Below are 60,948 nucleotides of genomic sequence, written 5' to 3' on the forward strand. Positions count from 1 at the left end.
ATCTTAAAATGGTGGCTGCTTAAAGAAAATGCGTAACACAATCGAAATCATATTTAATCAAAATTGTAGTTAAAAATTGAGATGAAATTTGAATTTTTGATAAATTGTTCAGGAAATTTCAAATTTTATTTCAGTATAAATTTTTAAGTTTTAGTCAACTTTTTGAATTGAAAGCTCGAAATGAAAATAAGCAAAAATTATCATTTTTTTAAGAAATCAAAAAAATATTTAAATATAATGTACATTATTTAAATATAATGTACAAACAAATATTTTCCAATTTTTGTCTATTGTTTATTTATTGGTGGAATACCATAATCTTGCAGATTGGATTAACTGGTAAACTATCTAAAACAACTTTGAAAGCTTAAATTAAAACTACAGAAAACATCAAAATTCATAGTATGTACATACATGTTTGTTTTATGAAAGCAGATACTTACTATTTTTACATAAAACTGTAAAAATCCTGGATAAAAATTAAAAATATTTAGAAATTCAGCAAATCTTTAAACTTTACGAATTTATATTATATTTATCTCCTACAAAATTTTAAAAATTAACAAGTTAAATAAATATATTTACTGCCTACTCTCTAAAATTTTTTCTATACTATAGATACTAAAAGTAACTAATTGATTACTGATGTATCGGTAATTACTGAATATTTTCGTCATCTCTCAACATACGTCTTTTTAATACATTTTATTTTTGTTCTTCACCAGAAGAAATTCCTTCCAAAATAGCATATATTCGTATTATATTCGTATAACAGTATTCTAGAAATGTATTATATAAATTCAAGTTCTGTGACGTCCACCTGGGTTCTGTCTTTTACAGTATTCTTCGCCTGCTCCGTGTAGCAACTCTGTTTTGTCTAGTTTTAGACTACTTCGGGGCACCTTTTTCCACTCTATTGTTTTAGCAAATTCAGCGTTCGCCTACTTGCTGCACGTTGTGCAGAAGGGAATTCCTCTAACACTGCTATTAAAAAAACTGTTATTGTATTCACTGTTCTTAAATTAATTTTAATTTAAGAACAGTGTAATCAATCTTTAATTTTCTTCCTTGAATTATATTTAAACATAAGATTCTCTTCTAAAAAATTTTTTGTTATTTATTTCAATATTTTTCAAGAAAAAAACTTTAGATTTTTCCCAAAATTTTTTGTTAAATAATAAAATTTGTTTTAAATAAAATTTCTTTAAACTCCTTTAATTTATCTCAAACTTTCTTTATTATCTATTATTTTTTTGAAAAATTGTTTCACAATTTTTTTATATTCACAGTGTTATTCACTCACACTTCTCACAACCTAGGTGGTCCCTGCTCTTTACTTTCACTTCTTTTTATAAAATTTTTAGGAAAAATTACTTTATTTTATTTAATAGAAAAACAATCTTTTTATTTAATTTTACAACGAATAAATTTTATTGGTTCTCACTTCTAATTATAAAATAATGATGATTAAATTTTTATAAAATGTTAATTTTTATTTACGATCGCTCTACTTGCAATATCAGCAAAGTTGCTATAGCTGCAAGTGACCGTTCAACGAATTTTTATGTGAACTAAATTTTAAAGTAGTTCACAACATTTCGCAATTTTTGAATTAAAATTTTTGGGTGAAAGGTGATAGGTTAACCTCTGAAATAATGTGCAACGTTAACTTATATGTTTGTTTAAAATCACATGAAATCAATTATTTTAATAAAAACTTACCTTTATTATTATTTCAAATTTTATTTTTTACTTTCCTTTTTATTATAGTTTGGAAATTTTAAGTTTTAATTTCTAATGCGAACTATTTTGTTGTCGTGAAATTTTAGGAATACCCACCGCTAAAAAACATTTCTTATATTCCAAATATACAAAAAAAAAAACGTATCGTTCGACCACGTGCTGTAACTTTCTTAAAAAATATAACAAACATCAACGAAACGTTTTCTGTGCTCGCACCCTAGGTTACGTAAATAATTTGATCTAAAAATTGTAAAGAAATCACAAACTTTCCAATGAAGAAACTCAAAAGCCACACATGCATGCTCCAAGTCTAGCTCAGTCTTCAAAGTTTCATAACAGCAGGGAAATAAATTCATGCACTAAAGCATCAGACAAGGTATTTCTGAAAATGAAGTTCTTTGCAGTTGCGGCTTACTGTAAAGCGTTAAAGGCTCTAGCTTTGTTTTGTATATAAAGCTTTGAAAGATTTGCAGTTTTAACCCTAAGAACTGCATTTTCAGAAATGTCAACATTTAGTTGTCATTTTGACGTAGACCGTTGTGCTATAAATGTAACCGTTGTACGATAAATGTGTGAACATATATTGGGAAATTAATGTATTTCTGAAGTTATATAATTATCATATGCACATATCGTGACGATGCATAAAATGTGGCCGCTGAGAAATTAATGAAATGTTGAAATAATTGTGGTGTTCCTATCTAGGTGGTTTGCAATGTTGTAAAGTTTGAAAACCTAAATGATGAAACTTATATAGCTCCGTGATGAAGTTGATGGAATTAAATGCTTGATTTTTGTTTAGCTGACATTTTGTGTTTATCAAATATGTAACCCGATAGAGGATTCTTGGAATAAATATATTTTTCTATAAAGGTATCAATCAAATACCTCAAACTGTGTGATTCTAAAAAAATATTATCCCTTTTGTGCAGATTAGCAGCAGGGTAGCGATATGGCAAATTGTAAATCATTTTGAGAATTCTATTTTGTCAAGTTTGTAGGTTTTTTCATTTGGCCTCTGTCGTAAAATATGTGTAATTTGGATGCAATGTTGCGTTGGTAAATTTCGGATACAAGATGGCTTTAAAACTATATACTTTTATCACTCACTTAAGTAGATGATACATATATTATCGTATACTTCCTCATTAAACAATTGAGCTTCATATACTTATTCATTCTAAAACAATATATTTTATAAATAATTCGTAATAATTTTTTATTTTACTTATTGCATTCAACGGCATCGTTGTGTCTATATATTTCTTTGTTGACCAAATCTTCACTCTATAAAAGGAAATAATAAAAAAATTCACATTTAAAAAAAATGTTTATCCATACAAATAAAACAATTCACAAGTAAAGTGTCTGGCGTTAAATAAATTTTACCATATAATTTCTTTTTATATTTTGATTCTATTTTAAAATATCGTACGTATTCCATATAACACAATTCCATAAAAACACAAACTAATTTTTCTTGAATAAAAAATCCATTTTTATAAAATTACGTCATCTGAAGTAAATTTAATTTAAGGTAAAACAAAAACAAATGTTTTCTTTGCAAAATTAAAACCTTAATAAAATTAAATTATGAATTAACCAAAACACTATCAAACAAATATTTCTTCTATTTATTAAAATACATAATATTCACATGCATATGGTGGAAAACATCTATTTGTTTTGCTAAATAGAAATAAAAATTTAAAACTACGCATCCTTTTCGTTTTCCAAAAAATTTTGTTTTTTTTGCATGTTATATTTTTTTATAAGTTTTTATAAAATAATAGTTTTTTAACACTTATTGCAAAACTTTAAAAATAAAATAGAACAGTACTCAGTTTAATCCTAAGACCCCGAACATTTTAATAGTAAATTGTAATATTATCTAGACTTTTTGAATCCTTGAAAGTATTTGAGGGATTAATTCCAATTAAATTACAATTACAACGACGCAGTTTGGTGGGTTTAAGAGTACTCTGAGCGAAATTAGAAGAAGTTGAGGAAGTCTTTTTGAAAATTCAGTACTATCTTAGCACTTCATTGGCAGTTTGTTAGAAAAGTTAGTAGTTCTAAAGCTGTCAAAAAAATGTGTTTGAAAAGGTATTACTATTGCGTCAGTATATTAGTAAAGTAAGAACTAAAATGGCAACACTATCAAATATGTATTCGAAATGGCAGTTATGTTTTCTTTGCTGCCAGGTATGTCGATTTTTGTTTAGTTATTTAAATTATGGAGATCGATATTGAATCAATTTTGGAGTACATATATTTTCATCATTTATTAAATTTTCAGTTCTAAATTAATAAACTTAATTGAGATTTAGACAACGAGAATTTTTGGTATAAGAAAAAAACAAAAATACTAACTCAAACTAGATTGGGGATGAGAAGGAATTTAATGACAAAGAAAAGAAAAAAAAACTGTTTTGTGGGAAATTGTTTTATGAAAACTAAGAAATGAAGATCCAAACTTTGCTTTGTCAAGCGAAAAATGCTGCAAAAAGTTTGATAATCTTGTTCGTACGTATAAAAAAATCAAAAACGATATAAAGAATCTGGAAAAGATCGAAAAAATTGGAAATTTTATAAGCTGTTCGATAAAGCTTATGGCACTAGCCATTCAATTTTTTCACCTAGAGCAAATTTAATATCATCGTTCAATATTGCTGAAGATCTAATAATACAAACAGAAACACCACATAACAACGAACAATTTTAAAGTACTTCCGAATTAGCAGAATCGACACCCAGGCCATCAAAAAAGAAGAAACCTTGATTTGGTTTTATTTTTGCAAAAGTTTGATGAGAAGGAAAAGCAATGTAATTACAAATTTATAAAGATTGAAGGAGAAAAAATACAAACCGCAATCTAATAAATAATTTACTAAAAACTCGCTCGCGATTTTAATATTTTTGAACTAACTATATTTTCAAACACAAAATATAAACAGCTTAGAACTTTTTTGACAAACGAAAAAGCCCTGCCACTTTCAAACTTTTCTTGAATTGGTGCCGTCTTAGATATCTTAGCTCAAACTTAGAATTGCCAATATATATCTGAGTTTCTCCTCAGACGAGATATTAAGAGTTTCATGATATCTTAAAGATCCTAGACAAATGCACATAATCTACCGGAAGATCTTCCCCTTCAATAAAACTTTAATACTAAGCCTAGTCTTGTCGCCTTAGTATATATGATCCACCGCGTCATGTAAATAAGCGAGGTTCTCCTATCTGCCTCTTAAATTGTTTTCTTGGGTATACGGACAATAGGTGGTAAAATAACGTTCTAAAAGTATCGGGAGAGGATGTTCGGCGAGACCGCCACAATACTCGAAACATCTGACTCATAACGTGACTCTACTAAAGCCAAACCATGAAAAAGTGATTAGTACGTCCGTGTGAGTTTAGACGTTATTTGAATTTCGGTAATATAAATTTGACTAAATTTATACATGTTAAATAACATGTAAAAGCCAAACTTGCCACTTTACACCTTAACTATAACTGCTAGGTCATTATTCACATCTCTGTTTTTATTTTCGATTGATGACATCACGTCATTAGGAAATGGGAGGATTCGCTGCTTCAGTTGCGGCTTACTGCAAAGCGTTAAAGGCTCTACGTTTGTTTTGTATATAAAGCTTTGAAAGATTTGCAGTTTTGACCCTAACCCTAGGAACAGCATTTTCAGAAATATCAACATTTACTTGTCAGTTTGACGTACAAAGTTAGGCCTCTGTACGATAAATGTTACCGTTGTACGATAAATGCATGAACGTATATTGGGAAATTAATGTTTTTCTGAAGTTATATAATTATCATATGCACATATCGCGACGATGCATAACATATGGCTGCTGAGAAATTGATGAAATGTTGAAACATCTGTAAAAAAAGTCAAATTAAAAAAAAAACACATTTTATAAATTGAAATTACATATATGTACGTTTTTCTATATCACAATATCTTAATATCCTTGAACTGAACATAGTTTTGTTCATATTTTATACTCCCGTGATATGATATTAGCAAAACATTTATCCATTTGGGACGTTGTTGCAATTCGGATGCAATGTTGCGTTGCTGAATTCCGGATACAAGATGGCTTTAAAACTATATACTTTTATCACTCACCTAAGTAAATGGTATATATATTATCGTATACTTCCTCATTAAACAATTGAGCTTCACATACTTATTCATTCTAAAACAATATATTTTATAAATAATTCGTAATAATATTTTATTTTACTTATTGCATTCAACGGCATCGTTGTGTCTTTATATATTTCTTTGTTGACCAAATCTTCACTCTATAAAAGGAAATAATAAAAAAATTCACATTTAAAAAAAATGTTTATCCATACAAATAAAACAATTCACAAGTAAAGTGTCTGGCGTTAAATAAATTTTACCATATAATTTCTTTTTATATTTTGATTCTATTTTAAAATATCGTACGTATTCCATATAACACAATTCCATAAAAACACAAACTAATTTTTCTTGAATAAAAAATCCATTTTTATAAAATTACGTCATCTGAAGTAAATTTAATTTAAGGTAAAACAAAAACAAATGTTTTCTTTGCAAAATTAAAACCTTAATAAAATTAAATTATGAATTAACCAAAACACTATCAAACAAATATTTCTTCTATTTATTAAAATACATAATATTCACATGCATATGGTGGAAAACATCTATTTGTTTTGCTAAATAGAAATAAAAATTTAAAACTACGCATCCTTTTCGTTTTCCAAAAAATTTTGTTTTTTTTGCATGTTATATTTTTTTATAAGTTTTTATAAAATAATATTTTTTTAACACTTATTGCAAAACTTTAAAAAAAAAATAGAACAGTACTCAGTTTAAGACCCCGAACATTTTAATAGTAAATTGTAATACTTTTTTTTTTTTGGTTTTTTTTTTTTATTTTTTTTTATTTCAAAATATGCCATTTGATATTGCTCTCATCTTAGCCTTTTTTTTTTAATTTTTGTGATTCCATATATTACATAATATTAATTACATTTTATAATAAAGTGCATATAAAATTCAAAAAGTAAAAATTCAGAAAGTAAACCAATAATAATTCATTAAAGCAATATACTAAATATGAATTTGCTAACCAAATGTTAAAATTAATGCAGATTTATAAATTAATTAGAATGAAAGAGAAAGTAGTAATACCAAAAAAAATTAGAAAATCATCATCAAGTGAAAGTCAAATACATTTCAATAATAACAAGAATAGTGTTTGGTATATTCAAAATATTAAATTGTAGCAAAGTTTAAAATAGACTACGAAATTGCAAATTTTTCTTATATTTATTTATGTTGCGTACTTTTTGATGCACATTAAGGTTAATTCCTTTTTTAATTTGTAGGTGGCTAAGGTCTTAAGACGGATTTCAACATTATTGTAAAGTTTTACTGCTTTACTCATTGTTGTTTGCAATCCAAACTTACACGTATATTTTCGCTCAAGGTGAAAGTAGGTATTGGGGTACTTGGTGCTGGGAAAAAATCCCATATCGCACGCCCACTTTCACTTTCTTATTTTGACCTGTCTAAGTGTGTCATGACCTGTATAACGGGTCGCTTATTTTCTGGTGTAGGTAGATGACCTGTGTAAGTATGTCATGACCCATGTACATATGTACATATGAATGTACGTAGTTGAGGTGTTTTAAATGGCCGCTAGATCAATAAACTATAAAGTAGGTCAAAGGTTGCAAAGCAAGTTGTGTACTTGTCCGAGTTTAGCGTACTTGAGACTTTGCATGATTTGTTTACATGTGAGGGGTTCGTTTCCTTTGCCGGAGTTGTCCAGTAGATAAGGAAATTTAAATTAAATATTTTAAAAATAGTATTAGGTAATCAGAAATATCAGAAAGTATGTATTTTTAATTTTACCTTGATAGTAAAAAAGGAAAAAACTTGTTTTATTTACATTGAGATACCTATAATTTTTATTTTCCTTATACCTTAATTCTTGTTATTGTAGCTAGTTGCTTGCGCACCGCATTGTTTTTGTTTTTACTATGCATAATTAAGAAACAGCAGGAATGTCTTATTACTTACTTTTGCATAAGAAAAAACAAGATGCATGAAATTTGTTGTTGTTGATGCAAATAGTTGCATTGAAATAAAATACAAATCTTTCATTTTACTTATTTTTATTTTCATTTGTCATTTAAAAAAAAGTTAAATTTCTTAAATACTTAATTAAAATTATTTATATTTTTGACAATTTTAAATTTTTTTTGTATATAATTTTTATGATGAATTTCCCTGAATTCACCGAATGAAGGTAATTTTTATTTAATTAAAATTCCTGACGTAATTGTCAGGCATGAAAATGTAATTATTTTGGGTGACAAACACCCAATATGGTTTTTTTTGTATTTCTACTAAATTTTTCTTCTATGCCTTCTAAGACATAGTTTTTATTTCAGTCCATTTGTTGAACCGTTAAGTATTTTTTAACAACCGCTTCACAGTTAAAAATACGTATGAGATCTATATCTGGATCCTCCTTTTCTTTTTGGGCCTGAAATTCATCAAACCCAATTGAAAAACAATCCAAAATTTGGATGCTGTCTTGTTGTTGTTGATGACATTGTTGCTGTTGTTGTTGTTGTTGTTGATTCAGCTCTGCCTTTTGATGACTCACCCTTTTCCGTTTGGGGGCAGCCATCAAAATTTGGCTTTTTTCATAGGTCAAGTCAAGCGATTCCATTTCTATTAGGTATTGGTATTAAAAAGATATATTTTCTTGATAATAGAAATGCGACTGTTGAATATTTAGAAAATTTCTGTTTCTGTAAAAAGTATTTTTACAAAAACTGAGCATATAAAATCTTCCATAATCAAATACAATTATATGCATTACAGTTTTCCAATTAGAAATCATAATTGATTTTATTACAAAATGACAGGATAATTTTTTAAGATGATTAAAACCACAACGTTGCAAGTTTTCCTATTTTTTTAAAATAGTTTCAATTTTTTTTTTTTTTAAATTTTATTGTCAATAATAATAATTTTGCATATACATATACATTTGAATTTAAATATTTACAGAGATATAGATTTTGATTTTATCTTTACAACTGCTAAATGGGAATTCAAAAAATTTAATTGAAATTTGTAAATATAATAAATTTTAAGGGAAAAGGACAAAAAAAAAAACTCTTATTTGAATAGTTTTTAACTAAAACTTAGAACTAACTAATCTACTAACTTAATTTAACCTTATACTAATTTAATAAAGAAAAGAGTGTATAAACTAATGGTCTAACTGAAAACACAGTTAGATTCCACTTCGATTATACTTGTCCAATATTGTTATTTGTCACAAAATATACAAGTAACAGGGTAATCGAGAGTAACGCTCTCTCAATGATACTTGTATAGCAGTCAAAATAAAAATAACTTGATATATGTCTCTTGAGAATATTTCTAATTCTAACTTTATTAACCAAGAATTAACTCTTATATACTAAAATTAAAATAAACAACTCATCCCTACTCTTACAACTTTACATTTTAAAACTATTAAAATGAAATTATAATTGCATTTCGTCCTTTGTCGCTATTTAAAATTTATTACCTAAATGTTATTTCGTTACATTCTATTATCAACACATGTAGTTCAAAATATGTATTTACGAGATTGACTAACATGTGTTATGCTATTCCTGTATTTTTCTTTGTAGTTTTATTTATGTTTCTCCAAGTAATTGTTAAAATAATTCCTTAAAAACAAGTGTAAAAAATTATCCTAAATAAACAATGACGAAAATGCGACATAAATTGTGATAATATTATTTTCAAATTTAAGATTTTACATATTTTTAGAAAAACTATTAATTTTTATGACGGTCAATTTTAAACATAATTCATATTTTATTCTTAAAACTAAAATCATTTTAGCTGGCGTAAACATTCTCCCCGCATTGATGTCTCTGGCATCAAATCTGGAAATCTTGAGTTCTTAGTTGTATATGTTGTGGTTCTTCGACTAATTTGTGATTTTTATTGAATATGTATTTCTTACTAATATACATTGATATTATCAGAGCACTGACTACAATTGCGCTGTAACTTACTATATACTGATGTTTATCATGATATGACATTGCTTGAAAACTGTTTTCCTGCTTCTTCAAGGCTTGTAATTGCTGCTTAATTTTGCCATATTTGGCAGAAAATGTATCTGTTAAATTTAAACTATTAATATGCACACTGCTAAATAATGAAGATTCCAATTCTTTTTGTAATTGTGGCATATTTATTGAAGGTGAGACTTTCTTGTATTCACTGCTTGATATTTGAAAAGTTTGTATGACTACTCCGTTATCCTTTAGTAGACAATTTTCATGAAAATTCAATAATCCAGTCCCTTTAAGCCTTTGTTGATAAACGAGACCATCGCACACAATATTAAAAAGATACTCCTTATCTAATGAATAAAGCCATGAATTCTTTCTTGTTAGTTGAACCCAATATTTATTACTTTTGGTTAGTTTTATGTTGCATTTATCTGCTATTGTTTGCTGAGCTATTAAATTAAATTCGCATTCTACCTCTTTTGTTTCTTTAGTATATAATGGTCGCAATTGTTCACATAAGAAATTCTCAGAACTGACAGAAATACAGTCCCTCCATTCTATATCTGATAACGTATATGCTGTATCCCTATGCAAATTAGTCCAAAAAAGTTCATTACTAGTTTCAATACTAAAAAATGTGCCGTTAATTAGTTGAGGAAAAGGAATAATTTTGTATACTTCAAATTCTGTTGATTTTATTAATGGGATGTATAACACGAATATAACTGATGTTTTTGTAATTTTGGACTTTATTGTTGTCAATTTATATAACTGTGTTAGAGATGGTGCTTGTAATCCTTCCGGAATGATTTGAACCAAATCTTCTAAATATGCTGCTACTTGATTTGGCCCCAATAATAGAGTGCTGAATTTGTCGTGATGAATATCATGAATTATGTCCAAAATCGTAACTTGTATTTTTTCTAACTCGTTATTAAGTAATGAAACATATTGTGACAACATTAAAAACATCTTTTGCAGATTTTCGTCTTGTTCCTTGGATAATAAATATTTTAGCGTTCTGTTTATTTCTTCTATTTCATCTTTGATTATGTTTAACTGTTGTGCTCTTTCTGTATTTGTTTTCTTTAGTAAATTAACTGTAGCCTCAACAATTGATGTCTGATTTTTAATAAGATTGAGCGATTTTTCCTGCTTATTGTTAAGATTTTTTAATGTATCCTCGATTCTGCTTGCATATTCGTCGTCCAGTACTCCAAATAATTTATTTGCTATATTACCCACAATATTGAGTAACCCACGTTTCTGTCGATAGTGCTGTGACATGTTGGTAAACAAGAGTTGATTTCTCTCATGAAGTTCTTCTAATTTATGTTCATAACTTTCCAGGATTAATCTGGGTAACTCTTTGTTGTTCATTTTTTTTATTAATGTTGACATTTGATCTACACCTTGTATAACTTCTGCGTTGTGATCCCAAAAACATGTCATGTTGTAATATATTATTAATTTCCACTTGGTTGCGATTAGTTGTCCATTCCCCAGTTTCTCAAAATATACTCCATTGCTATTAAGTTGTGTATTCTTATACGGCACTGAAGAACCAAATACTACTAAAGGAAGTAATAAAAGCGTTAATATCACAAATAATGTAGTATTGGGTAAACATTTCTTTTTATTTTTTGGTTTCTCCTTTGGTTCTTTGATTTTTCTTTTGGTTAATTTTTGTTTAGATTCAAAAATTTTTTAAATTATCGAAGTTTTTATCCGATCCTTAATAAATTGTATTTTTTTTTTTAATTAAATTCAAAATTTAATGTTTGATTATATTAAATTAAAACACATGTGCATCTTATGTGAGTACAATGCAAACTGAATTTATTCTCTCCATTCTTATTTCAATTTAACATTAGTATCATGTACAACACAATATTTACAGTTAAAACATAATAATACCTAGTGTTACCACTTTAGTATTAATATTAAGTGGTATGTAACACAATTACTACAACCACTTTAGCAGAGAATTAGCAGAATCGACACCCAGGCCATCAAAAAGAAGAAACCTTGATTTTGTTTTATTTTTGCAAAAGTTTGATGACAAGGAGAAGCAATGTAATCATAAATTTATAAATATTGTAGTAGAGAAAATACAAACTGCAATCTAATAAATAATTTACTAAAAACCTGCTCGCGATTTTAATATTTTTGAACTAACTATATTTTCAAACACAAAATATAAACAGCTTAGAACTTTTTTGACAAACGAAAAAGCCCTGCCACTTTCAAACCTTTCTTGAATTGATGCCGTCTTAGATATCTTAGCTCAAACTCAGAACTGCCAATATATATCTGAATTTTCAAAAGCACCCTTTCTAAATGTTTATGTACCTCCTCAGACGAGATATTAAGAGTTTCATGGTATCTTGAAGACCCTAGACCAATGCACATAATCTACCGGAAGATCTTCCCCTTCAATAAAACTTTAATACTAAGCCTAGTCTTGTCGCCTTAGTATATATGATCCACCGCGTCATGTAAATAAGCAAGGTTCTCCTATCTGCCTTCTTTCTTGGGCATACGGACAATAGATGGTTAAATAACATTATAAAAGTATCGGAATATTATGTTCGGCGAGACCGCCACAATACTCGAAACATCTGACTCATAACGTGACTCTACTAAAGTCGAACTATGAAAAAGTGATTAGTAAGTCCAGACGTCATTTGAAATTTTAGTAATATGTCATTTATTTTCATTTATTTTCATTTTATCATTTTATCATTTTATTTTTTTCATAATTTGTGTTATTTTTTAAGAATTCAATAACTTACATATTGATATTATAATTGATTTTTTTTTATTTTTGATTTTGAAAATATAATTTAGGAAAAATTTAAAAATCTAATGAATGTTTTTTTTTAATATATATAAAACTTAATAAACTAGACTAAATAAATAATAACATAAAGATAATAACATAAAGATAAAAACTACTTAAATTTGAAAAATTTATGATATTATTGTACCTGGTATGCTGTTGATTAGGGGATTATTGGCTAGTTCACAGTTTAGAAGAAAACGCATGTGATTGATTCAATTTTTTCGACGATTAATTTTGTTGTAGCTTTACGATGAAGTAATGTTGTTGAAAAATACCACGGCAAGTTCAGGCACATTTTTAGTAATTTGTTTTGGCAAATTTGTAGTTTTTTTTTTGTGACATGCAGCACAACTGAACCAAACAGGGGCCCCATATAAAATATAAGGTTGAAAAACTGTTTTATAAATTATAATTTTGTTGTGTAGTGATAAATTTGATTTTCGGTTATTCAATGGGTATAATAATTTAATTAAATTGCTAACTTTTTTTTATTTTTTGATCCGTGTTTATTTGAAATTTTAATTTGGGATCTTAATGGACACCCAAGTACTTTAAAGATTTTTGGCATTCAATATTTAACCCATGTAAAACCAATTCTCTGGAGGGTAGATACGAAGGTTTGCATCTCTGTGCGAAGAAAATGCTTTGTGTTTTACTGGTATTTATTTTGATTTTCCATTTTTTTAAAAATTCATTTAAAGTTGGAAAACCTGCTTCCAAATTGGTAATAATTTCATTGAGGTCAATTGCGGAAGATATAATAATTTAAAATTATTAAACAAAACTTGGTAGCTTTTAGTGTCATTACAAAATATTTTAGTGCATATACTTGTACTTTTTGTTGTATAATTAGTTATACCTAACTTTTGTAGTTTTGTTTTAATAAATGTATAGTCTTTATTAATTATATTAATTGGAGGCACATGTTGTTTTACATTAACCTCAATTTCAACATCATCAACCGATTTATTGTTTTTTTTTGGCTAAGTGGAGCAAAATAATTTTGATTTTTATTTGAAGCAATGTTAGAGTTTTTATTTTTACCCATATTGATGGTATTATTATTGTTTAAGCAATTTACATTGCTTTCTGTTGTTTTTCTTTTAATTGATATGAAATCATTCTCAACCTCAGAAGGTGAGCGATCTCTTTTACCTGTTACGTATTAATAAATCAATTATTTGTATGTTATATTTTATTAAGTAGGTAGATCTTTATAAATTTAAGAATCTTATAATTGCTTTTTTTTGTGTTGATTAATTATTAGAAAAGTATAATAATCAATTTTCGGATTATATATATAAAGACATTGAATAGAAAAAAAAGACTGTACCGAACCAGTATTCGCACACGACTGAATTTCGGTAATATAAATTTGACTAAATTTATACATGTTAAATAACGTGTAAAAGCCAACCTTGCCTCTTTAAATCTTAACTATAACTGCTAGGTCATTATTCACATCTCTGTTTTTATTTTCGATTGATGACATCATGTCATTAAGCATTTTTGCGAATGATTTTTTGGTGAAATCAGATAGAATAACGAAGATTGAATCCAGTATGATTTCATCTTCGTTAACATATCTATTTACCCATATCATTAAACGAGGACTAGTTTGCCTTAACTAAATTCAAATATTTTGCGGCTTAACTCTAGAAATTGTCGTTAAGGCTGCCAATCGATGACTTGAACCGTTTAATAAAATTTCGAAGTGTTGAATGCAGAAGACACTGCTCACAGACAATATACTGTGCTATGAATGGTGAATACCAGCTTCTTGTTGTATTCAATAGATGCCATGGAAAGTCTTCAAAATAATCGATACTATCATAAATATATATGTTTTTCAATAAATAAAACGTCAATTGATAAGCTTGTTCCGACTTCGTAATTATAAAGTTTCTGGAATATGTTTTTTATTCACAACCTTTAAATATATTAAAGTTGAGTAGGTATTCTGGCACTCTGGGATGGAAAAAATCAGCCCATATCGCACGACCCACTTTCACTTTCTTATTTCCTGGTACAGGTAGATGACCTGCTAAAGTGTGTCATGACTTATATAACTGGTCGTTTATTTCCTGGTATAGGTAGATGACTTGTTTGAGTGTGTTATGACCCATGTACATATGAATGTACGAAGCTGAGGTGGTCGCCAGGTCAATGAGGTCAAAGGTTGCAAAGCAAGTTGTTTACTTGTTCGAGTTCAGCGTACTTGAGACTTTGCATGATTTGTTTACATGTGAGTTTCCTTTGCCGGAGTTGTCCAGCAGATAAGGAAATTTAAATTAAATATTTTAAAAATAGTATTAGGTAATCAGAAATATCAGAAAGTATGTATTTTTAATTTTACCTTGATAGTAAAAAAGGAAAAAACTTGTTTTATTTACATTGAGTTACCTATAATTTTTATTTTCCTTCTACCTTAATTCTTGTTATTGTATTTAGTTGCTTGCGCACCGCATTGTTTTTGTTTTTACTATGCATAATTAAGAAATAGCAGGAATGTCTTATTGCTTACTTTTGCATAAGAAAAACAAGATGCATGAAATTTGTTGTTGTTGATGCAAATAGTTGCGTTGAAAATAAAAACAAATTCTTGTTTTCATTTTCTTTGATTGTACTTAAATACAAAAAAAAACTGGTTAATCAAAAAAAAAGTCTAGTTGTTAATACATTACGCATTTGTATTTTTCTTAAAGTAGAATGTTCTATAGAACGTATATACCTATAAATTACAAAACACATTTTTTTTTTTTTGTACTTTTTCTTTAATATAATTATATATAGTACATATTTGTTCTTGGAATCTTTCTTTAAATATTTTTTTTCGATGACTACAGGTTAGAATATTGCAGATATCACTGGTTCAAATATTTGTATACGTCTTTGAAACCGGTTCCTATCTCGTGCAAGCTTATTGTATATTCCTTTTCGAGCAATTCTGTAAGCAAAATCCCATGCATACATATAATGAATTTTTAATTTCAAGTTAAAGTGAACTTTTGTTTTCATATTTTTAATATGTAGTTAATTCAGTATTTTTTCCTTTATCAAATGTATGTAAATGTTTATTGCATTTTTTACAGCACATCTTAATTTTTTAATTCCATTATGTGCAGCAATAGGGCATAAAGACTTATAGTTTTCAATTTGTAATAATGATGGCATACTTTCTGTTCTGGTATAGGTAGATGACCTGCTAAAATGTGTCATGACCTGTATAACTGGTATTGACCTTTTGAAGTATATAGGTGATACGAGTTTAATTATACGTTTTTAGGAAGTAAGAAGTTTTAGGAAGTTGGCCTGAGAAGTTAAGTTACGAGTTGAGGAGTTGTCTGGTTTAACAGGTCATTAATCTTGTTTACAGAATGTTGTTTACCTGTCGAGGTCATGTATTGCTCGACTCATATAGATTGAAAATATATTTTATGTAATGGGATATCAGGAAAGAATAGAAAGCTAAATTTATTTTTCTATAAGGATGATATGTGGTTATGTAATTATTAGAGGTAAAAAGAAGAAAAAAGAACATGCATGTAAGAATTACGCATAAGAATAAAAAATTCTTGGTGCAATGACATAAACGCATATTATTATTATTATAACGTACTTATATTTATTTTTTAGAATCTGAAGAGACGAAAACAAAAAATATGCTTATAAGAGTTGCGCATAAGAATAATAAATAGGAAAAGATTCAGAGTTTTTGTTTTGTTTTTGTTTTGCTGTTCTTGTTTTGTTTTCGCGTTAAAAGAGGTAAAAGAAATAATCTTATGATGCATATACCTACATATTTGAATAATATTTTTATTTAAGGTCAGAAAATTAAATAAAAAGAAAAAAGAAAAAGTGCTGGAGGTTTAAAAATATTATGTAATAGAAGAATATATAACATAGAACTGTATTTTTAATAGTAATTACTTGGTTTTGATTATGAAGCTGTTAAGTGGAACATAAAAAATTCTTTATGTAATAATACGCATATATTATATAACATAATTACTTTTATTTTTTATATGTAAAGAAAAAAAAATAAAATATGATATGCACATATGTATATATTATGTATAATGTACAACATAGCTTAAGACCTTAATACCTATAAGTGAAAAGAACACGCCTGTAGATAAGAATTACGGATAAGAAAAATTAAGATGTAGGTACCTATAAAATTTTTGTTGTAATAATTATTATACAACATCCATATGTACGTAGGTCTAGTTACCTTTTATTTTAAATCTGAAAAGACTAAAATGAGCTGTAATAGAAATTCTGAAAAATTTGAAAAATTTTTAAATAACAAAAAACTTCTTATTTATTATAAAAATTTTATTTTTATTTTTCATTATACTTAATAAATTTTTCAAACAATCCATTTTCAAAACCAGTGCTTCATGCAAAAATCTTGAAATATCAAAAACAAAAAATCAGTCAATAATATATAAAATTTATAAAAGATCTAAAGTTTTAAAATCGAAGAATAACTTGAAAATGTGTAGTTATACACTTTCCTTTTCTAGAAAATCTTTGATTTGAACTTCATTGCATTCGTTATCTCATTTCTTCGGTTTCCCCATTTTTGTTAAATGTTCTAATTTTCTATATATTTCATATATCGAATGGAATAATTACTATTTGACCTTGCCATTGAAAGTTTGGAAAAGTAAATTTTTAGTTTAATTTGGTTATAAGGTTCTTATATTCTTAAATGAACGCTTTCTCTAATATGATAAAAAATTTGTTTGATTGCGTCTACCTCTGTTCCTATTTCTTGGGTCATTAACATTTTATGAAGTTTATTGCCCTAATATTTGAAAACCTTTTTATTAATTTCCCCTGAACATAGATAAGCTATCAGATAATACTAGGTATATACCTACTTTCTACTGTAAAATTTGGGTCTAAAGTAATTTACTGACTACATTTGCTAAAAACTTTTTTCCTATTTTAAAATAGCTTCTTTTATGGGTACCTAACGTGTTAAATTCGAAAAAAACTGAGTGACCCTTTTGAGGAAACACTGCTTTCGTGGCATTTTTTAATACGGCCGTTTTTTAGGGGAAAATTTTTCTGAATCACTAAGATATCTAAGTGCATATATAATTTGGAAATTTAATATTAATTTTTGTGTCTTTTTGAGTTGCTCAATTTTGATTGCAATTAACTCTTAAAATGGAAACTGCGATAAATTAACTTCCGAGACGTTATAGACATTTTTCACAGCAATAAGAACACCTTTACCTTTAGGAACGTTTACATTATCAGAAACTGTAGGAAGTCTTTCCTTACTAAAGACTACATAAGAGTAATCGAATAACGTCAGCAGATTGATAGAATTATGTAACCATGTGTGAGATGAAAGATGAACATTGTCTGAATTAGCTGACGCTGACATTGAGAAGACGGCTAGTGAGGAGTCTGGAGATGTAGATTTTTCTACTGTAGTTGGTTAAACAATAGTTGGTCATGAAATCAAGGTACAATCCAGGGCGGGTTTGCAATTCTTGGGATCAATAGTTTTCCACAAGTATTCTTTGTATTCTTACACTAAATCATTATGTAAGTTGATTTAGGTCGGTTGTATAAGTTTATTTTATATTATACGGTTGATATAAAAAACACAAATTCAATTTTTAATGAAAGATTTTTATATTACAATAATTTCTTTAAATTAAATAATAATTTATATATGTAAGAAAAGAGAGGTCAAGGCTAGCTTCAACCTTGACACAAAGCTTCCCTACATAATTTCTAAATGCACTCATCTTTTCCTTCAATGGTTCGGTACCTTAATTCTTGGTGTCCATAAATTGTTGCAAATTGTAATCACCTTTAGAAGTAATTAAGTTAGAAATTAATAAATAATGTTCTATTAAGCTCAGCATTAGCTTATTGCTGTTGCTAAAGTTTGTGTTGCTTCGTTGAGGACTTTCATGATCGTATTTTAGGACTATTATTTAAATACATATATTCTTGTTGTTATTATTTTTTTTAATATTGTTAATCTAGTACTCTATTTCTCTGTGATCAATCCACGAAATTTTTAGTTTCATATCATAAAAGTCAAATCTTTCATAAATTTATTTTACTAATTCTGTATAAAAATCTAAACATTTTTTCAGCCAAGCAAAAAAGGTTCTACATCTTCACCAAAATATATTTTATCTATAGAACAATAATTTAAAGGGTTTTTAAACTCAATGTTTTTTCAGGAAACCAACCAGAGGAATTAGGATCGTTTTTATATAAAATATCATTGCCATTAGAAAGTTCTTTTAAATTTTTTTGTATATTTATTCTAGTATTTTTTTATTTTATTTTGATTTTTAGTAATATTTTTGTTATATAACAAAAATATTAGTTCTTATTTTCTGGAATTTTAGTTCTTAATTTTCTATTGATTCACAATTCAAAAGGTGAATACAAATTATCTTTTGGAGATGTTCTATATTGCAATAGAGCAACATATGGATTTGCATCCGAACATTTTTTTAACATTTTTTTAATATTGTTTGAACTGATCTTCCAACCATTCCATTAGATCTAGAAAGATAAGGAGATGTAAAAATGTGTTCAATATTTCAAGAAACACAGAATTTTTCAAATTCTAATGATTGAAATGAAGGACCATTATCCGAAATTATAATATTGGGAATTCCATGACTGGAAAAAATTGATTTTAATTTTGTAATTATCAATTGACTTGAATATTTCTTATTTAGTAATGCAATTAAAATAATCAACAACATTTAAATAGTAAACAACAACAATTAAATATAATTTATATTCTAATTCGAAGAGTTCTATACCTACTTTATACCAAGGAATATTTATTATGTCAGTAATTAATTGTTCTTTCACATTCATATGACGGTGACGGGCCCAAATATGACAATTATTTATAACTCTTGTAATATCGTTATTTATTTTAGGCCAATATATTAAGGATCTTGCTAAACTTTTGCATTTTTCAATGCCAATATGACCCTCATGTAATAAATTTAAAATTACGTTTTTTAAAGATTTTGGAATTATACGATTTATTTTTAATAAAATATTATCAACTACGTGTAATTCATCCCTAATATTATAATAATGAATTACCACAGGATCACTTAATAGTTTTTCATTTGTAGGCCATCCATTTACAATATTCAATAACTTTTTACAAAATTTTATCTTACAAAATCTTATCTTTTTTCTGTTTTAATTTTATGGAAATCACTTTTAATAAATTGCAATGAACTTTTATTTCTTTATCAAATTCAGGTAAAGACAATATAGTAAGAGGCGCTCTTGATAATGTATCAGTCTTTCTATTTTTATAGTAACACAAAATTCGAGCATTTGTGATTAATTGTTTTAATTTATAAAATTCATTTTCATTTTTACTAGTCCAATGCCATAAAACATCTTTTTTAATAATTCTCTTAGAGCAACAGATTCAATTGACACATCTTTTATAAATGTACTGAGGTAAGTTATCATACCTAGGAAACGCTGCAATTCCGAAATAGAATTAGGGCGAGGCATATCTACAATTGCTTTTATTTTCGAAGGATCAGGTTTAACACCAGTGTCATTAAAAATATGATCCAAAAATGAAATTTCCTGACAACAAATTTAAGATTTTTTTTCTAAATTTTAAACCTATATCGCGAACTCTATATTTTTAAATATTTATCATGTTCTTGCTTATTTTTACCAAATATTAAAAAATCATTAACAAAAATTATAACTTGGGGAATATCTGCAAATTGTTTAACCATTCCGACGTAAAATATTTCACTAGACCCATTTTTGCCAATAGGCATTGCAACAATCTATAACATCCAAAAGGAGTTATGAAATCTGCAATGGTTCTATAATAAATTTTTCATCTGAATTTGATTGAATTATCTTAACACTTTTATTTTCAAAACTTCTTGAAGTTAAATTTAATTTAATTGATGAATTTAAACATAAAATAGCTTTACAATTAATATTAGTAATGAAAAATTCTAAATCATAAATTTTATTTTAATACTTGGTAGAATTTGTTACAAAAATTGAATTTAACCATTGCTGGGCACTTGTTCCTATGTACCTCTCCACATCTTGAAAAATTACTTTGGTTTTTATTGACATGTTGCTTTTCATAGGTTTTTTGTTGAAATTGTAGTGAATATTTTTTAACATTATTGGATGTTGCTGATATATGTTATATATACACACACCTATAATTCGCATTAGGATATAATATATCCTAATGTATATTATATAACATATAAGAGTTAGCAAAGAATTAGATTATTTTAAACTGAAATGAAAAAAACTACAACAAAAATTTGCATTATGCGTATGAGAATAGAATAGAACTAAAAAGAAACAATAAAAAAATTACAAATACCAATAAAGTGCAAGCATACCCATGCGTAAACATGCAAATCATGCGATGTATGACTGTACAAGTTTTCTGCTTTATATTATTGTCAAGCTGTACCAACGAGACAAATTTCACAGAAAATATATTTATTGTATTCGGAACAGAAAAAAAAGCACAATAGTTGTTATTTTTAGATCTTATTTCTTTTATTTATTTAACTTTCTTTTTAATTTGATTTAAGTTTTATTCTATTAATTAACTTTACATTTAATTTATTTTAACATAGAAAAGTTCTTATTTTCCTTTTAAACAGTATTATAAAATATGAACTCGATTTTACTCTTAACACTTTGGAAGGTAACAACCGATTAATTTTAAGTATGATAAAGAAACATCACATAGTTTAGGTTTTTAATTGAAATTTGATAATTAAGCATTTTTACCTGGCGTGATTTTTACACGCGAAAAATTATAAAAGGTAAAAATGCTGATATGCAAAATTTTATTTTAAAAGTTTCGAAAGAATTTAGGGAAAAAAAAAATATGAAATTTTTTATTTAAATTTTAGGTGGAAGTGACGGGTAGAATTACAGTTTTATTTAGTTGGATAACCGAATATATAACTTCCGCCTCCTTAAGATTGTTGTTCTCCTGGACAACATTTTTATCTTTGTTTTTTCTAAAATTTTCTATGTGATCTTTCTTGTGATACAAAAATATGATTATTGTAATAATAAAAAATATTAAAATAAAAGTCGTATTGAAATAAATTATTACATTGTTTTTATTTTTTTCAAAGGAAATTTGCTCAATTTTTTCATTGTTTTCTATTTGTCTTACATTAAATGGTAAAATTTACATTGTCTAAAATGAGATAATTTGGTATTACAAAATTTTGCTTATATTCTAGCTGTTTATTAGAAAATTTTGAATTGTTAATATTTATAGTAAAATTTTCAAAAAATATAATATGATTTTTATTTGAATAAATTCCACTAAATAATTTTGCATTTTTGGCATTTATAATTAGAACTACGCCGATTTCGATTTCAATTACTTTAAACGTATTCTCTATAATTTTAGAACAATTTTCGAATGATTTATTAATTAAACTCGACAAGCATGTTGGAACTGGTTTTAATTTATTTTTATACTTTTCTTCGTTATGATGGAATGTTTCATTAGCAAATGAAATATCTATAGGGATTTGTTCAAAATTTGAATTTGGAATTGGAATAACTTAAAATCGATTTGCTTTTTGTTCACTTAATTTAGGAATTTGTAAAATGAAAATTAGTGTATTATTTTTAATAGGTAGTGAACTTTTCAATTCCTGAATTTTGAAAATATCAATATCATAATTGATCTTATCATTGTTTGATGTTTCGCAAACATCACATTTTCTTGTATTCTTTCAACTTCATCATCTAATATATTTATATTAGAAAGAATATTTAAATATAGTAATTGGTTCGTCACATTTTTATGATCATTTAATACATAATTTGAGATTTTTTCAATTATTAAATGGTTTTGGTTTATATTATTTTTTAAATTATTTATGTTATTTTGAATTATCGAGTTTATTTTTATTTGATTGTTAGCGTTTATTATTATGTTTTTATTATTTTGGTCGATTGCTTTTAAATGATTTTCAATTTCGGTTTTATCTTCTTGATCCATTGTCCCGAAGATAAATTTTAATAAAGAAATTCCAACAGACATCTTTTGTGTTTTAATGGAATAAGAGTTTTAAATGAATGTTTAATTTTATTTATTTTATTTTGTAAAATTTTATAAGAATTCTTATTACCATACTATAAATTTGATAGGAATCGGTTATTTGATTTTCTATTATTTCTATTATTTTTTCGATATCGTTTAAATTAATAAAGTGAATAATTTTGTCATAACTTTCTATTATTTCAACAGGATCTTGTTGTATTGTTGTGTAACCTGCTTCGGTATTTAGTTTAGTCACCAAAATTGTTGCTTGGCCCGGATTTATTATTATTATTATTAATGTTAAAATTATTTTTATTATTTTTGTTATCTGAAAATTTAAATTTTCTTTTAATTCGGACAGGCTGAATATTGTGGTTTTTATTATCAAAAACTTTATTATTAGTTATTTTAATTTTTATTTTTTTATATTTTGGTAATTCCTTATACCCTACTATAGCGGGGTTACTTTTAAGTATCTCGTCAGTACCTGGTGGCTGAAATTCTTTTTTATTTTTGTTCAATTTGTCTATAATTTTTTCTTTCTTTTTTTGAATAAGGACCTTTATATTTTCAAAATCGGTTATTTTACCATTGATTAAATCTATAGGCCTCACCCCAGTCGTCGAGTGAATAGTCCTATTATAGAATAAATTTGCGGTAATAGCCAATAATGCCTAGAAAACTCTTGATAGCTTTCCGAGTAGTGGGTAATTTAAGGTTTTTTATTACTTCGATTTTTTAAGGGTTTGGTTTGATACAATTATTTGTTAATAAGTGACCTAAATATTCTGATTCTTTCGCAAAAAATTAACATTTATCTATTTGTATCTTTAAACTATACTTTCTTAATTTTTCAAAAATTTTATTAATTGCATTTCCGTGTTTTTGTAAAGACGTGCTAAAGATTAGTATGCGTCAAGGTATACTACGCAACAGATATTTATAAATTCTCTTAAAACATGTCAAGGTATACTACGCAACAGATATTTATAAATTCTCTTAAAACATGGTTTATCATACGTTGAAACGTGCAGGATCATTCTTCAATCCGAATGGCATCCTGTCATATTCGTAGTGTCCTTGCGGTGTTGAAAATACAGTTTTTGGTCGATCTTTCTCATCCACTAGATGAAAGCCCTTTGCCAAGTCAATTGTTGAAAAATGTTGAGCTTTTCCTAACTTGTCAAATAAAGATTCAATATTGGGAATTGGGAATTTGTCGCTTACAGTTATCTCGTTGTGTTTTCTGTAATCGACAACAACTCTCCATTTTTGAATTTTAGATTGGTCCAGTTTTTTGGGAACCACCCAAATCGGAGAGCTGTATGGTGAATTGCTCGGTCTTATTATTCCCTGACTCAATATTTCTGAAATTTGTTTTTCAACCTCCCTTTCATGAACTTTAAGGAAACAGTAGATTTTTGAATAAATTGGTTTGTTATGAGTTGTTATTATTTCATGTTTTATACCATCAATATTTGTAAGTTTTTGCCCCTCCCGGTAAAGTAAATCTTGATTTTTATAGATAATTTTCTCCAAAATTGATTTTTCTTCAGAGTTGAGGTGGCGTGTTTTATGTAGTCAAAGATATTTTTCGAGTTAAAATCTAATGGATATAAGTGATGAATTTCATCAAATGGGCAGGAATCAACAAATTTAGTTATTTTTCCCATAAATTCTATTTTTCCCTATAGAATTATTTTCAAAATTAATTTTTGCAGCAACTGCTTTAAGTATATTTTGTCCAAGGATTGCATCGAATTTTTTGTTTTCCAAATTGAATAATTTCCAAAGCATATCGGCCTGGTGGTTAAATTCAACAGGGGCTTCAGTAATAATTTGTTCGTAAATTTTTGTTTTTCCTACTAGAGTTACTACTTGTATAAGTGGATTTATCAGGGTTCTTTTTATATTTGGAAATATATTACAGTTATTTATTGTTAATTGTACTATGGGTAAATTATTTGCTTGCGAGGCCCTAACCGAAAATTTTCTTGGTTTCTTGGTTATTTCCTCATTATGATTTATGTAGACTTCCATTGGTTCAGAAGCACAGTTATTGTTATTATTAAAATTCTGATTTCTTACAGTGGCAGAGTTATAGTTATTTCTAAAATTACCACTATTTCTATTAAAATGCGAAAAATTTCTGCTATTGTTATTATTATTATTATACTGATTTCGTTGGTTGTTAAAGTTATTGTTATTAAAATTCCGCGGGTTGTTATTATGGTTAAAATTTTGGTTTCGTGAACTAAAATTATCCTTGTGATTTAAATTATTATTAAAATTACGCGATCTGTTATAACTATTATTATTATTATTATTTCGGTTATTATTTGAAAAATTATTTTGTCTTCTGTTATTATTGTTATTATTATAAAAATGTGAAGAACTTGGACCAAAAGTCTGTAACAGCTCGTGAAAAGCGTCATCCAAGATGGTGAAATTTTTCTAGATTACTAGCCTCGTTGTTAGACGGGTTAAATTATATTGGTTTACTATCGTCGAGATTATACTTAAAATTTAACTTACTTAATATTATATTTAGATCAGAGTAAAATTGACCTACATTGTTATATCGCGTTGAATCTGCCATTTCTTTTATTCCAAAGGTTCTTTTTAGTTGTTGCTTTATGATGTGTCAATCCGTGGTGGTTGGGATTTTTCTTATTGAATCAGCCGCCGCTTCCTGTAATTTGCTAGTGACTATGGTTGTGATGTATTCCTTCGATGATTGGTCCGGTACTAGGTTGATGAAAATTTCGGTGTCTCTGATGAAAGCGCTGAGATCGTATTCGCAATTTCCTTTGAAGTTTGGCAACGATTTAGCTTCCACGATGAGATCTCTAACTGTTATAGCACTAGCATTGTTATTAGTATTATTTTCACTTGGCATTTTTTTATTATTGTTATTTTAATAATTTATTTACTTTATTTAATTTTATGTAATGTAGTTTATTTAATTAAATTAGTAAAAAGTTTTATATTTTCTGTGTTTTAATATTATAATTGATTTTTTCTTTCGTAAATCGGCAGAAAAATTTTATAATAGAAAAATGTTTGTTATTTTTGGTTATTATTGCCGTTAAATTCTTTAACAAGAAACAGTATATTATTAGCTAATTTAGTGGATTTACACTGTTTTTAATTTTAGTTTACTCTTATTTTATACTGACGGCAATCCTACCGACTGCGCCAGTTTTGTGCTTTATATTATTGTCAAGTTGTACCAACGAGACAAATTTCACAGAAAATATATTTATTATATTGGGAACAGAAAAAAAAACACAATAGTTGTTATTTTTAGATCTTATTTCTTTTATTTATTTAACTTTCTTTTTAATTTGATTTAAGTTTTATTCTATTAATTAACTTTACATTTAATTTATTTTAACATAGAAAAGTTCTTATTTTCCTTTTAAACAGTATTATAAAATATGAACTCGATTTTACTCTTAACACTTTGGAAGGTAACAACCGATTAATTTTAAGTATGATAAAGAAACATCACATAGTTTAGGTTTTTAATTGAAATTTGATAATTAAGCATTTTTACCTGGCGTGATTTTTACACGCGAAAAATTATAAAAGGTAAAAATGCTGATATGCAAAATTTTATTTTAAAAGTTTCGAAAGAATTTAGAAGAAAAAAATATGAAATTGTTTATTTAAATTTTAGGTGGAAGTGACGGGTAGAATTACAGTTTTATTTAGTTGGATAACCGAATATATAACTTACACACAACCCATTATCGCGGTATCGTACAATTAAAAATTTTGACAGTGGACACGCGGAATCTCCTAATAAGAAAGTTTCATTAGACAGTTTCCGTTTCCCCGATTTTAAATCCTTTGCAAGTGGACTATTTTCCCATACCGCGGCATCGTGACAAGAACCAGGATAACCAAAGAAGATATCGATAAATTTTAAATTGCTGTCGCAAACTGCCTAAAAATAATGTTTTAGGTAGTTTTATTTGTATTAAATATAAATACATAAAAGTTTATACTATAGGTACCTGTAACACCATTGAATGCACTTGTTTTCTGTTGAAGTAGCTTATTGGATCATTTTTCGGTGCACTAATTTGAATGTGACAGCCATCAATACATCCATACATTACAAAAGGAATAGGATTTTTTTTTAATTTTTTTCTTATGCTGAAAACGTTGCTCCTTTGCCTACATTGAATAAATTGAACGATTCCCGAAAAGAACATCCAGTAGGTTACCTAAAAATCGTCATTATGAGAGCAACTTCTAATTTCAGTTTACGGCCGGTTGCTTTTTTTTCCACACAAGTTTTATCTGTTTTAATAGATACTAACAAACAAGATTAGCATGCTTAACTTTTACGCGAAATATCTTTTTTTTTACTTACCTCAAAAGTACTTCTTTCCATTCTGAAGTGACTTCGGAATACCTAAGGAGGAAACTCATGTACTGATTTTATAAAATCCTTCACTTTTGGCACATTTTCTTTTTGCTTTTGATGAAACAAAAGAAGCATTTTTGCTGGTTTCTTTATTTTCATGACTTCTATATTTTTAATAAATATATTTTTTCCATTTACTTTTTTATCGTTCACCTCTACAATACATTGCTGACTATCAATCTTCAGCAGATACTATATTAGATTTACGTAAAGTAAAGCAAACTTATCATATGGAAATATCTGAAATCAAAATTAAAAATTATCATTATGCTACCTAAAAATATGTTTCTTATAAAGAAAAAGACAAAAAAAATAAATAAATTACATCTGTTTTATTTATCCAAGAATTATGAGTTGATGGAAAACCCAACCATTTTACAAATACTTTATCACCTTTATCTTTTACAATTTTTTCAACTAAGTAAATATCATTATGTTTTGATTTTAATAACTCATGTTCATAGAAACCACCTTCAATGTGTTGTCCTTCATAATCTTCTAATAAGTATGTGACGGGGTTTGTTATCTGAACTTTCCTTATCTTAAATATTTCTGTAGTCCAATTTGGTGTGTAACCTTTCTCGAAAACATGTTTGTACTTGCTTATGCGAACTGAGTCACCAATTTTAAATTTTGATGGTTGTGAAATTTTAATATGATTATATGCGCTTGACAACAGCTCCTTCGCATTATTTTGGTTTACATCAACAGGTTTTCTTTGAATGGTTCGATGTTTTGTATTATTGTATTGATTGACTAGTTTCCTAATTATATCTATCCATTTGTAATTTGCATTGAAGCTGAACTCTTTCCACATTTTTTCTTTTAAAGTTCGATTAAAGCGTTCCAAGATTGAGGCTTTCAATGAGCTAAATGATGAGTAATGATTTATTTGATATTTCATTATTAAATTTTTAAAAATCTTATTGAAGAACTCCTTTCCATCATCTGTTTGGAGGTTTTTTTTTTGACGATTAGAATGTTTAAAAATTGATTGCATTGCTTGCATGACACTATTTGCAGTTTTATTCTTTATTGGGATAGCCCATGCATATTTTGAGAAGGTATCAATTACATTTAATAGAAATTTGTATTCATCATTTTCTTTAGCATAAGCCCCCATTTCAATTAAATCAGCTTGCTCACAGATCATCAAAACCTTTAATTAATACTCTTCGTCTTGGAAAATTTTTTCTTGCAGGCTTGTGCAATTCGTTAACAACCTCTCTCTTGCTCATTTTTAATAAAAGTAAGATATATTTATGTATATGAAATTTATTTATTAGAAAATCTATCGTTAAAAATCTTCTCGCGATGTTTACTTTCTAAAATATTAGAAAGAACACTACCAGTATTTTTGGATTTCTCATTAAATCTATAACGATCTACTACCATAAATTCCCAATATATCCCTCTAGCTAATGCTGTATTCCATTTGTATAGTATATACACTTTTGGCTTCAAATTAAAAGAAATCCTTTTGTTTTTCTTTTTAATATTTTTGATTTTATGAACTTTATTAACTTAGTTTATAATACATAGTTTGTTATATCATCAATTGTACTAAATTCTATATCCCAAGAGCTTAAAAATTCCAGATTTGATGTTCCATCGTTATTTAATCCATGACATACCATAGCGTTATCTCCGGTATTAAGATATATTAGCATATCTTCATCCATATTAACGAATTTTCTTGGAAGACGTATTTTAAATATTTTCCCTTGATGAGACAAAATTAAAAAAACTCTAACCCCATCAAAAGTCATAATGCGATAAGCTCTCAGAATGGTGAATATTTTTTCTCTATGCTCAAGTATTTGAAATGAATGAAGTTAAATTTTATTATTTATTTCATTTATTTTTTCCATGAGCATTGAAGATAATAGAAGGCTCATGTGTAGTGTTTTTAATGAACTAAATTAATATAATAATTTTACATAGATAAATATCGGCTGCTAATTATTTCCTTTGTATTCTTTCGTATAGTTTTATTAATTTCGCACACTTTATTATAATATAATCAGTTGAAATGCATGGACAAGTTTCAGGTACTGAATCCACAACATCTGAAGAATATGGACAAATATTCCAATGAAAACCATAATCTTCTGTTTCTATTTGCATTGAATTTTTGAATTGCAACAAAAATTTGTAATGTTCTTTTAGCTCATTAGAATGTTCTTCTAATAAAATGTCATCATATTTTTTAATAAAATTATTCAATGCGTATCCGAATTGTGGTATATCCATGTTTTATGAATGATGTCTTAATATGAACTAATGTATTATTTCATTTTATTTTCTGATTTATTAGATATCTGTTTAACATGATTCATTTATATATACATAAATCTTTTTTATCTATTTCTTTCTAATAATTTTATTCGGAGCTCAAGGTTATTTAAATGTTCTGCGGTTTCAGTATTTACGAAATTCATAGTGTTATCTATTTTATCTTCCATACTTTTCCAAAGAAATTTACTTTGTGTTTCAATTCTATCTTCAGTAAAAGTTTTGATCTTATCATCTAATTTAGTTAATTTATCGCTTAAAATTTTCAGTATATTATGTTTTAAACTTTGAATTGAATTATCTAAATAATGTACTACAGATTTTAACTCCTGATCAACAAATTCCTTTGTAGTAGTATCGTTAGGATTAATCGGCTCCTTAAGATTTATTAATTGTTTATTTTGAATATCATAATCTCCATTTGAATTTATTTTAAAGAGAGATAAAGTAGGACTTTGTCTTGGAATTTTATGTTGCACCTTGAATATGTCCGAATTTATCGATAGTTATTTTGTGAATGATAATGATTTTTTTATTTTCTTAATTTATTCGATTATATCAGCTTCTCTTAGTTCTTCAATTATTGAATTGATTTCATTATGGTGATTATTATTATCAGCTAATTGGGATGCAACTAAAAGCCTTAATCTATCTACCAGCTCATTTGGATCATCCCAGTGAACATACTGAACTGGATTTTTAGAGTAAATCATGTTAGTTGTGTGTTTAGTTAAACCTTTTCCTATTTTTTTAGCTCTTGTATTATATTCAAGTTGAAATAGCTTACTTATAATATTTTTATATTTAAAACCCTTATTCCCTTTAATTTGATCTAATGAATCATAATTTTTTCGGTGTGCATTTGTTTTCTCTAAAATTTTTCGATATAGCTGTAAATCATTTTCGTTATAGTTTTTTGGATGTAATTTATATATTAATTCGTGCAAACCTAAAGTTCCCTCAAAAATCTCCTCACCAATTATTATCTTATTAATATCTTTATTAATAATTAAAAACCCATATGAAGATACATAACTTGAACATAAATTTTTAAACTTATCAAAAGACATATCTGTATTAACATGATCATTATAAATATGTCTTAAATTTAGATCATCTTGTTTGAATGCGATGATAAAATTTGTATTATCTCTTATTGAATGTTTAGGAATTCTGGTATAGGATTGACATAAATAAAAGCTATCAACATCTTAATGGCGACCCATGCAAAAGTAATTTCTTATATTATCCTGTTTATCGCACGCAACATCATCGAATATGAATATTGAATTTTTTAAGGAAGCTGATGGATCAATTACATCTGAATTATTTGAAAATTCTTTATAACTCATCCCTTTTATAGGTTTTATTATTTTCTTTAAGTATTCATACTTTGGCTGATGCAATGATTTTGAATATATGTATAGATTATGAAATTTGAGACCTTTTGGATCTAGCAGCATGCTTAACATAATATTAGTTTTACCACAATTAGATGGTCTTACAATTAATCCTCGTATACTAACTGGAAACATTTCTCCATGCTTCCACTTTTTCTTATTTTTTGATTGCTTATCATAGTTCTTTACTTTGACTGCATCGTAGGCTTTTTCAAACTTCATTTTTAATTACTGCTGAAAGTTTATATAACACTATATTATACATTCTAATGCATTCAGACCTGATCCGCATTCAAAGAAGGTATAAATATGCCTATTGACAATCAGAAACAGATCAGTTATAAAAAGACTGTTAAAAAGGGTAGAGGAATCTTGAATTCTCTTATAAATAAATTACCATTTGAAGCCCATCTACCGGGCTATAATTATTGTGGACCGGGTACAAAGCTTCAAAAGCGATTAAATCGTGGGGATGAAGGTATTAATCATTTAGATCAGGCCTGCAAGGAGCACGATATTGAATATTCAAAAAGTAATACTATAGAAGATCGACATTTTGCTGATAAAAGATTAGCTGAAAAAGCTTGGTCAAGAGTTAAAGCAAAAGATTCAAGTTTTGGGGAACGAGTCGCCAACGCAATGAAAGCTAAAGTAAAACTTGGTATGGGTTGTTCTAGAAAAATAAGAAAAAAAGAAGCCATTAAGTAAGGTGATCCGGGAAGCTAAAATAGCTATTAAAGGTTATAAACCTGAAAGACAAAAGGATGCAGTAAAAATTGCTCTAAAAGCTGCAAGAAATCTAAGCAGGAATCGAAAATCTATAAAACTTCCACGAGTTATTCGAGTTGCTAAAACTGGTGGCATTTTACCATTAATACCAATATTTGCACGTCTTTCAGCTGTTGGAGCTCTTGCAGGTGGTGGTGCTGGAATAGCCAAAGCCGTTAATGATGCTAAAAGTGGTAGAAAACTACTAGATGAAAATGTGCGTCATAATAAGACTATGGAAGCTATTGCTTTAAGTGGAAGAGAATTGCACTTAAAACCATATAAGCAAGGACTTGGATTATATTTAATACCAAAAAACCAATAAGCTTGCTACCTAAAAGAGCTCCAACTGATGTAATCGGCATCATAAATTTGGATTATTCAATCGGTGATGGAACTCATTGGGTAGCATATTATAAGAATTTAAATGATATTAAATATTTCGATAGTTTCGGGAATTTGCAACCACCTAAAGAAGTAATAAAATACTTAGGTGATAAACTTTCATATAACTACAACATATTTCAAAAATTTGATACATACACTCTGCGAAATTCAATTAAGACCATTTTCTTTTTTTCGAAAATCTTAAAAACGGTTAACTTTATTTAATAATTTTTAGCAGTAATTTTTTTTATATTCAATTATTAATATTTTTATAATTTAAAATTAAATCCTTTAAATAAAATAAACAGCAAAATAACAAAAACAAAAAACCAACTTCCAATTTTTGAACGAAATTCAATTAAAACAATTTTCGAATTTCATATGTGTTATAAATAAAACTTAATAAAAACAAAAAAAATTTAATGATTTAATAATGTGTATGACCCCCACTTTTATTTATCACTTCAAGCATTCTATTTGGCATGCTGTTGATTAAGTTTCGGAGTTCCCCAATTGAAATATGGCTCCATTCTTTGGCAATAGCTTTATAAAATTCTGCTTTTTCAATAGGGCAAAAACCCTATTTGACAGTATTCGCCAAAGATTTTCTTTAGGGTTTAAATCAGGAGAACGAGCAGGTCAGTCCATTAATTGGATGTTTTTTGATCAAAATCATCTTATAGTGCGGCTAGATTTATGAATCGCTGCGTTATCTTATTGAAAAATTCCATCTGGACTACTGTGATCTTCTCCAAATGGAATCAAAATATCCTCCAGAAGTTCAATATAATCTTCAGAATTCATTCTGGTTGATATTTTGCATATTGGCGTGGTTCCACAGTAGTTAAACGCAGCCCAAACCATTAAGCTACAAACTCTAAAATTTCTTGTTGTGGAAATCTGTTTTTCAGCACGCAAGTCGCGCCAATAATAGTTATTTCCATCTTTTCCATCTAAATTAAATTTGTTTTCATCAGATAATATTACTTGATGCCACTCATCCGTCCAGGTCATATATTCTAAAGCAAAGTTTAATTTATTCGCTTTGTGAGTTAAATAGTTCGGGTTAATGTTGGCGTTTTGCTCATGTAAGTCGATTACTTTGCGATAAAATTTGTTGACCTCGGCTCTTTCCTATAGGCAGCTTCAAACTAGCTACTAAATCCGATGCAGGAGATTGTCCATTTAGAGAATGTCGAAGTAAAGCTGATTTCTCGCGGTCCGAAAGTTTCTAATTATTCCTATTTGTACGAAGTCAGCCATAATTTTTTTTGAAAATGAATAAGTTTCGCACAGCTGTTGCAGACCTGCCAATTTTCGTAGCAATTTTATGAGTTGACAACCCTTGGTCCTTGTAAGCTTGAATTTTAGCGAATTCTTCATTTGTCAAGTCTTTACCTTTACCCATTATTACTAAGAACTTTAAAATGTAAAATATTTTACCAAATCCGATTAAGCTGTTAAGAAAAAAAATAAATTGAACGAAAAACTCTACAACTTGCCTTAAACCTGCTTGAAAAAAAAACTAAATTGAAATTGTTTTAATTGAATTTCGCTTGTAATATAGTAACTTGTTCTTTTATTTTTAGTTTTTTGTGTTACTCACGCGACGAACTTAAGCATGCACATTAAAATAATTTTTTGAATACCATTAAAGTGACAAATGTAAATAAATACGGTCGATATAAAATAAGCTAAGCTTACAAAGAGCCAATAAAGTTAAGAAAATTTAATGGTTTTAATTGAATTTCGCAGAGTGTATAATTGCGGTCATTTATGTTTGAATTTCTTAATAAATACAGAATATTATAGAAAGTAGAAAAACAATAAAAACAATAACAAAAATAAAAACATTTTTTTAATATTCATGTATTATAAAAATTCTTTTTTCGTTTTTTTTACCGCCACTGATATGAGAATTCGATAATAATGTATAGTTTTTATTTTCTTTTTACTATGATAAGAAAAATACTCATAGTGTAAAATTTACATAAAGTTCAAGGTTACTATTATTTTAATATTAACATGAGTTATATGATTCATGCATATGAATAGTTTTTATTTGATTAATTAATTAAAGAATGCATATGATAAATGTCATATAAGGATACTGCATATTCATCTTTGTTTTATTGATTAGAGAAGAGTCATGTCAGTAACATTAACTTTAACAGGTAACTCTTCTGTTTTAACAGCTGAATATTTCCCCCCTATAGAGTCGAGTGGGCAATATATTTGTGCATTAGTCGATTTTCAAACATATAACTCTATACCAAATATTGATGAGGGAAATAATAAATTTATTTATGATGATAAGGTTATTCATATTCCTACAGGTATTTAAAAGAAAGTTATATATTATACATAAAATTGAAGATATCGAAAAATTTCTTAAAAAAAATTTGCAACTATATGATACTAAGGTGGAAAAATAGAAACTTATAAATAAACATAATAAATGATGTTGATATAAATAAAATTAATATTATACGAGTTGAATGTAATATTATACAAGGGACATACATTAATAATTAGGAAGCACATATTCTTCATGAATTTTCCATTGCAGTTGCTCCTGGCTATAAAATCATTGAAGTCTTAAAAATCTTATCTATTTACCTGTAGCAACCAATCGAATCAGTTTAATAACTGTAAAACTAGTTGATCAGAATAACAATTTAATTAATTTTCAAGGTGAAACTATAACAGTACGATTACACCTAAGATACCAGCAATATGATACTATATAATAACATTGACAATTTTTGTTAGCAAAACGAAAGAAAGAGATACTTTATTACAAAATATATAATTTATTTTTTGACATTATTATTATCATAATAGAGTTGGCACAATAGAAATTATGTAGCAATTAAATTACAAATTGTATATGAGAAATTTGTTCATATATCAACACTCTTACTTGAACAAAATTCTCAAAATATTCCAAATATTACAATGTTAAAATTTCAAATTCAACTTTAACCAGATTACTTTGATAAAAAAAATTTTAAATTATTTTATTAAATTTTATGTAAATTTTAATTTACAAAGCAAAAAAAATTTATTTCAAAAAAAAATATTAATTTACCGGCTATAATTAATTAAAAGAAATTCCAAGTTGTTTGCAAAATTTTAAGTGTTTTGTTGAGGGAACTGGTTTGGTAAAGACATCCGCTACCTGATCATTAGTACTTATGAATTCACATTTGATTCTTTTCTCATTTATTAAATCTCGAATATAATTATTACGTGCATCTATGTGCTTTGTACGTGCATGGTACATGGTTGTTTTTGCCAAATCAAGAGCTCCTTTATTGTCACAGAAAATATGAATTTCTTTTGTATTTAAGTTTAAAATTTCATCTTTTAATCTTTTTAACCATTGGGCTTCTTGAGCTACTGCTGCTAGGGCCATATATTCAGCTTCAGTTGTTGATAAGGCAACAGTTGGCTGCTTGCGTGTATTCCATGATATTGCAGTGTTATTTATCATAAAAATGTAACCTGTGGTTGAACGCCTGTTGTCTAAATCATTAGCCCAATCTGCATCACAGTAACCCAATATCTCATTTGTTTTTGTTTTATATATCAGTTTTGCAGTTATTGTTCCCTTCAGATAACGAAATATTCAGGTTTGCAATCAAACATACCAAATCGTTTTAAAAGATCCTCTGTATAAGCCTTTTGATCAACCTCAATGCTACTTTCAGTCTGATTTTGTTTAATATTGATACCTAGAATAGACGAAACTTTTCCCAAATCTTTCATCTGAAATTGTGAACAAAGTTTAGTTTTAATGTTTACTGTATCTTTTAAATCATTTGAAAAAATTAAAATATCGTTTACATATATGGCAAGAATCAATAATTTTTTTTCGCTTTTTCGGAAGTAAATGCATGGGTCCATTTGTGATCTTTGCAGATCAAAGGAGAGTAAAGCTGCATTTAATTATATGTTCCATACATGACTCGCTTGTTTTAATCCATATAGGGATTTCTTTAATAAACACACGCGCGAAGTTCCATCATTAAAAGCTTTGGGTTGTAGCATATAAATTTTCTTATCCAATTCTCCTTGGAGAAATGCACTAACTGCATCCATTTGATAGATTTGTAAATTATATTGTGCTGAGATCGCTAAAAGAAAACGTATTGAAGTATACCGTATTACTGGAGCGTACGTTTCCTCGTAATCCAATTCTGGTTTTTGAGCACAACCTTTGATTACTAAACGTGCCTTATGTTTAATAATTTCACCGCTATTGTCTCGTTTAGTTTTGTAAACCCATTTACAATCAATTGGTTTGCAGTTTACAGGTAGGTCTACAATAGTCCATGTTTTATTTTCAATTAAAGTCTCATGCTCCTCCTTCATTGCTTCTATCCCCAGATTGGAATCGGATCGTGATATGGCTTCTTCATATTCAAATGGATCCCCGACTTCAGCTGATCTAACTAAACATGAGTATTTAATATTTTGGCTTTCCAACCTCGGTGATCGCCTTCTTATTTGCTGTTCTCCTTCGTTATTTTTATTATTTACATAAAGGTCACCATTGTTCTCTTTAACATTTTCGTAATTTTGAATAATGTTCTGATCACCATTTGTATTTTTGTCATCAGGTTTTCGCATAACTTTGATTATTTTCGTTTCAGGTATTTCTGATTTCATCATATTTTCCTCTTCTTCATTTTCAATTTTAAAATGGTCTGTAGAGATAGAATACTCATTATTATTAGATTCTAAATTAGCAATTACCTGTTTTGAAATAGCTGGTTCATCTTCAAAGAAAACAACATCTCTGCTAACAATAATTTTGTTGGTTTTTTTATTATACAGTCGGTAAGCCTTGCTCGCATCAGAATAACCAAGCAATATACACTCAGTAGACTTTCTGTCTAATTTATGACGTGTTTGTTTTGGTATATGTGCAAAAGCTTTGCAACCGAAAATTCTCAAAAATGACAAATTCTGCTTATATCCTGTCCAAATTTCCTCAGGGGTAAGATCATTAGCTTTATTTGGTAGACGATTTATTAAATATACTGAAGTTGAGACAGCTTCGGCCCAAAATTTTTTGCTCAAATTAGCGTCATAAAGCAAGCACCGTGCCTTTTCCATTATTGTTCGATTCATTCGCTCAGCTTTTCCGTTTTGTTCCGGAGTATAAGGTGTAGATGTTTGGTGAAATATTCCATATTTTTTTATTATTTCTTTCATACGTTTATTCACAAATTCCTTTCCGTTATCTGAACGAAAAATTTTTATTTTGCGATTTGTTTGATTTTCAACCAACTTCTTGAACTCTATAAACTTGTCCACTACTTCAGATTTTTCCCTCATCATATATACAAACACTTTTCTAGAAAAATCGTCTAAAAATAAAACATAATATCTGGCACCACCTAACGATTTTTCGCTCATCGGACCACATACATCACTGTGAATTAATTCCAAATAGTCTTTCGAGTTAGTCGATGAGTTGGGAAATGAATTTCTAGTTTGTTTACCAATAGTACATATTTCACATGATTTGAAACTTGAAGACTTAAAACAAACACCATTTCCTAAACCATCACGTAATTTTTTTATATAATCTTCATTTGCGTGTCCCATACGTCTGTGCCATAACATATAATCATCAACATTTGAATTGGATGCCGCATAACCTATTTCTGTCAAATTATTTATTTTATAAAACCCATTTATCATAAACGCTGTTGCAATAATTTCATTTTCTTTATTTCGAATAACACACTTTTTATCATCAAATGTTACGACGTTTCCATATTTTGTAATTTGACTAACAGAAAGTAAGTTTGCACATATATCAGGTACAAAATTAACCTTTTTTACCAGTAGGCTACTGTCTTTGTCATTTACTTTAGCATTCAATCTGATGTCACCAATATTTTTAATGTTTAGTTCCATATTATTTGCAATAAGAACTGATTTTACTTCAACTTCAGAAATATTTAACAAGTGGTTTTTATTCGGTGTCATGTGCGATGTTGCACCAGAATCTATAATCCACTCTTCAGAAGAAATGTTTTGACCAGCAAGTAGAGAGGCTAACATTACATTTTCTTGTTTAACATGATTTCTTCTCGGTTTTTTACAGTCTCTAGAAAAATGACCAAAACCATTACAATTATAGCAACGTACAGATTTACCTTTCTTTTTCATTTTAAAATTTTTGCTTATTAGAACCGCTTCATCTCCGTCAGATTTCTCATCACAATTTACCTCTTGTAAAATTTTTGTTTTTATAGCGTCTGATGTAATTTTTATACCACTGCTTTCTAATCCCATAATCATTGGCTCATACTTCTCAGGTAAGCCAGCTAATAGCAAGGTACCAATCCATTCGTCCGAAACTACTAATCCAACACCATTTAGCCTGTGAGCTGTATTGATGATTTTGTTTACGTATTCCTCAATACTTGAACATTCAGATAATTTTGTAAACAAAAGAACCCTCAATAAGTTAACACGTCGTGTTAAACCGCTGTCTTGAAATGCTTGTTCCAATTTCTCCCACATTTTAGCAGCTGTGTTGACTGATTGAATATGCACATAATTTATAGGTTCAATTGCTAATATTAATTTCGATTTAGCTTTGATATTTTTCGACGTATCTTCATCTTCTCCCGTTATACTCTGCCATAGACCCTCAAGCTCCAAGTAAGTCTGCATAGCAAATTTCCAACTATCATAATTCTCCCTGTCTCTTCCACCGCAGTGGAAGCGTGCTGGGCCCATAACCTGTTAGCAAAGACCAGAAAAGAAAAACACGTTCAATCGGTTTGATATCTTGTAAACGAATGAAAGAGATACTTTATTACAAAATATATAATTTACATTTTGACATTATTATTACCATAATAGAGTTGGCACAAAAGAAATTATGTAGCAATTAAATTACAAATTGTATATGAGAAATTTGTTCATATTTCAACAATTTTCCATCATTTAATAGCACATCAGTGTTAAAGCACAGCAGAGCGCAATCACCAGGCAGACAAACATTAAAATTAACTAATATTAAGCGTACACTAACAGTATACAATAAAGAATCGATCGGTTACAAGTTGAAGAAATACTAAAATGGATAATCTATTTTTAAATCCTGCTATCGATGAGAGTACAACAAGTGCGCACTGGCATACATATTCACCATTTTTGAATTCATTTAATAATACGCATACAGATACAAAATCAAAATTTAAACATTTTACCTTCTAACAATTTACTTTATATTGAGGGTACTATTTCAAAAGCGGATGGTAGTGAAACAACTAAAACAAAGCTTATAAATAATGCTATTGCATTTTTATTTGATGAGATACGGTATGAGTAAAATGAGAAAGAAATTGATAACAATAGAAATGTAGGTATAACATCATGCTTAAAAAATTATATTTCATTGAACAAAAATGAGAGTGAAGCGCTTATTAATGGCAGCTGGTCACCTGAACAATCAATTCAACCACAGACTTTATTTTTCAATTATTGCATTCCGTTAAGGAGGCTTTTAGGATTTGCAGAGGATTACAAAAATATTGTACCGAATGCAAAACATGAACTAATTTTGACACGTTCAAGATCTGATGATAATTCCTTACTTTGCACTGATGCTAATGAGAAGCCGAAAATTCAACTGACCAAAGTGCAATGGAGAGTACAGCATATCAATTTAACTGATACATTGAAATTGAAATTGTATAGCCATATTACAAATAACTCAAAAATAATTTTGGCTTTCAGAAATTGGGAATTGTATGAATATCAATCGGTACCACAAAATACTAATCATCATATTTGGAATGTAAAAACAACAACTCAATTGGAAAAGCCACGATACATTATTTTTGCTCTACAAACAAATAAACTTGATCAAGTAACGAAGGACCCATCAAAATTTGATCATTGTAATATAACTAATCTAAAAGTTTACCTTAATTCAGAATGCTATCCGTATGAAGATATGAATTTACTATTTGAAAATAATCGTTATAGTATTGCTTATGCTGAGTACACAAGGTTTCGAAGTAGTTATTACAATTACCCTATATCTGAAGCTTTATTAACATTAAAGGAATTTAAAGAAAGAGCTATGATTTTGATAATAGATACTCGTTATCAAAATGAAAATCTAAAAATGGGACCGGTTGATGTTCGAATTGAAATGAAAAGTTCAGCTGCAATACCCGATAAAACAACGGCTTATTGTCTTATGCTGCACGATAGATTAGAAGAATTCACACCTTTGAAAGGTGAAGTTAATAAAATCGTTTAATGAAGTAAGAAGAATAAAAATGGATTACGTTATAATCGATGTACAAGGTTTTAAAGATAACAATAATAACTTCATATTAAAAGAAATTGCTATCCTTTCATCAAATGATGAAATACAGCATTTTATTATAAAACCTCCATATGGATATCATATACTTACATCTAAAACTAAGAATACAAATAACTGGTTAACAAAAAAACATCATGGATTTCGATGGTCGGATGGTCAAACGCATTTTTGTGATATCATCAATTTTTTAAGGATTTATATAAATAATAATACAATCATATATGTGAAGGGTGAAGAAAAGAAGAATTGGATTAGTAAAATTTTAAAGCATAGTAATACATATGATTTGGGCTCCAAACATGAATCAACAAGTTTAAAAAAATTGAAAAATCAGCATATTTATTATTCAAAAAAATGTTCTTATAAGCATATTGGTGTTTGCGCTCTTGAAAATGTCTACTTAATAAAACTGTTAATCTAAGCAATTTTATAGTATTTAAGAAATGAGAGCGATAAAAATTTATTCATTCAGTTATTTTATTTACGATTTTAAATATCAAAAAAAAAAAAAACAACAAAATCAATATGGATAAAATAAAAAATTATTTTTCGAAAAATAATAACAATTATGAAAAATTAAAAAACACATCAACTGATTCCACAAAGAGGTAGAAAGAAGAAATTAAAAAAAACAGATCAATCAGCTAGCGGAACATTTAATAAAAATAAGAAATGAATTGTATAAATAAAAAATAAAATAAATAATTATAATTATAGTTTTTTAAAACAATAAAAAATTGTTTTCTTTTCCCTCACCTCATTTTTAGATTTTTTTTTCCTTCACTCATTTATTAGATTTTTATAGAGATAAAATAAAAATAATAACCTGAAAAAAAAGAAGCTGAAAATCAAAGTAAAATAAAAAGACATTTTTTTTATTTTTCAATATCAAATGTTAGTTGAAAGAAATTATCTTTACAACCAACAATTGTAAAAAAGTATTCAAATTTTTTATTTTTATTTTTTATTTTTTTATTTATTTTTTCTATGTATTTTTGCGGATGTCTCTCCGCATAAAAAGTAGGCATATACGTGTAAAAATCTTTACACTCTACTTTCACGCACTCCTTCTTCTTTCCCTCTTTGTCCTTTAAGGAGGAATTAGATCTCAATAGTCCAAGTATTTTGAATCTCACTCCATGCTCCAGGGAGCTGAATTTTTTGTATTGTTTTATGGTGTTTAATGCTTCTAGAAAAGCTTCAAAGTCCTCCGTACTGGAACTGCTGCTACTGGAACTGCTGGTACTGTCTTGTCTCATTCTCTTCATTTTGATTTTAAATTTTTTTTTTAATTTAATTTAATTTTAAGTATAATTGGATGATCAATTCAATACTAATTAAATTTTTCTAATTTCTTCTCTATTTATATGCGGTTCTATGGTACCGAAAGCTTATAATTCTAACATTATCATATCTTTTGAAATTCTTAAAAATTATATTTAACTTCAAGGTTAAATTAATACAATTTGAAAATACGCTTGACGGATGTATGTGGTTTTATGCTACCCAATTTTCAAACTTTTATATTTTCTTCTTTTATGCATGATTTTCTTATTAAGCTGAAAATCATGCATAAAAAATCTGAAAACCAAAGTAAAATAATAAGACATTTTTTAAAAGATATTTTTTTTTCTTTTATTTTTCAATATCAAATGTTAGTTGAAAGAAATTATCTTTACAACCAACAATTGTAAAAAAGTATTCAAATTTTTTACTTTTATTTTTTATTTTTTTATTTATTTTTTCTATGTATTTTTGCGGATGTCTCTCCGCATAAAAAGTAGGCATATACGTGTAAAAATCTTTACACTCTACTTTCACGCACTCCTCCTTCTTTCCCTCTTTGTCCTTTAAGGAGGAATTAGATCTCAATAGTCCAAGTATTTTGAATCTCACTCCATGCTCCAGGGAGCTGAATTTTTTGTATTGTTTTATGGTGTTTAATGCTTCTAGAAAAGCTTCAAAGTCCTCCGTACTGGAACTGCTGCTACTGGAACTGCTGGTACTGTCTTGTCTCATTCTCTTCATTTTGATTTTAAATTTTTTTTTTAATTTAATTTAATTTTAAGTATAATTGGATGATCAATTCAATACTAATTAAATTTTTCTAATTTCTTCTCTATTTATATGCGGTTCTATGGTACCGAAAGCTTATAATTCTAACATTATCATATCTTTTGAAATTCTTAAAAATTATATTTAACTTCAAGGTTAAATTAATACAATTTGAAAATACGCTTGACGGATGTATGTGGTTTTATGCTACCCAATTTTCAAACTTTTATATTTTCTTCTTTTATGCATGATTTTCTTATTAAGCTGAAAATCATGCATAAAAAATCTGAAAACCAAAGTAAAATAATAAGACATTTTTTAAAAGATATTTTTTTTTCTTTTATTTTTCAATATCAAATGTTAGTTGAAAGAAATTATCTTTACAACCAACAATTGTAAAAAAGTATTCAAATTTTTTATTTTTATTTTTTATTTTTTTATTTATTTTTTCTATGTATTTTTGCGGATGTCTCTCCGCATAAAAAGTAGGCATATACGTGTAAAAATCTTTACACTCTACTTTCACGCACTCCTTCTTCTTTCCCTCTTTGTCCTTTAAGGAGGAATTAGATCTCAATAGTCCAAGTATTTTGAATCTCACTCCATGCTCCAGGGAGCTGAATTTTTTGTATTGTTTTATGGTGTTTAATGCTTCTAGAAAAGCTTCAAAGTCCTCCGTACTGGAACTGCTGCTACTGGAACTGCTGGTACTGTCTTGTCTCATTCTCTTCATTTTGATTTTAAATTTTTTTTTTAATTTAATTTAATTTTAAGTATAATTGGATGATCAATTCAATACTAATTAAATTTTTCTAATTTCTTCTCTATTTATATGCGGTTCTATGGTACCGAAAGCTTATAATTCTAACATTATCATATCTTTTGAAATTCTTATAAATTATATTTAACTTCAAGGTTAAATTAATACAATTTGAAAATACGCTTGACGGATGTATGTGGTTTTATGCTACCCAATTTTCAAACTTTTATATTTTCTTCTTTTATGCATGATTTTCTTATTAAGCTGAAAATCATGCATAAAAAATCTGAAAACCAAAGTAAAATAATAAGACATTTTTTAAAAGATATTTTTTTTTCTTTTATTTTTCAATATCAAATGTTAGTTGAAAGAAATTATCTTTACAACCAACAATTGTAAAAAAGTATTCAAATTTTTTACTTTTATTTTTTATTTTTTTATTTATTTTTTCTATGTATTTTTGCGGATGTCTCTCCGCATAAAAAGTAGGCATATACGTGTAAAAATCTTTACACTCTACTTTCACGCACTCCTTCTTCTTTCCCTCTTTGTCCTTTAAGGAGGAATTAGATCTCAATAGTCCAAGTATTTTGAATCTCACTCCATGCTCCAGGGAGCTGAATTTTTTGTATTGTTTTATGGTGTTTAATGCTTCTAGAAAAGCTTCAAAGTCCTCCGTACTGGAACTGCTGCTACTGGAACTGCTGGTACTGTCTTGTCTCATTCTCTTCATTTTGATTTTAAATTTTTTTTTAATTTAATTTAATTTTAAGTATAATTGGATGATCAATCCAATACTAATTAAATTTTTCTAATTTCTTCTCTATTTATATGCGGTTCTATGGTACCGAAAGCTTATAATTCTAACATTATCATATCTTTTGAAATTCTTAAAAATTATATTTAACTTCAAGGTTAAATTAATACAATTTGAAAATACGCTTGACGGATGTATGTGGTTTTATGCTACCCAATTTTCAAACTTTTATATTTTCTTCTTTTATGCATGATTTTCTTATTAAGCTGAAAATCATGCATAAAAAATCTGAAAACCAAAGTAAAATAATAAGACATTTTTTAAAAGATATTTTTTTTTCTTTTATTTTTCAATATCAAATGTTAGTTGAAAGAAATTATCTTTACAACCAACAATTGTAAAAAAGTATTCAAATTTTTTATTTTTATTTTTTATTTTTTTATTTATTTTTTCTATGTATTTTTGCGGATGTCTCTCCGCATAAAAAGTAGGCATATACGTGTAAAAATCTTTACACTCTACTTTCACGCACTCCTTCTTCTTTCCCTCTTTGTCCTTTAAGGAGGAATTAGATCTCAATAGTCCAAGTATTTTGAATCTCACTCCATGCTCCAGGGAGCTGAATTTTTTGTATTGTTTTATGGTGTTTAATGCTTCTAGAAAAGCTTCAAAGTCCTCCGTACTGGAACTGCTGCTACTGGAACTGCTGGTACTGTCTTGTCTCATTCTCTTCATTTTGATTTTAAATTTTTTTTTTAATTTAATTTAATTTTAAGTATAATTGGATGATCAATTCAATACTAATTAAATTTTTCTAATTTCTTCTCTATTTATATGCGGTTCTATGGTACCGAAAGCTTATAATTCTAACATTATCATATCTTTTGAAATTCTTAAAAATTATATTTAACTTCAAGGTTAAATTAATACAATTTGAAAATACGCTTGACGGATGTATGTGGTTTTATGCTACCCAATTTTCAAACTTTTATATTTTCTTCTTTTATGCATGATTTTCTTATTAAGCTGAAAATCATGCATAAAAAATCTGAAAACCAAAGTAAAATAATAAGACATTTTTTAAAAGATATTTTTTTTTCTTTTATTTTTCAATATTAAATGTTAGTTGAAAGAAATTATCTTTACAACCAACAATTGTAAAAAAGTATTCAAATTTTTTACTTTTATTTTTTATTTTTTTATTTATTTTTTCTATGTATTTTTGCGGATGTCTCTCCGCATAAAAAGTAGGCATATACGTGTAAAAATCTTTACACTCTACTTTCACGCACTCCTTCTTCTTTCTGTCTTTGTCCTTTAAAGAGGAATTAGATCTCAATAGTCCAAGTATTTTGAATCTCACTCCATGCTCCAGGGAGCTGAATTTTTTGTATTGTTTTATGGTGTTTAATGCTTCTAGAAAAGCTTCAAAGTCCTCCGTACTGGAACTGCTGCTACTGGAACTGCTGGTACTGTCTTGTCTCATTCTCTTCATTTTGATTTTAAATTTTTTTTTTAATTTAATTTAATTTTAAGTATAATTGGATGATCAATTCAATACTAATTAAATTTTTCTAATTTCTTCTCTATTTATATGCGGTTCTATGGTACCGAAAGCTTATAATTCTAACATTATCATATCTTTTGAAATTCTTAAAAATTATATTTAACTTCAAGGTTAAATTAATACAATTTGAAAATACGCTTGACGGATGTATGTGATTTTATGCTACCCAATTTTCAAACTTTTATATTTTCTTCTTTTATGCATGATTTTCTTATTAAGCTGAAAATCATGCATAAAAAATCTGAAAACCAAAGTAAAATAATAAGACATTTTTTAAAAGATATTTTTTTTTCTTTTATTTTTCAATATCAAATGTTAGTTGAAAGAAATTATCTTTACAACCAACAATTGTAAAAAAGTATTCAAATTTTTTACTTTTATTTTTTATTTTTTTATTTATTTTTTCTATGTATTTTTGCGGATGTCTCTCCGCATAAAAAGTAGGCATATACGTGTAAAAATCTTTACACTCTACTTTCACGCACTCCTTCTTCTTTCCCTCTTTGTCCTTTAACCGTTTCGCTCCGACTTTTATAAAACCATCTCTGCAAATTTTCCTTATAATAAATATAATCTTACTTACCCAACGAACATATAAATTTCTGGATTTTTTTTTAAAATGTCCTGTTCAGGATTTACAGTCCTGGGATAAAAAAGTCCCAGCAGCCTTTTTGCTTGGGACATTTCTATCCCTGCAGTTTAATGGAAACAAAAATTTAAATCAGAAATTCAAAATATTTATTGATTAATTCATAGAATTTACATGAATTTTAAAAAAATTATGAGTGACACGGAGTGAAACAGTTTTTGCAAAAAGCTAGATCACAAGCCTTACACATTTGTCGTGTTCTACTTTCTTTTCCCTTTCTTTTGCAGCCTTCACAACGACGTCGCATAGTTCCAAGAATTGGTAAATGATCACCAATATTGTTAAATAAACGTGCACGCTTCGAATTCCTTCCGTCTTTTCTAGTACGCTTTATCGCCGCAGATTTTCTCCCATTAGCTATAAGTTGTTCAGACAAATCAACAAGAAAATCTTTAAATGGTTTTTTTTCTCTGTGAATTTCAGAATAAACAATCCAAGCATTTACTGCACAGGTCATTATTAGCCGAAAAAAAACTTTTTTCCACCATTTTGTAGATTTTCTGTCCAAATCATAGACGCCAACCATTTTGTCTGCCAAGTCAACACCTCCCATGACATAACGGTAACATTTTATAATGTCTGGACAAGGCACATCTAACTTTTGACCATCTTTCATTTTACGTTTTACAGTTCCAACAGTATTGGTATGGCAATTACTTAAAACCAATACCTCCTTCGTATCTTGCCACTTCACAGCCATTGTACCATGTTGATTACTTTTAAATATATATTCACCCCTTTCAAGCTTGGCGGTTATTTTTGGAAGATCCTTTCGATTTGCGATACATGTTCCAAGGGCTGGATAAGTGAGAGTATTTACCAAATGAACTGATGTGAAAAATCGGTCAAAATATAGAGTAACATCAGTTTCGGTAACAGTTTCCATTAATTTATTCACAACACGCTCTCCAAGAGTGCCATGTAAAGATCCGGTTTCCTTACCAGAATAAATGTTGAAATCATAGGTATAGCCAGTCAAAGAATCGCATCTCATCCAAATTTTAATACCACGTTTAATTGGTTTTAATGGCATATACTGTTTCATAGAAGAACGCCCCAGAAATTTGGTCATGCTCTCGTCTATACTCTGGAATGGGCTATCTTGCCGCATTTCTCGGAAAGTTTTTTTACAGCAATTAACAATATCATCCATGTAATAAGTTTTTGGTGCATTTGAAGGCTGTTCTACGGGGGCGAAGTACATTTTTGCCATCAATATTTGAAATCTGTCCCGTGAAATTGCTTCTTTTATTGCCAGATTTTGTAACGACTTTTTTTTGGACCAATAGTCAGATATAGCTGGTACACGATTGTAGCACATTATAAATGTACAACCCAAAACTATCATTATTTCTCCGTAATCAGTGTCCTTTACAGAACTACGATTACTCTTAGATGATCGATGAATTTCTAATCTTTGATTAGTGCATTGCGCGATGTATTTTATTGCACTTATTGGCATAAATCTTAAAAATACATCTGATTCAGTATGATAGCGAGATACTTTAGGACTCAATGTACATTTACGAATCTGCGAAATATCTTTTCTAGGTACAAAATTCATCGGCGGATCCATCCAAATATTAATATTATTTACAGGTATTTCAGCTTCTGTTGCAGATTCAACCGCTGCTACAGATTCAGTTGCTGTTGCAGATTCATCCGCTATTGTAGGTTCAGCTATTGTCGGAGGTTCAGCTGCTGACGCAGGTTCAGTTGCTGCATCATCTCCTGTTATTAACGGAAATTCCTCATTATGTGAACCCGTATCAGATTCAGAAACATCTTCAAATTCAGAAATATCTTCAGATTCTTCATCTAGTTGCGACGGGGCGTATAAATCATCAGATCCGTCAGAAAAATCAGCCTCAGAACTATCTTCTTCCAATTCTTGTTCTATTTCATGTGGTTTCATTGATTTTCTTGCCATTTTGTAATTATACCTGTTAAAATAATCAATTGTAATCACACAATTTGGCTAAGTTGAAATTGTACATATAAATTTCCGATTGATTAAAAAGTCTGCTGGGATACAAATAGCCCGTTGTAAAATACTGCTGGGATATTTTAATCCCACATATACTAAAATTGTACAAAAACCACCCTAAAAACCAAAATAACTTACCTTTTTTACGAAAACTATAACAGAGAACACTTTTATTTTAAATTTGCACTTGTTCTTTATCACTTATCACTTTTTTTTTTAAAATATTGAACTAAATTATTCCTCCGATGTGAATCAAACCGCCAATAAAAGCCAACTGTCAAAAACCTATTTATTTTTTTGAATGAAAATGATCGATAATGCAGTCAGGAACTTATAAAATACGTTTTGGTAAACTTTTATCCCGAAATAAATACATATTTTGCTTATCCGACTTTTTTAAAAAATGTGTGGGATAAAAATATCCTAGGAGTAGTGAAACGGTTAAGGAGGAATTAGATCTCAATAGTCCAAGTATTTTGAATCTCACTCCATGCTCCAGGGAGCTGAATTTTTTGTATTGTTTTATGGTGTTTAATGCTTCTAGAAAAGCTTCAAAGTCCTCCGTACTGGAACTGCTGCTACTGGAACTGCTGGTACTGTCTTGTCTCATTCTCTTCATTTTGATTTTAAATTTTTTTTTTAATTTAATTTAATTTTAAGTATAATTGGATGATCAATTCAATACTAATTAAATTTTTCTAATTTCTTCTCTATTTATATGCGGTTCTATGGTACCGAAAGCTTATAATTCTAACATTATCATATCTTTTGAAATTCTTAAAAATTATATTTAACTTCAAGGTTAAATTAATACAATTTGAAAATACGCTTGACGGATGTATGTGGTTTTATGCTACCCAATTTTCAAACTTTTATATTTTCTTCTTTTATGCATGATTTTCTTATTAAGCTGAAAATCATGCATAAAAAATCTGAAAACCAAAGTAAAATAATAAGACATTTTTTAAAAGATATTTTTTTTTCTTTTATTTTTCAATATCAAATGTTAGTTGAAAGAAATTATCTTTACAACCAACAATTGTAAAAAAGTATTCAAATTTTTTACTTTTATTTTTTATTTTTTTATTTATTTTTTCTATGTATTTTTGCGGATGTCTCTCCGCATAAAAAGTAGGCATATACGTGTAAAAATCTTTACACTCTACTTTCACGCACTCCTTCTTCTTTCCCTCTTTGTCCTTTAAGGAGGAATTAGATCTCAATAGTCCAAGTATTTTGAATCTCACTCCATGCTCCAGGGAGCTGAATTTTTTGTATTGTTTTATGGTGTTTAATGCTTCTAGAAAAGCTTCAAAGTCCTCCGTACTGGAACTGCTGCTACTGGAACTGCTGGTACTGTAATAAGTTTAAGTTTGGCAGGGTTGTCATGTAATAAGATTATATTTATATATTCTTTATATTTGAATTATATTTTCCCTAATGGCGATAAACGCCGATCTATCCAAGTTTGGCACTACTGCCGATTTGGAGAATCTTCAGTTTTAAAAAGAAAAACAAGATGTTTGTAGTTTCGATTCAAAACTTTGATTGTTTATTTCAAAAACTTATTCTACTATTTATACTAAATTCTTATTCTAAATTTACTTTAAATTGTTATTGTAATATTTACAATATGTTTCTTAAAATCTAGGTTTCTAGTTAATTATTTCTATTTCCTGGAAAAGAAAGTGCAATTAATATACCTTCATTCACTCATTACTTAAAATTACGTCAAACAATAATACTGACCGAAAATGCATAGGCTTGCATTTTTCATATTAACATTATGCATACCGCTTTATACTCTAATGTATAATATAAACATAAAGGTATACATTGTTGTTATACACATCATAAAGTGTAAGCGAAACATACAGTGAGCAACAAAAGTCTTCGCACCTTTCTGTTTTTACGATTTGTGGATAATTTATAAAAAAATATAAACGTATTTTTATGAAAGTAATATAAAAATTGAAAGTTTTATTTATTCTCAAACTCCTCTTAAAATATAAAAAAAAGAAAATCATAATTCATTAACAAACTTAACAAAAAAGAAAAACATAACAAAATTCATTGCAACAAAAGTCTTCGCACCTTAATAAAAAAAACTTAACTATTTATACATTTTAAATCAATTAATATTTTGTTGGGTATCCTTTCGCATCTATAACAGCTTGGAGTCTTCGGGGCATTGAGTCCACCAAATTTTTGGTCTCCTCGCGAGTTATTTTACTCCATTCTTCTTTTAAAACCTCTACTAACTGCGGTTTACTGGAAATATTATGTTTCCTTATCTTTCTGTCCAACAAATCCCACACATGTTCGATAGGATTTATATCCGGAGATTGCGGAGGTGTTACTAGCATGTGGGGAGTGTTGTACAATATCCACATTTTGACTTTGTGGGCTGTATGCTTAGGATCGTTGTCCTGTTGGAAATAATAAGAATCACTAAGCTGCATTGAATCGGCGCTCTGCTTTAGGTTTTCCTTAAGAATTTGCAAATAAATATCTTGATTCATTGTATTTTCAATGATTTTCAAGTTTCCAACCCCACAGGCTGACATACAGCCCCAAACCATTACTCCTCCACCCCCATGTTTAACTGTGGATTTCAAATTTTTTGGATTCAACGCTGTGTTTGATTTTCTCCAAATAGAAACTTTTCCATCTGAGCAAAAAATATTGTATTTACTTTCGTCTGAGAATATTACTTTATTCCAAAACTCAATCGGCTTGTTTAAATACATTTTTGCGAACTCTAACCTTTTTTTTCTGTTACGTTTATTTATTAAAGGTTTATTTCTCGCAGTGCAAGACTTGTAACCACCAGTTTTTAATGTGCGGCGAACAGTTTGAGGGCTAATATCTTTGTCAAATTGTTTCTTAATATTATCAGCTATTTTGGGAGCACTAATTCTGGGTGTATTGTTAACTATTTGCAAAATTTTCCTTTCTTCACGATTAGTTAACTTTTTAGGCCTTCCACTTCTGTGTTTATTTTCTACAATATTCTCGTTGCAAAAACGTTTTATAATACTGCGAACTGTAGACTTGCTTCTTTTTACGATTTCTCCAATTTGATTGTAGCTTTTACCATTATTATGCAGATTTAGAATAATTTCTCTTTCAGCTACTGTGGTTTCTTTTCTCTTTGGAATATCCATAACTAATAACGTCCTGCAATCAAGACCTCTAAGCACCTACTGAATTTAAAACAATGCGGCGTCTATTAAATAATTTTAATAAAGTTTTTCGAATTCAATACGTTTGGTTATAGTGATTTCTGGCGCTGTTATTGTTATTTTCTTAACTGTTAATTTTTCGAAGAAATGTATGAGGGTGCGAAGACTTTTGTTGCGATGAAATTTGATTTGTTTTTTGTTTTTGTCTTATAACGAAGTAATTATGATGTGAATGTTTTCTATTTTTTTACAGAAACTTAAAAATAAAAAAAACTTTCAATTTTTATATTACTTTCATAAAAATACAGTCATATTTTCTTTAAATTTATCCACAAATCGTAAAAACGGAAAGGTGCGATGACTTTTGTTGCTCACTGTATGTTCACCATATGATAATATGCCGCTTGTTTGCAAGTAATGAAATTTTAAACCGTTTAGGTAAGCAATGTATGTATGCTATGAATATATTATGGTAATGTACGTATATCGTGAATAGGTAGGTATATAGTAATGTATGTAATTAATGTATGTATATTGTATATGCATTACACCCTTTCCGTTCGGAAAAATAAAATTTTTTATTGAAAAAAAATTTTATTGTTGTTTGTATAGTTTTAATCTATTGTTATGTATGGTTTTTATTGTATTTTTTATTTTTATTTTGGAATTTACGCCGTCTGTTTGAATTAATTTGTATGGACCATTATATGGGCTATCTAATTTGTATTTATTTTCATTTTTAACAAATACTAAATCGCCTATTTGAAATTGTATTGGCTTTAAATTTATATCATATTTATCTTTTCTTTGTTGTTTTACGGTTTCAGTTAATTTTCTTGCCTGTTTGGCAGCATAATTTAATCTGGCTTTTAGTTCTAAGGCATAGTCATCTATGTCTTGAATTGGAATATTATTATTGAAATTTAAATCAGTTGGTAAAGTGGCTATTCTCCCGTAAACTAATTCGAAAGGTGAATAGTTAGTGTCTACGTGAGGCATTGTATTATAGCAAAAAGTAAAGTATGGGATCCATTTATCCCATTCATAGTCTACTGTGAAAGATAATAAATATTGATTAAGAAATCTATGATTGCGTTCTATTGCGCCTAAAGTTTGATGATGGTAAGGTGTAGATTTTAAATGTTCTACACCGAAAATTTTACTTATATTTTGAAAAGTTTCATTAATGAATTCTGTGCCAAGATCTGTTTTAACTGTTTTAAAATTACCGTATCTTAAGATAAAGTTTTCAACTAAGGCTTTAGATATAGTTTCTGCGTTTTTATTTTGAAGTGGTATTGCTTCAACGAATTTTGTTAGTTCGCATTGTATTGTTAATATGTATCTAAAGTCATTACTTAATCTTAGAGGGCCTACAGTGTCCATGCTTATTTGTTCAAAAGGTGCTGATGGCGTGTTTGTAATTTGCAACTTTTCTTTATTATATTTTGTTATTTTATTTTTATTACATGTTTGACAGTTGCTGATGTATTTCTTTACATCTTTATTTAAATTTTTCCATACATATTTTTGTTTTATTTTATTTATAGTTTTCTTGGTACCTGTATGTCCACTTTGAGGACTATTATGATGTTCTACTATAATTTTATTTTTTAATTCATTATTATCGATTTGAATTGGTGGGGTATATAATAATATTTTTAATTCATGCCTATTATTTTCATTTATCATTTTATTGTACAATTTTTTCAATTTATTCATATTTATTTCATTAAAAATTTTGTCTTTATTTGACAAGGCTAGCACTTCTATATTTTTCTTTTGTGTAAAAATAATAAGCTTCTCCAAGATCGAACCTAAGTCGCGAGATGGATTATCACTTACTATCGGTACCATAATTTCCCCGTTTATTTTCATTTTTATTGTCGACAAATTTTATTTTTGGTATACCATTTATTTCTGTAATGGAAGTACAATTCCATATAAAACATTTTTCTTTATTTTTATTATTATTTTTACTTTTGTTTTTATCTATAGTATTATTTTTCTTACTTATACTACGAGTTACTATATTAATGGCGTGGGTAGGGATCATTTCTTTTAATGTATTTGTATTTATTTGGATGCGTGATAAAGCATCTGCGTTAGTATTTATTTTTCCTTTCTTAAATTTTATTTCAAAGTCATAGTCAATAAGATCTATTCTAATTCTTGTCATTTTAGACGATGGATTATTGTGTGTAAATAGACTTACTAAAGGTCTATGATCTGTAACAATTGTGAATTTCCTGTCGTATACATAGGGTCTAAAATAGGATATAGCCCAATGTATACTTAATAATTCTTTTTCTATTATTGGCTTATTTAATTCATGTTTATTCAAAGATCTACTAGCGTAAGCGATTGGCCTGTCACTTCCGATTTTTCCTTGAGATAAAACTGCGCCAAAGGCAAAATCTGAGGCATCTGTTGTTATAATAAATTCTTTATTGAAATCTGGGTAGGTCAGAATAGGGGGTTTAATTAATTTTTGTTTTAAAGTTTGGAATGATTTTTCACAATCATCCGTCCAATCAAATATTACATTCTTTTTTGATAAATTATTAAGTGGTTTTGCAATTTGTGCAAAATTTTGTATGAATTTTCTATAATAATTGCAAAAAGCTACGAATCTTCTTGCGTCATCACAATTTTTTGGTGTGGGGTAATTAATTATTGTGTCATATTTAGATGGATCAGGTTTTACTCCATCCTTTGTGATTAAGTGTCCTAAGTATGTCACTTGAGTTTTTAGGAAATTACATTTTTTGGGATTTAACTTAAGGTTATATTCCCTAAGTTTTTGAAATACTTTAACTAAATTATTATTATGGTGCTGTAAACTACAACCGAAAATTATTATATCATCGACATATATGAAGGCTTCTGAGTCTAGTCCAGCTAGAGCTATAGAGAGCATTCTCTGAAAACTATTGGAAGAAATTTTCAAGCCAAAAGGTAATCTTTTGAATTGGTAGTGTCCTTTATTTGTTGAAAAAGCAGTCACTGGTTTTGATTCATTATCTAATTCTATCTGATGAAATGAATTACTTAGATCAAGTGTTGAAAAATATTTTGCTCTGCCAAGACTATCCAAAATATCTTCAAGACGTGTAAGTGGAAATTTGTCGTCGACTATTTTCTTATTTAATTGTCTATAGTCTACAACCAATCTCCATCTTTTTTCGTCATTTTCAGATTTCTTGGGTACTATTAACAGAGGTGAATTATATGGGCTATTGGAATTTTCTATAATTTTGTTTTTAAGTAGTTGATCTACTTGTGTTTGTATTTCTTTTAATTGTGTTTGAGGTAATCTGTAATTTTTTATGTAAACTGGGGTTTTATCTTGAAGTGGAATATTTTGTGTATAGAAATTGTTATGTGTTAATTTATCTTTTTCTAATTGAAATATGTCTGAAAAGTTTTTGCAGATAGTTAGAATAGTTTGTTTTGCTTTTTCATCTAAAGTAGTCATATTTAGTTCTTTCAATAATTCTTCAGTTCTATTTTGTTTTATACTTGAAATTTTTAATATGTCGTAATTTTTTAAAGGTTTTATTTTGGGTTGCAAATTTGTTATTGTAGCACTTCGGTTATTTGTATTTAGGATTTTTATATGGGGTACACCCTTTGCAGGTATAATTGAATTTGCTAAGAAAATACCTTTTCCTAAATCTTGGTTTAATATGACACTGTCCTCTTCAATTTTTATGTTTAGGGGGTATATTATTTCTGTCCGTGCAGGAATATTAATTTGATTGTAATTTGGTATTTTGGTTTCAATGGGAACTTCAATTTCTTCTCCATTGACCTTTATAGAAAACAAGAATGTATCAAAATCTAAAATACATCTGTATTTATGGAAAAATTCTGAACCTAATATGCCGTCAGTTGGAATTGGAAATTCTGAGCCTACTACATGGAATTTATGACTCATATAAGTATTGTTAACTTTTATTTTTAAAGAAATGGTTCCTACTGAATGAATTGGGTGTTCATTCACGCCTGTAATTTTACATATTTCATTGCTATTTATAAAATCTTCATTTTCTATTAGTTCTTGTTTTATTATGGAGATCTCTGCTCCTGTATCTAATAATAAATTTAAAAAGTTAAAATTGGTTTTCAATTTTACATAATTTATATTATCTTTATTTATCTTAAAGATTTTTGAATTTTCATTTAGATTATATTTATTTTGTTCATATCTCCGATGAGCTCCTCGGAGACCTGACCGTTTCCCTGTTCTATATTTATTTGTCTAACTTTAAATTTCTTATTATTTCTATATTTATTATTGTTATCGTTATTATTCCTATTTTGGAAATTATTATTTCTGTTTTGGAAGCTATTTTTATTGTGAAACCTATTGTTACTATACTTAAGACCGTTGTTGTATTTGTTGTTGTTTTTATTATTTTTGTTGTTATAATAGTTGTTTTTGTAGTATAGGATGTTATTTGTTGTTGTTTTGTTGTTTGTGCTTGCTTCAGTGGCAATTTTGACAGCTTCATTGAATGTTTTGGGTTGTGCTGCGAATATTAGTGAGTGTAGGGGTTCTGATAATCCTGTTTTGAAAGTCCCTAGAGCAAGTTGATCATTGAGTTTTACTATGGTTGCTCTGTGTTCTTCACCTAGTTCGAGTAGTTGTACCATATTTAATTCAGCTATCAGTTTTTCTATTCTTTCTATATATTTGTTGAGTGGTCTGTTGGCTTGTATTGTTGTTGATAATTCAGTGGGTATTGTAGTTTGGTTTTTTCTGTTTGAAAAAACTTTGTTAAATATTTTCTCGAATTCAACGAAATTTTCAGGTTTAGCTTCTGTTATTATTTTGTTTCTTGTTTTTTCATTTATTCTTGTATGATAGATAAACTGAATTAATTTTTGTTTATCTGTTTCTTTTGTTGCGTCATATAAATATTTGGTTAGATTTATAAAATTGTTTAAATTTTGACTTTCACCGTCAAATAGAGGTATTATCTTAATTGTCTTATCTATGTCAAATTCCATTGTTGCTTCTTTTATTATTGTTGTGTTGTTATCTTCACTACTTGTATCTGATGTCAGGGTTGTATCCTGTTCTGTTATATTCTCCAGTTTTGTAATTTTTGTTAAATTTATGTATACTTTCAAGAATTTTTCATGTATTGCTGCTTTAATTTGCTTATCTAAAGCGCTATTTTTCAATATATTGTTATATTTTATTTTGATGTTATTTATTGTTTTTCTTTCTTCTAAGTCTGAATTTGTTATTCTTTTTTCCCTAGAATAGAGATTTTCTAATTTCTTTAGGGTTTCTATTTGTTGTAACAATTCATTGATGGACATTAAAAGAGAATTTTTTGTTTATATATTCTTTATTTTAAACAGTAATATTTGTTAGTTCTTTCTTAATCGTTTTCTTTAAATAAGTAGCAAAGTATTTAAGTAGTATTTTTACGATGGTTAAGATTATTAGTATTATTATCAGTATTACTATTGTTTGTTCCTGGTTTGTTGTAATGGTAGGTTGTATGGGCTGGATCTCTGATGGTTGATTGTTAAACGTTGTAATTTCTTCATTCTTACTAGTTCCTGTTCCCATTTTTACGGAATTTGAGCTCTTTTATTACTACGTTTAGTTCTTGCTGGAATGCTTTTCTTTGATTGATGTTTGATATTGGTATTAAATATTGTAGTTCTGCCTTCTTTTGTCTTAATTTGACTAATCTTCCTCCTCTTGTTTTTTGTTCCTTGGGCTTGGGTTGTTTGTCTGGCTTCTTGAGTATATACCTGTTGAGGTATTCTTTCGCGCTGATTGTCTTCTTTTTGTTTAGGTTCTCAATTGCTTCTTTTGTCTTTCTGATTTGTTCGTCAATTTCTTCAATTTCTTCTTGGTATTTTGTTGCTAGTGGTCCCTCAGGTGTTGATGGTAGATCCAAAAATTTCCCTGGTGTGGGTGGTCTTTCTAATTCTACATAGTTATTAGATGTTGGTGGTCTTATTGTAGGTTCAGTTGTGGCATGGGTCGCCATGTAATAAGTTTATATTTATATATTCTTTATATTTGAATTATATTTTCCCTAATGGCGATAAACGCCGATCTATCCAAGTTTGGCACTACTGCCGATTTGGAGAATCTTCAGTTTTAAAAAGAAAAACAAGATGTTTGTAGTTTCGATTCAAAACTTTGATTGTTTATTTCAAAAACTTATTCTACTATTTATACTAAATTCTTATTCTAAATTTACTTTAAATTGTTATTGTAATATTTACAATATGTTTCTTAAAATCTAGGTTTCTAGTTAATTATTTCTATTTCCTGGAAAAGAAAGTGCAATTCATATACCTTCATTCACTCATTACTTAAAATTACGTCAAACAATAATACTGACCGAAAATGCATAGGCTTGCATTTTTCATATTAACATTATGCATACCGCTTTATACTCTAATGTATAATATAAACATAAAGGTATACATTGTTGTTATACACATCATAAAGTGTAAGCGAAACATATGTTCACCATATGATAATATGCCGCTTGTTTGCAAGTAATGAAATTTTAAACCGTTTAGGTAAGCAATGTATGTATGCTATGAATATATTATGGTAATGTACGTATATCGTGAATAGGTAGGTATATAGTAATGTATGTAATTAATGTATGTATATTGTATATGCATTACAGTACTGTCTTGTCTCATTCTCTTCATTTTGATTTTAAATTTTTTTTTTAATTTAATTTAATTTTAAGTATAATTGGATGATCAATTCAATACTAATTAAATTTTTCTAATTTCTTCTCTATTTATATGCGGTTCTATGGTACCGAAAGCTTATAATTCTAACATTATCATATCTTTTGAAATTCTTAAAAATTATATTTAACTTCAAGGTTAAATTAATACAATTTGAAAATACGCTTGACGGATGTATGTGGTTTTATGCTACCCAATTTTCAAACTTTTATATTTTCTTCTTTTATGCATGATTTTCTTATTAAGCTGAAAATCATGCATAAAAAATCTGAAAACCAAAGTAAAATAATAAGACATTTTTTAAAAGATATTTTTTTTTCTTTTATTTTTCAATATCAAATGTTAGTTGAAAGAAATTATCTTTACAACCAACAATTGTAAAAAAGTATTCAAATTTTTTATTTTTATTTTTTAATTTTTTATTTATTTTTTCTATGTATTTTTGCGGATGTCTCTCCGCATAAAAAGTAGGCATATACGTGTAAAAATCTTTACACTCTACTTTCACGCACTCCTTCTTCTTTCGCTCTTTGTCCTTGAAGAAGGAATTAGATCTCGATAGTCCTAGTATTTTGAATCTCACTCCATGCTCCAGGGAGCTGAATTTTTTGTATTGTTTTGTGGTGTTTAATGCTTCTAGAAAAGCTTCAAAGTCCTCCGTACTGGAACTGCTGGTACTGTCTTGTCTCATTCTCTTCATTTTTATTTTAAATTTTTTTTTTAATTTAATTTAATTTTAAGTATAATTGGATGATCAATTCAATACTAATTAAATTTTTCTAATTTCTTCTCTATTTATATGCGAAATAAAAATTGTTAAGAGGATGTATGCGGTTCTATGGTACCGAAAGCTTAGCATAATTCTAACATTATCATTCTACATATCTTTTGAAATTCTTAAAAACTATATTTAGATGTATGCGGTTTTATGGTACCGAAAATTTATTGCATAATAATTTTTATTAACTTGAGAAATATATACGGTTTTATAGTGCTATTTAACTTCAAGGTTAAATTAATACAATTTGAAAATACGCTTGACGGATGTATGTGGTTTTATGCTACCAAATTTTCAAACTTTTATATTTTCTTCATACGTTTTAGTATGTTAGAATTTTTTTCATATTTTTTATCGCTAATCATGTAAATTACACTCCCATATTAAATGTGCTAAAGAATTTGGAATATAATTGTGGTTAAATAAAATTTAATTTCTAAATATTAGTACACATTTAAAAATTTAATTGACTACAGCTAAACAAAATAAAAACAAAAAATAAAAAGACAATGAATACACCAAAAACATTGAGATCGCAAGTTTTGGCTGCATGGTTCAACTCGAACCAATTTGACTTCGAAACATATATAAAATTTAATTCAGACTGGCACATCAAGTTCTACTGCATTGGTTGGAAGGATGTTAATCAGAAAGGAGGACTTACCATCCAAGACATAATGCAAATAACTTAATGTGACTTTATTCAAAGCTTGAGTGTATGAAGTATGATTCTTACTTCTAAATAACAACATTTTTGCAAACGATATTTTCTTATTTAATAAACAATCACTATAATTTTTTATTCTTAATTTTTTAACAATACATTTTTTTACACCTTTTGCTTTTATTATGTTCTTTTTATTTAAAATATCAATAGAATACATTTTTGCTCTAAGTCCTACTCTGTTTTTGCTCTAAATTTTTTAATAATATTACCATCGCATTCATCTTTCATCATACCGAGAACCTTTTTATTTTTTAAAGGGATATTATAAGTGTTGTTTTCAGGGAAACCAGAAGTATCAAACTGTGTGTCTATATCATCTTTTATACCACTATAAAGATCTTCAGTTTTTATAGTATATATAAAAGAATCAGTATCTATATAATTAAGTAATATATTATTTTTATATTTAGCAAGCACGTAATCATAGTGGAAGTTATACATTTTCCATTTGAAAATTTCTAAAACAGTAAAACCAACATAAATTGGTTTATTGTAATAAACATTTACCCTTTTCATTTCAATTGCAGCCATTTCATTCGTAAAATGAGTGATGCTATGAAAATTGGGTTTTGCTATTAGATCACGTGTTTCCTATTGCTTTCCCAACTGTTTTTAACAATTTTTACGTCTCTTCTTTTATCAATGTTTTCTATTGTTTTACCGTATACAGCATTATTTAATAATTTAAAAAAATTTTTTTCAAACGATTGCTAGAAGCTCTTTTTCGATGGTTGCGTATCGAGTTTCATGCTTGTTTAGAGTTCTAGATATATACGATATTGGATGATTATTTTGAGAAATAACCGCGCCAATTGCTATATTAGATGCATCCGTTGTTATGACAAAAGGTTTTTCAAAGTCAGGATGAATTAAAATTGGGTCACTTATCAAGAGATTTTTTAACATATTAAAGGCAGTTATATATTCATTATCTTTTAAGTTAATTTTTGCGCCTTTTTTCAAATATTTTGTTAAAGGATACGCAATTTTTGCATAATCCTTAATAAACTTCCGGTAATATCCTGTAATACCCAAGAAGCCCCTAATTTTTTTGAGTGTTTTAGGCAAACTGATATTTGAGATAGATTCGACTTTTGCCGGATTAGGTTTTATACCTTCGTTAGTTATAACTTAGAAACTTTGTTTGCTTACATAAGAAGGCACATTTGTCTATTTGGATCTTTAAGTTTACTTCAGTTAACTTTCTTAAAATTTTTTGGTTGGAATCTATGTCTTCTTGCAGTGATGTTTAATAAATTA

The 60,948-nt window shown here is 27.9% G+C and overlaps 2 protein-coding genes and 1 pseudogene across 2 annotated transcripts; 1 reads left to right on the plus strand and 2 right to left on the minus strand.

Annotated features, from left to right (window-relative positions):
- Positions 1-25,461: 25,461 nt before the first annotated feature.
- On the minus strand, positions 25,462-28,493 carry LOC129610814 (uncharacterized; annotated as a pseudogene).
- Positions 28,494-39,246: 10,753 nt separating this feature from the next.
- On the plus strand, positions 39,247-40,407 carry LOC129610815 (uncharacterized). Its single transcript, XM_055523559.1, has 3 exons — positions 39,247-39,252; positions 39,319-39,458; positions 39,573-40,407. The coding sequence occupies exons 1-3, from the start codon at positions 39,247-39,249 to the stop codon at positions 40,405-40,407; spliced, it is 981 nt and encodes a 326-aa protein (XP_055379534.1).
- Positions 40,408-46,394: 5,987 nt separating this feature from the next.
- LOC129610817 (piggyBac transposable element-derived protein 4-like) lies at positions 46,395-48,194 on the minus strand. Its single transcript, XM_055523561.1, has one exon. The coding sequence runs from the start codon at positions 48,192-48,194 to the stop codon at positions 46,395-46,397; it is 1,800 nt and encodes a 599-aa protein (XP_055379536.1).
- Positions 48,195-60,948: the final 12,754 nt, after the last annotated feature.

The sequence above is a fragment of the Condylostylus longicornis genome, unplaced genomic scaffold (genome assembly GCF_029603195.1).
Source record: "Condylostylus longicornis isolate FDR11 unplaced genomic scaffold, ASM2960319v2 ptg000048l, whole genome shotgun sequence".
Taxonomy (NCBI): domain Eukaryota; kingdom Metazoa; phylum Arthropoda; class Insecta; order Diptera; family Dolichopodidae; genus Condylostylus; species Condylostylus longicornis.

Excerpts from the sequence above, each read along its gene's own strand:
- LOC129610815 (XM_055523559.1), top strand. Across the intron at positions 39,459-39,572 it reads TTTTTATTTGATGAGATACG|CTGGTCACCTGAACAATCAA; the intron begins GTATGAGTAAAA and ends TATTAATGGCAG.
- LOC129610817 (XM_055523561.1), bottom strand. The coding sequence starts at position 48,194 with ATGGCAAGAAAATCAATGAAACCACATGAAATAGAACAAGAATTGGAA.